Below are 71,592 nucleotides of genomic sequence, written 5' to 3'. Positions count from 1 at the left end.
TACCTGGCAAGGCAGGGGTCTGAACTGTTTTCCTTGCAGAGCTGATCAGATGGCGAGGGAATCCTAGCCACACACACAGGCAGCCCAACTCCCCATCACGTCTTCACACTTGAGCTAGAAATAATGGTGAGTCATCCTGGGCAGGAGGGCGGGCTCCGGGTCCTGGAGGTGAGCTCCAGGTCTGGGCCGGCCTGGAGGGGCGGGGGCGGTGCCTGGCTGGGGGCACGCAGGGTGCGGGGACGGTTGCACTTGGGTCTGGAGACTTTGGAAGGATGGAGGGGAGATGCAAAGGTCAGCAAAAGCCGGAGTGCTCCTGGCTGTCCTCGGGAGGTGTGACGTTGCCTGGAAAAAACAGCAGCCAGGTGGAACCAGGGATCTCGGGCAGCTGGTGCCAAGCTCTAGGAGGGCTCTGGCAGCTTCCCTTCCATGTGCCTTCCATTCTGGTGTCACACCTGAGATGGGCCCTCAGCTTCCCGGCCTGGACTGGGCATGCTTCCATCATCTGGAGGCCCCGAGAAACAAGCTTTCGGGCTTGGCTGGGCCTGTCTCCTCCCGGGGCCTCCCGGGCTGAGCCAGACTCCCTGTCAGTCCTCAGCAGCATCAAGAGAAACTGTGGACAAAGCCCCCCACCCCCAGGTCGGGACACAACATCTGGAAAGGGGAGAGTTTCCTACACTGCAGCCTACTGCAAGCTCTGATAGATCCCCCAGGGTCCTGGAGGAAAGAGAGGCCCCACAAACCCCTGACACTCCTTCAGAGCCCGTCCAGGGAGACTCCTCACGCAGAAAGGCCGGCTCTACCAAGCTGGCTGGCTTGGGCCCAGGACTCACTGGCTCTCGGGTATTCTTAGGCTGCAGGCCTCCCTACAAGCGCTTGGCATTTGAACTGGGCAGGCGCTGGACCACCAATTTCTCCCCAAGAGGAAAACCTCTCCCATCTCCTGGGCAGGGAGAGCAGAACAGACGCTCAGCCAGCCTGGCTGCCGGGCGGCTTGGCAGCGGCGAGAAGGGAGTTTAGAGGAAGCCGGCTTCCGAGCTGGCCCCAGGCCGACCCCACTGCGCCCGCCCCATCCCACCGACCCCGGGGCAGGGATCCTCTCCCCAGAGCCCCGGGCTCCAGCCGGGAGTCTGCCGCGCGCGCTCCGCGCTCGGCTCCGCGAGGGCGGCCCAGACGCACCAGCTGGCCGCGGCAGCCAGCGCCACCTTAACCCCCTCCTGCCCGGTCCGGGGGTTCTTGTAGCGGGCCGAGCACAGCCCGGCTCTTTTGCCCTTGGGGTCCAGCCGAGGGACCACCGAGGCTCCACCCCCACCCCAAAACACTGGTGCCTGAACTCTGGGGGGCGAGACTCTGGGGGGCGAGGAGCAGGCGGCCGCCCCAGATCTCAGCCTTCTGAGCGCGGGGGCTTCGCAGCAGCCCGCGGCCCCGGGGAAGCGGAAAAACCCTTCTCGGCCGCAAAGCAGTGCTGATTCCGAGCCGGAGAGGAGCCTGCAGCCCGGCGGTCCCAAGCAACTCGAGTCCCACCAGCCGGCGCTATTTACCAGACCCCGCTGTGCCGTAGCTGCACTTCCCATCGCCCGCCAGCTCCCTGCTGCGCCCTCCGCCCCGTGCCAGCGCAGCCCGGAGGGTCCCAGAGCCCACTCGGTGCCCTCACCTCCCGCAGGGCGCAGCCCCCGCCCCGTGCCCCGCAGATCCTCCGGCCTCAGCAACCGGGGCCGGGGAGCAGCACGCGCAGCCCACGGCCCCGACACTGATTTACCCTTAAGGATGGGCACCCGGAGCCTCCATGCTGCTGGCGGTAGCAAGCGCCGGCGGAACCGCGGTGGCGGGCGGCTGCGGCCGCGGCAGCGGGGTGCGGGCGGCCAGCCGGGAGCCGGCTCTGCAGTCCCGCGGGCGGCGCGTATGGAGCGCCCGGCCGCCGCCCGCAGCCGCACCGCGCCGCACCGCGCCACGCAGCGCCGCACCTGGCCCGGCTGCGAACTCGAATTAAAGGGGCCGGCGGGGCGCGCGCCCGCCGCCACCACCACGCTGGCCGCCTGGCTGAGTCCCCCGGCTTTGGCCCCCCACCCCACCAGGAAAACACCTTCTCCTCTGGCAGAGGCAGCTCACCTTGTGGAGAGCTCAGCTGGGTGCTGCCGGGCCCGGGGAACGGGGGAGAAGTTGAGGAGCAGTCAGGAGGGGCTCCTGCCAACATGATGAAGTAGGTTAGGAGGAGACAATGGAGAGCTGCTCTCCCTGGCCCAGGGAGGGATCCAGTCCCGCGGGACAGGGGTTGCGATCATTACGAAGCTGCCAGACTGAATCTGAAGACCTCCCCCCCCTCTCAGCCCCTTCCTCCAGCTGTGCTTCTCCACCTCCCCTGACCCAGCCACAGCGGTGGCTTCACAGGAACGCAGCAGGTGCGGGCCGCAGTGTGGCAGAAACTTGCTGCTGCGCTGGCCCCCACCGGATGAAGCCGCAGGGACCGGCAGAATTGCAGAGCCGGCCTCTAGACGCCTTCCCCCAGGGCCCCGGCAGGGAGGGCCGGGTTACCTGCAGCGGCCCTAGGGAAGGGCCAGCTACTCTCCGACCAGGCAGACCCCTTACAGATCTTACAAAACCCGCTGGAACTCGGGGGGGGGGGGTCTGAGATGGGGAGTGCAGCTCACAGCACATTGGGGTAGCCACAGAGGATGCCCTTTGCTCTTGGAAAAATGTGTATGGGAAGCACAGCCTGCCCTTTGCCCAGATGGGGGAACAGGGAGGGTCCAGGGTGCTCTTGGGAGCCACCTGGAAGCCCCAAGTTCTGTTCTACAGGTCCCAGCCAGAATCCCTCCTCCCCACGGTGGTCCCTTGAGCCCAGACTGCAATGCAGAGGCCAGGAAGGCTCCTGCTGGGCCCTCCTTGCTCAGAGAAGCCCCTCTCCAGGCCCGTAGCTTGGCCGGAAGCGCCCAGGGCTCAGAAGGTCCCGCTCTGCGGGATTCTGCCGTTTCATCTGGGTAGTCTACCCAGAGTTGCAGGGATGGGGTGGGGGGAGGTCTGGGGGGGGGGGGGCGTTGGCCTCAACTAGTTCAGGGGGTGGCAGCTGACTATAAGGCAGGGCTGGTTTGGTTTCGGGCTCCTTGAAGCTGGGCCACCGATGTCCCGATGGCCTGAGTATTTTGGAACCAGCTGGGCTGAGACCTTAGTCCCTACCCAGTTACTAGGCAAATTAAATAATGTCTCTGGACCTCAGTGTCTTCAAACAGCAAAATGCAGATACCTCATGGACTGCTGTGAGGATGAAGTTATTGAAATTATTAATGTAAAGACCTTAGCACCCAGCAGACACTCCACAAATGATGGGCCCTCCACTAGGCCTTCCTAGGAAATGCCCCCCCAACTCCCCGTCCCCAGCTCAGGTTTGGCTGTGTGCCCAATCACCAGGTCTCTGTTGCCCCAGTCCCTCTGCTTACGAGCTTCCTCCACCCCTCACTTTCCCCGAGGTCTTAGCCATTCCCACCTTTGCCACCTGTCACCAAACTTTCCCCAGGACCCTTCTCCACACTCCTGGAAGCCTCCCCAGGCCAGCACCCAGGGCTGTTTCTCCTTCTTGAAGCATTGGGTCCTTATGTCAAAGCCCAACGGCCTTAATGAATGAGTTGATTGTGGCTCTATATTTTCTTCACCTTTGTCCAAAGAAAGCTATGGACCAAGAAAAAGTCTTGAGGGAGGATGAACAATTGTGCTAAGCGGTGGCTTGGGCTTACCATGTGTTAGAAACTGCTAAAGCACCTCTAGCCCAGTGGGACATTTAATCCTTTCCACTCTAGTAGTTTCTCCATCAGCACCTTGTCAGGGAAAGGAAGCTGAGGCAGAGAGAGGTGAAGCAATCTGCCCAAGGTCACTAAGCGATAGCTCCGGCATTTAAAGAGGTCTTTGAGACTCCAGGACACACGCCCTCAGCCCTCACACTTCACCGCTCACAGAGAATGAGCAGCCTCAAGTTTATTTCCCTCTTCGGGACCTTCTTCTGACTCCTGTTCCATCAAATGGCCTCAGGGTTATATCATCTTATCTCCCCCTTCAAAGTCTAAGTTTGAACAACAAAAAAGGAATTAAAAAAAGAAAGAAAGAAAGAAAGAAAACCATAGCAACTGTTGTTCAGGAGCACAGGGTGTAGCTCCCGCCCCGAAAGTTCTTTGGGTTCAGCAGTGCCGTGTAAGAAGACATGGACCCAATTCTTAGCTCCGGCACTTGCTGGCTGTGTGAACTTGAGCGAGTTATTGAACTCACTGAGCCTCAATTTTGTAACTTGTTGAGCGGGACTCTAAACCACCTTCGCAGGCTGGTGAGGATGAAATGAGTTATAAGGCGTGGACAGCCAGCCGGCTTCACTGTTAGCTCAGTTTCCCGGGCACCCTCTCTTTTTCTGGCCACAAAAGACCAGCTGGGTGCCCCTTGACCCCTTCCCCGGGGCGAGTCTCCTGCGTGGGGACCATGCCCTGTCATCGGCAGAGGAAAGTGCTGGTGACTGCCGCCGTGTGTGAGCTGCCCCTGCCCAGGGAAGTTGTTGGCTCCTGTGCTCTGTGACGTTGAAAGGAGGGGCTTATTGTCCACGCCCACCCGCCCAGGCACCACAGGTCTCCCGTCACATTTAGGAACACAGAAGGTGACACGGGCTCCCCTCTCAGCTGTCACCCCTAGAGGACCAGTGAGCCTTCCTTGCATGACCCCCACCCCTGCTGCTGCTTGCTCCTCCCACCACCCCACTGTCCGCTCTAGCCCACGGGAAGAAGGGCAGGGAGGCGTGGGATACAAGCCCAGGCGCCGGGCTGACAGCTTTCCATAAGTCCTTTGATTTAATCCTTCCAGCCACCCGGTGGGAAGAATGCCATTATCTCCATCTTCCAGTTGATGATATTGAAGCTCTAAGAGGACAAGTTGCTGTCCAGAGTGATTTAGCGGTGAGGCTGGGATGGAACTCAAGACCGTCTGACTCCACAAATCCCCACTGCCTTTGCTGCCTGCTTCCACGGCTAGTGGGGGTCCTGGCCCCTGGGCCCAACTCCTGGTCCTAGGAACATGGATTCAGTCCGGCGGAACTCACAGATCTTAGGGAGAGCAACACATCCGTCCCTGGAGGTTGTCCAACCTGACAGCAGGTCTGTTGTAGAAGAGGGTTGGTGCTGATGGTGACAAACAGGTCACACCTTGGGAACCGAGGCAATAGTGCAAAATTCCAGACCCGAGGGCTCCGCTCTGGGCACTTTCCTGGGTCAGGTTTCCTGATGCTTCTCACATCTGCAGGGCACAGGGCCAAGTGTCCCTCACCCTGCAGTGGCTGTACAAGCAGGGCACCCGACTGGGTTTGCAGTCTGAGATTTAGTCTCAGCAGGCAGGGCCTGGTGACCCAAGGTCACTTGCTTGACCTTTCGGTGCTGCAAATTACTTGTAAAACGGGAAGGATCCCAGCATTGCCTCCAACCTCCTCCTTGCTTCCTAAGGATTGAAGAGAGAGAAAGGGAGGGAGGAAACAAACATTCACTGTTAGCATGTATTAAAACCGTATTTGTTAGGATCCGAGGGGAGAAAACACGTGAACATGTGGGAAAAACAAAGCCTGGTCAGTGTGGAAGAGGACATTGTCCCTGTGATCGTTGTCACTGCTGTCATGATGGCGCCCTGTCAGTGAGCATCGTGCTTGATGTCGGAGGACTTGCCCCGGAAGTGGAATGAGTAGACATTCCTGCTTCCTTCTTACCTAAGGGCTTCCACCTCCAGGAAGCCTTCTGAGGTTAACCGCAGCTGCCTCTAAGGAACTCCTGTGTGGAGGCCTGGGCCTCAGCTCCTGTCCTGAATTAGTTGCTACACATACAACCCTACTCTACTGCAAGCCTTGTCCAAATAGAAGAGAATATTAAAGAATAGCTAGGGGATGGACCCTGCCTTACGTTTCACACCTGCTGCTCTGTGCAGGGCGCTGGCCCGGTTGCCTCACCATCACACTCCTGCTATTAACAGCCAGAGGCAGCACAGCATGTTTCAAATACAACCATGGGTGCCAGCAGGTCTAGGGCCCCATCCCAGGGCCACCAGGTCGTAGCTCTGTGACTCAGTTCCTTGCCTGTGAATTTTTGTCCTCTCCATATCGCTGTCTACAGAGACTCTTCTCTATTAGGGATGGAAGAGGGAGAGGCTTAGGATGAGTTGCGATAATGGACGCGTTCTGTGCTCCAGGCCACAGCCCCGGGACCACCTGTGACTTCAGCTCCCTGTGGAGGTCTGCATGGTTGTCATCCTGCCATCGCTGCGTCTCTCCGCTTGTCAGACTCAGGACTCTTTCCGAGGCCGTGGTGGCTCACTCAGGTTGCCCAGGGTAGTCTGGATCTCCGGGGAGGAAACTCTGAAAGTCCCAGCATCCCACCTGTAAGGGGGACAATTCCTGTTGTACGGCTGGTGACTCATCCCACTCCCATCTGTGTGGAGCCTCGATGGCTCACAGAGGTGACCAGCTCAATCCCGTGAGCCAGCTGGCCTGGGACAGGTTGCTGGCCCCAGCTCCCTGGGCTTGCCCACGCCGGGCCCCTGGTGGCTCAGTCTCCAGCCCAGGCTGGAATTCCCCTCATTTGAAGAGAGGCCACCTTTCACCTGTTGCCCAAACTAGAAACCAACCCAAAGTCCTTATCAACTCTCTCACCCTGACATCCCCCGCATCCAGTCACTCACTTGGCTTAGGCACGTCTCTCTGACTCCCTTTCCCTCCCCTAACAGCCTGGTTTAGCCCCCAGCAGGCATGGTCTGGGCCGCTGCAACCTTGCTGGGTCCCCCTCTCCAGACTAGCCCCCACTCCAGCCCCACTCCATCTCTCCTCCCCATGGTTGCCTAGTGGCCCTCCTAACGTGCAGACCCAATCACGTCACTTACCTCTGAACTCCTCATTGGCTCCCTGTTGCTATGATACAACCCGCACATCCTAAAAGGCAAGCGAAGTCCTTTGTGATCTGATGTTTCTCTGCCCTCCCTCGGTCCCCCATCCTATGACATCAAACTAAACTGCCTTGAAGGCGCTCACTGGGCTAAACAGAAGGATTAGGTTAAGACCTGAGCTCAGACAGACCTGGGTTCAGTCCTGGCTCTGTTGCTTGCCACTCATGTGACCTCAGGTGGCTGCTTTTTCTGGGTCTGATTGTTACTAGAACCCATGTCCTTCCCCATCCCTTCTACTGCTTTTGGTCCATAGAGAAGGGAACAGAGCAAAGGAGAAGCAAATTGACATCCTGGAAAGACCACCAGCCTGGCAGTCCCAGCCCCAGTTACGCTGCTACTGGGGTGACCTTGCAGCGGATGACCTTGGGTAAGTCCCTTCCCCTCTTTGGGCCTCAGCTTCCACATCTGTGAAATGGGAAAGCTGGACCAGATATAACCTTTTCTTGTTCTACAATTATTTCTTTGACTTCACCCCGGCAGGGAATGGAACCATTAGTATCATAAGGACTCCTGTTATAACTATTTTACCGAGAAGACACTGAGGCTGAGAGGTCATGTGATCTGCTCAAGGTCATGTGGCTCTAGGAAGTGGCGAGACTCTTGGAGGCTGGGGTCAACAGTGCCCCCAGCAAGTCTCACTGTGTAAAAAGGGAGGGAGGAATTTCAAAGATGCCAAATCACTTTGGAGATGGTTTCTGATCAAATTCAGGATGGTGCAAATTCAGGATGCTCAGTGCATCTTAATGATGTTTTCGGAGTCCAAGAAGGGTCATTACAAGGGGACCTTCGACAGTTTTCCATGCTGAGACCTACGGAGAGATAATGGATTCTGACTATAGGGAGGGGGCTCAGTTAGACATGGGGGGGGGAGGCTGACTCTATGGGACATTTCATGGACTGAAAGCCCCAAAGGGGACTTTAAGAACAGCCTGACTGTCAAATACCACTTAGGTATAGGCTTCCCCAGAATGCTCAAGAAGTAGAATAGGTGAAAGATTGGATAGGAAACTATCAGATAACAAATATGTGCTTGTCGACTGGAATGAGCTGTGGTCTGGAGAGGCAGCAGGACCTTGTCCAGGGAGCTCGGCTCCGGGGTGCAGGGTGACTCAGCCTCTCTGACCGGCTTTGAAGAAGGGGAAAGGGAACGTGGAGAACGGAGGTGACAAAGCCATTGTGGGACTTTCCTGTGCTGCAAAGCCAAGATGCACCTGGGAAAGTTTAAAAAGTCTAGGAATGGACAATAGCCTAAGGGCATGAAGGAAGGCTAGGAGGAAGAACAGGAAGTGGAATCCGTGGTCTCCAGAACCGTGGTCTCCACAAGCCTCCCAGGGCGACTGCCGGTTTGTCACCTGTAATTCCAGAGTCGCCCAACAGTGCCACCCAGCGGCCTTGTGGGAGAAGTACAGGGAGGTGCCCAGGAGAGCAGAAACTAGATGGAAGAGGAAAAGGTATCCAGCTACCCAGAAAAAGAGAAAACTCAGAGTTTCTTTAGGCCTTGAGGATGTGGTGCAGGGCTCCCCACGGGCCTCTGGACCTGTTCCTTAAGGATCCTGCGCGTCCCAAAGACTTCCCCTCTTCTCTGAACTCTGGCCAGGGCTTCCCTAATCCGTAGATCCCCAAGATCCCCTGGATGTGGACCAGAAGGGGCAAGGAGTCTACAGCCCCTCCCCAGGCCTCCCTGCCTGGGATGTGACCGGCGGAGATTGCAGCTGACAGCCGGCTCTCCCCCCAAGTTCATCCGATCATGGTCAAGGTCATGGTTGCTGGACACAGAGGGGCTGGGGGCAGCAGTGAAAGGCGCTGAAGTCACTTCACAGTGGACTGCCGCCGCACACACACCCCCCTTTCAGCTGCACCCTATCTGAGGTCCACGAGCTCTAAGAAAACAATCACAAGTTCTTCCTGCGAGAAAGGTGGGATTCGGAGCGAATTCATAACGAAGGTGTCCCGGTTCCCAAGGAAAACGCAGTGGAGCCTGGATACAAGGTCTAATTGAAACTCTTCCCTCCCAGCTTTCGCGCTAAGGCTCGTACCTAAGCAGAGGTGGGGACTATTTTCATTCCCACTCTGCAAATATAGAACCGGTTGAGTAACTTGCCAGCTGCCGCGGAGCCAGCAGCCCGGTGCCAGAGGCGGAGCTGAGCACCGTCTGCCTGAGTCACCAGCTCCAGCTCTAAGCGGGCACGAGCCAAGCCCCGTGGGGGGGGGGGGGGCAGCGGGGCTTGGCAGGCAGGAGCTGCCCAACAAACACCAGTTGAATCAGCGGATCCTTCTCTAGAGCTGGAGGGAGAAGCGGGGTTGTCCGCTATGAACTCGAACTCAGCAGACAAACTAGGTTACATTGGGGAAGAAAACACAAAAGTGCCTAAGAAAGGAAAAGCCTTCGCAAAGGATGGGCCGTTTGACGGGTGTGTTTAAGGAGAAGGTCCAGAGGCCCTGAAAGAGGCGCAGAGATGCTGGTTGGTCGCTGGGCTTTCTGTGGGAAGTCTGCATGTCTCCGCCCACTTCATTCATTCACCGGCTCCGTGCGGAGAGGCTCCCTAACCGCCTGACTCCAACCGCAGCCCCGTCGCTCCGCCCCTTACCCGGCTCTTTCTCCTCCCAGCACTTATCTCTACCTGTCCGTTTGCCAAATAAGTCTTTGTTTATGGTCTTATCCCCCATCACTAGAACGCAAATCTCGTGCGGACAAATTTGAGAGTTTAGCTCTTTCCTGGACCTCCCAGGACCTGGAACGCTGTGGGTACTCAATATATATTTGTGAAATACATGCGTAAGTGGGTAAATTCCAGGACAAGGGGACAATCAGGACAGGGACAGGCACAGTCCTACCTGTCCAGGAACAACAGCGAGTCACATAGTAAGTCTGGGGCGAGCAGCCTCGGGGGACACAGAGAACCTGGAAAGGTCATCTTGGAAGACTGTGCAAGGCCTGGCGTGTCAGGCTGAAGAGCTGGGTTTATTTTGTCCTGTAGGTGAGAGGGGACCGTTAAGGGTTTTGTGTAGCACAGTGACAGGATCCAAGCTAGTTTTCAGAAGAGAAGTTAGGCATGGAATGGAACTTGGGATGAACTTTGTAATGACAACATAGCGTCTGGGAGCAGAGGTGGCAGGGAAGCCCGTTAAGGAGGAGGATGCTTCTCCTGGTGAGAGGGTGTGTGTGTGTGGGGGGGGGGGAGGGACGGAGCAGTCATGATGGCAGGAGAGAGGCCAGGGGTTGGGGATGGGGAGCTGACAGTTGTCACTGTGGAGGGGTATTTATTTATATGTGAAGAGAGATCCTTCAGGGCCAAAGCACGGAAGGAGTGAGCAGAAGAGAGGACAAATGTCTCTGGGATACTTACATTATGGGGCAAGGAAAGGAGGTGAGGGAGCCAGTGGAGTCGTGCTCAAGGGACAGGACGAGGACCCGAGAGCCATGTCCCAGTCAGCTCCCTCCGGGCCAGGGCCTCACTGACACACTCGCCTCTCCTGTGGACAGGATGTCCCACCCCATCTGAGTCCCCTCCCCTCCTCTTACGCTCCACACCAAAGCACAGGACATGGAAGGGTCCCATCCACTGGGTCCCCATCCAGGGTCAATGTCTGTACTACAACGGGGTCAGGACTTCTACTTAAGGCAGGAAGAAATAATTTATTAGTGGCATCTGTAGAGCTAAAAATAATGCTTAAAAAAAAACAACTGGCCAAATCTCATTAGAGTTTTATCCTACCTGGCCTTGCCCTTCCCATCCATCCGTTTGGAAGCCTGGACTACGTCTGGACATGAGACCAGGTGTCCAGACTTGGGCCCGAGGGAGGGGAGCCAGAGCAGCTCACACAGGGGGTTCAAGATGGAAAGACCTGAGACGGCAGAAGACAGGGAGGCAGTGCGGGTCACTGTGTCTGCAAGGGGACACGGTGGCTGCCTTCCTCCCGGGGCTCACTGGCTGGCATTGGAGTCGGACCTGCGGGTGTCGGGTGATGGGTATTATGGTGCCACGAGCCCAGTTCACTCAGCAGGGTGGCTGCAGGGGCGGGAGCACAGGAGGACTCGGGGACTCAGCCCGGAAAGAAGGGGTGAACTGCTCCTTGCTGGGGTGCGTAGGACCCTGTGCTCCAACAGTAGGACTGTCCCAGCCACAGAGAGCGACTTGTCAGCTTGTGATGAAAGACTTTTCTCCTCCTCTGATTCTGAAGGGTCTGAGGAGCTCAGGGTCCCAGCCTCCTCCATGTCTTTGATGTCTAGTTGAGTCGTGGCCACCTGGGAGGTCCTCTGCTCTTTTGTTTGGGATTAGTGCTCTGGGGGACTTTCCTTTAGGGGGTTTGGGTGTGGGGTGGGGTGGGGTGTTCACACCGCCACCTAGACTTCTGATAGGCAGCTCAAACTTGGCAGAATGATATTCTCCTTGCCCCACTCCATGATCCAAACCTAACTCCCGCCCCCTGCTGTGTCTTTAAGCGGCACTGCTCCTCATTCAATCGCTCAGGCCCCAACCCCTGCAGACAGCCTTTGATGAGCTCACAGAAGCCTAGTGTCTCCACCTTCTACATGTATTCTGAATCTGATATCTTGCCCCCCTCACTCCCCAAGAAGCAATCCAGGTCCTAGATGGGCTCACTTCTCACCTGGGCTCCCCCAGCTCTCGGCCCCCACCGGAGCCTCACATGGAAGCTAAATGGTTTGTTAGCCACGGGACTCCAGTGGCTGTTCCGCACCCTTAGAACTGACTCAGTCCTTCCGTGGCCCGGGAGGCGGCGCTGTGCCATCTGTGCCCAGGACGCCTTTCTGACCTCATTTCCAAGCACTCACCCGCTCTTCCTCAGCCAGGCCAGCTGCCTCATTGCTGGTTGGTCCTCAAACCCAGCACACACATCCCTAGGGCTGTTCACGTCCCCATGACCTGGGAGAAACACTCTTTTCCAAACATTCTCATGACTCCCTCCCTCCCTTTATGGAGGTCTGTGCTTACACATGACTTTCCAGGAGGACATGCCTGGCATGTATTCGAGGAACAAATGAATGAATAACAATATCTGTCTTAACCTTGTGCCCGACACACAAGACACCTTTCTTCACCAGCATGTAACAACAGGCTGGTCTAAGCTCTCTTGCCTTGGGTATCAGATCTGCCCCCAGAGGGCAGTCCCACGGGACCTACATAGAGCAGCTCTGCAGCAAGAGCTAGACGCATGCGCTGTCCGTGGCCACCAGAGGGCGCCAGACGCACTGACATCTGCACACTGCAGTACAACCTGGGAGACTGGAGTCATCCATGAAACTGGAGCTTTCACAAACCCCTCTAAGTACCCCACCGCCCCGAAGAGCAATCCCAGCCTCTCAGGACTGATTCGGGCCTGATCTTCTAGGAGGTCCTGGCTGCTGATGCGCCCGTCCCATAGCCATGCTCTGTGAACTGTGCTTGGGTGAGCTCAGAGAAGGAGAGAGGGAGAAAGATGAGTCACTAACTGGGAGAGCACCAGGAGGCTCCTAGCAGACTTCTCAGCCCCCACACCAAGTGTGCCACCTCCTCGAGCATCCAGCTCGGCCCCTGCCCTCACACCCCCTGTTTCTCCTCCGGACCCTCTTTCTTCTCGGGTGAGTCCCGGGCTGGCCTCAGCTCTGGACGGTACCTTGGAGGCCACCTCACCGTGTCCTGGGAGCACCCAGCATGTCGGGAACTCATGGCCCGCCACCCCACCCCCGTCCCAGGCCCTCATGTTGCGTCTGGCCCACTGGGATGACTGGGGGGTGGGTGCCTTCTCGGTGACAGGCAAACTCTGTCTCCCAGGCATGGCTGCCCGCGGTCCTGCCCTTCTTAGGGGCTGAATGCAGGGCAGGGAGGAAGGGGCCCTCACCTGGCGGAGGGCCCGAGGGCCGGCTGGGCCTAGCAGAGCAGAGCAGGGCAGGGAGGAAGGTGGGCGTCTGCTGGCCTAGCCAACTGATGCCTGCGGTGAGGATGTGGGTGGGGAGGGCGGTGAGCACAAGGATTGGGTCCGGCAGCATCTGTGAGCACGGTGAGCACAAGGATTGGGTCCGGCAGCATCTGTGAGTGAGTCTCCCAAACACTCCCATTTTCCACACGCTTCCTGCCTGGTGGCCATCCCCACTGAAAACTCTTACATCCTGCTCCCCACCCACCCCCAGGTGCCCAAACACCAACTGCTTTTTTATTATGTAACGGCGAGTGTGTCTCCCCACTGTCACTGCGGACATTTTAATGATCGCAGCTTCTGGCCAGCGACGGGCTGAGGGCTGCCGCGCTGAAGTGTGAGAATTCAGCCCCGAGTAAAGCGCTCTGACATTCTGCTTGGCGTGGGCAGCTTTGTTACAAGGAACAGTGTGACTTTTCCTCAGGCTTCTGAAATTCTAAAATAATTAGAGCCAGCCCGTGTCACCCCGCCTCCCCCCCCCCCCCCCCCCCCCCCCCCCCCGGTGGGCACGCGGTCTCCGGAGACTCCTGTGTTCAGACACCCGCTTTCGTATCCGGTTCGTTCTGTCCCGAGAAGTCCTGTTCCCTACGTTGCTTCTTTGCTGGGTGATAAAGGTTCATGAGCTGATTTCTTATGAGTTTCCACTAAAAAAAAAAAAAAAGCTCAATCACTGTTTGTTGATTAGTTAAGTCTGAGAAAGAGGGTAGGGAAGGAAAAGGAAAAAGGCAGGAGAAAAAAACTAAAATAAAACTGGAGGCACTTACAGACTGATTGAACTACAGAAAATGGCAGCCCCGGGCTCGGGCTGAGGAGGAAGTGAGAGACTCGGAAACTCCGCAGAAGTGGACAGGAAGTGAGACACCCAGCACAGAAATAGAAAAGAGGGTATTGAAAGTATTCAGAGGGACTGCTCTTGGGCAACGTTGAGTTTCCCCCTTCCCTGAGTTTAGTCAGTAAAGGTTTCTTGTAATGAGGTATGAAAAAAAATCTACTAGCTTCTAAATGCCTTCACCAAGGAGAGCTTATTGTATTGTTTGCAGATGATGGCGGCGGTGGAAGGGCTTTTAACTGACCACAGGCTGACATGTGGCCCGAGGGAGAAAGCCAGTGTGCAGCCCACAGTGTTAGTGGGCATGGGTCATTCCAAAGCCAATAAGCCGTCCCCAACTCTGTCCTCCACACTGGGTGTCCTGATTGGGACCTGGCATCTCAGTTTTGATCCAGGGACTTATCAAAAGAAAGGAAGAAATGGGAGAGATCTAACAAAATGAGTGAGGAGTGAAATGCTTGCCCTTTCTTCTGGGCTCATCCTCTGAAACCCCTCCCATCTTTTAGGGTTTGCTGTGAAACATCCTATGGATGTCAGAGCTCCCCTGACCGCCCTCTGAATTCCCACAGCACTGGCTTCGGCTCGGTGACAGGGATCACCCCATGCTGTTCTGTATGAGATGGAAGAGAGAGAAGGACTCCATTCACCCAGTCTGTAAACTCCTCGAGAGCAGGGGCCGTCTTCCTCATCTCTGTACCGCCTGAGGGGGCCTCACCTGACATACAACAGGCGCCCCATACATTTTTATTGGTCCCAGTGCTCCTTATAGACGACCGGACAAGAGGCGATGACTTGAGAGAATGCAGAAGGCCAGATCAGACATCCATGTCTTGTCACCAGTCACACAAGATTCACGTGGACATTCAGACCCGTCTCCCTCCCCCTGACCTTGGGGAGCAGAGACAAACTGGCTTGCGCTCAAAGGCAGTGTGAACTGGCTGTTGAATGAGTGGACACCACTTCATAATGCTGTTGACTGGTGGAGAGATACGCAGAGCCCCCTCTGGGGGTCATGGCCTCGCCCTTCAAACTCAGGCGCGACTCCCTGGCTGCGGGACCTCACTTGCTCCCCTCAAACACACACTTGGTTCTGTTTTCTCCTGGGCCAGGTCCACAAGGATCTTCAAGAGTGACTCCCAAACTTAGCTGCTCATTAGAAACCCTAGGAGGAGCTTTTAAACTTCCTGGTAACCAGATCATATTTCAGGTCAATTATTTTTAAAAAATTTTTTTTTTCCATTGATTTGTGAGAGAGAGAAGGGAGGGGACACAGAGAAAAGCATCAACTCTCCATTCCACTTAGTGGTTCCATCTAGCTGTGCACTCACTGGGTGCTTCTCATGCGTGCCCTGACTGGGGATCAAACCTGCGACCTCAGCACTCCAGGATGACCCGGGGATGGTTTATCCACTGAGCCACTCACCCAGGCTCGTATTTTGGGTCAATTAGATCAGAAGGTCTGGGGTGAGAGTGATCTGTGATTTTTAAAGATCCCCATGTGATCCCCCAACGGGCATCCAAGTTTTGGAACCACTTGTTTGGGAACTGCATTGTTGCTATTGACACTGAAAAGTCTCAAGAAACCAGAAAATTAAATGATCAAGGGCACCCATGCCTCTGACCCAACATACACGGAGATAACACTGTAGAACATTTATCAAAGAGCCAAGGGCCTGGTGTGCTAGCCGGATGGTCCAGGTGCCGCTGACATCTGCAGATCACCCTGAGAAGGAGGCTTAGCCAGGCGCCGCCTCTGGAGCCCAAGGCCGTCTTTACTCTGTGGGCTTTTATTCAGTGTCTGATTATTTGTTGCCATGTTTTTTTTTTTTCCCTTTACTAGTCTGTGCACAACTCAAGAGCAGAAGCCATGTCTTCATAAGCACATGAAGTGTCTGACCCACGATGGACAAGCGGCACACGTTTGTGAGATAAATGTGCCTCTGCGTTCATTTATTCATTCATTTAACAAATGATGATAATGACCGAGAGAAAAGCACGGCATTGGCAGAGAAGAGGAAGGAATGAGGAAGAGAGAAAGAAGGTAGGTCCCAGGAGGAAACAGAATCGAAAGTGGGGGTGTGAGAGCTGACGAGGAAGAGGACAGTGTGTGCTGCGGTGCACTGCCGTGTTAGGGACGGTGGGACCTAAGTCTGGAGCTTCCTGCTTAATCAAAAGACTCAAAAGTTAGTTAACATCTGTAAGTGCCCTTTTTAGGGCATTCATCACAGTTAACAGCCACAAATTACTATGAGGAGATTTGCAAAATGACTCTTTTCTCTTCAGGCAGTTAGATCTAGGAAGGCTGACGCTCCTTGCTGAAATCACTTCCCTGTCCCCAGGGCCCAGCACAGTGTCTCAGTTGCGTTTGGTAAATACTTACCAAGTGACTCAATAGATTGCTCACAATTTCAGTTCCCTCTTTTATTAAAGAAATCATAATACACTCCTCTCAGAGTTGTTATGAGGAAATATTTAGATAATACATCTAAACACCTGGTGTATGTCAATTCATTAGTATTATTAAGAAAAACAGCTGGTACGAAGTACCTGCTCAGTGCCAGGCACGGTGCTAAGAGGTGACCAAAAAGGTACAACCGAGAGAACAAAGAGATTGTACCTTGTAGAGAGAGTGACATTTGTGGATCCCAGTGGCACCACAGGCTCCCCGGCCACACCTACTGCAGCAAGTCCTGGAACCATTGAGACTGGCTTTCCATTCCTCCACCACCAGATGGCAGCACAAAGCCCTCAGACTCCTGGGCCTAAGGCTGGCGAGGGATACATCCGCCTGGGTTCAGGGTCTTGGTCTGAAACCGGGGAGACCGAGGGAACCCAACCCCTACCCCTCTGGAATTGATGTGCTGTTTGGGAGTTACTGTTAATGCTCTGGGATTGGCCCCTTCTTTCAATTGCCAACGCCCAGATCAGAAGGACACCTGCAGGTCCTTGATCAGAATCCTTCCCAGAGCACCTTCCCTCCACCTCCGTTCCCTTACAATCCCTATATTGCTTTTTCTGAAAGCTCTGAATCCCGCAGCTTACCCTGAAGGTGCCTCCCCATCAAAGCTCATCTCCCTATGTTTGGCCCACGACCTACCTCCTATCTTCTCTGCCTTCGCTCACTCCGTTCCTTGCCTGTTCATGCCCGCTCATCCACATTTGTATTTGCTGCCCCCTCCTTTTCTCTCACCCCTGGAAAACCCAGAAAGCTCGCCTCCAGGAAGTCTTCCGGACTGACACCGGATGGTGCTCACTGTGCCGTGCGCCCCATCAACACTTCCGTTCTCGGGAAGTGCTCCCTGCGTGTCAGGTGTGGGTTGACCTGGTTGCATGGAGCTTTATCAGCAATCTTTAGACGTTTCCTGTTACCAGCAAGAACAGGTCTTTCTCTTAAAAGAAAAATGAGTCTTTTTTCCACTCCCCTGGCTGGTGCCCTACATTTACCAAGCCCTTAATAGTCGCTGATGCGCTGAAGGGAGGAAGGGGTCTGTGAGGGGCGTGTGGGAATGAGAGGACAGAAGCTGAAGGTGAGACTATGTGGTGAACAGGACAGGAAGGAGGACACTGTAAAACCCAAAAGTCCCAGGGAAACTGGACTTCTATTCTTGGAAATACAGTGCCCTTGTGGGCTTGCTGAGAAGATTCAGTCTATTCATTCACTCATTCATTCATTCATTCATTCGTTCCAACATGTTGAGCACTGACTGGCCTGCAGGTACTGGGAACACACAGACTCAGTGCCAATTCTCAAAGCTCCCAACGCCTAATAGAGACACCGGGCACTGCTCAGCCGATCACTGTAGGGCAGGAGAAGGGCAGGAGAAGGGCAGGAGGATGGAGAGCACAGGTGGGGAGCACAGACTGGGGGCCCTGGGGCGGCCATGGAGGCTCCCGGAACCAGTGAGTAGCAGCTGAGCACCGAGGGCCGGTAGGAGCGGGTCAGCCATGTGGAGAGCCAGGAAGAGGAACCCGCACCGGGGAAGGCACTCCGGGCAACAACAAGGAAGGTCGAGGGAACCGGAAGTCACTCATCACGCCTGGAGCTGGTGCGTAAAACGCCCGAGGCAGGTCGGTGCCGGCCCAATCGCATCGTGGGCCAGGAGGGCTCTGCTAACGTTGTCTGGACTTTGTCTTGGAGGCAGGGGGCCTGAAAGGGTTGTAAGTAGAGGGATGACAAGACCAGATGCTCCTGTTAGGCGTCAGGGGGGATGGCGCAGAGGGAGCAGTGCCGGAGGTGGGGAGACCGGGTGGGAGGCTGTTGGAGGGTCCAGACAGCGACAGTGTGGGTGTGCACTGGCAAGAGATACTGTCCAGCGACCCTAGTGGACCTTGTAGGGTCTGAAGGCCCTTGGGCATCCGAGTGGGGACTGCAGTGGGGCTGGTTCCTGACTCGACCCCTGGGTCTGCCTGAGCAGCTCTGCCCTCGGAGCCGGCTGAGCACTACGGTTCTGCCTGAGGTTTTGTTTGGAAAGGGGATTCTGCCGGCTGACTAACAGCAACAGGCTCACCTGGCCCTGACTCTGCACCAGCCTGATGCGGGTGCACGCCGAGGGCGTGTCCTTGGTGGCCTGTGCTTGGCTGCAGGCCCCTGTCACTTGTGGGCACACAGGCAGGACCTCTGTGCAGCACATCCAGTGGTACGTGGTGTTCCGTGGTGCCACCATGCCCTCCCAGAAACCTGCCTTCACCGCACTCTTATGGTGAGTCCAGGGCTTGGGCGCTCCACAGTAACCTTGATGACAAATTACATCCTGAGTCTAGCAAGTGGGACGGACACGTCCCATAGCCAAGGGACAACGCCCAGACCTGGTCTTCATCAACCTGCACAGCTGGGATCCCTCGTCGCTGGCAGGCTGGGAGGAATCACTTGGCCACCAGAAAAGCTCCTCAGCTGGGACCTTTCTGAGAGTCTGTGCAGAGAAACTACATCTGTCACCACTCAGGGGACAACCCAACTGCTCGCTTAGTCCCACCCCAGCGGCCCTGGGAGGGGCGGGAGGCAGAGCAGGAGATGGGTCCCTTTGCTTCCCTCCGTTTCCGTGGCAGTGTCAGGTTTGCATTTTCCTATTTCCTGGGGGAAGTTGGGCAGTGGGACCGAAACCAGAAGGCCCCCACTTTGTGGCCGATAGTGAAGCTCACACCTGCTGAGTGTGGCGGTTTCGGCCAGGTCATCGGAATTATTCCTCTGACCCTCCAGGGTCTCACCTTTGACTGTTCACCCTTCGCCTCTGACACACAGGTGGCTGTGGCCAGACGTCTAGTCAGCACGTGGCACGCTGGGAGCAGTGTCGCTCAGGAACCGGGGAAGGCTCTTACAGCAGATGTGATGATGGATAGAAACCCCCCTCAATGCTGGGGACCTCCTTCAATGCTGGGGACAGGCACTGGGAGCAGTGTCGCTCAGGAACCGGGGAAGGCTCTTACAGCAGATGTGATGACGGATGGAAACCCCCTCAATGCTGGGGACAGGCACTGGGAGCAGTGTCTCTCAGGAACCGGGGAAGGCTCTCACAGTGGATGTGATGACAGGTGGAAACCCCCCTCAATGCTGGGGACAGGCACTGGGAGCAGTGTCGTTCAGGAACCGGGGAAGGCTCTCACAGTGGATGTGATGAGGGATGGAAACCCCCTCAATGCTGGGGACAGGCACTGGGAGCAGTGTCTCTCAGGAACCGGGGAAGGCTCTCACAGTGGATGTGATGACGGGTGGAAACCCCCTCAATGCTGGGGACAGGCACTGGGAGCAGTGTCGCTCAGGAACCGGGGAAGGCTCTCACAGTGGATGTGATGACGGATAGAAACCCCCTCAATGCTGGGGACAGGCACTGGGAGCAGTGTCTCTCAGGAACCCAGGAAGGCTCTCACAGTGGATGTGATGAGGGATGGAAACCCCCTCAATGCTGGGGACAGGCACTGGGAGCAGTGTCGCTCAGGAACCCAGGAAGGCTCTTACAGTGGATGGGGTGACGGATGGAAACCCCCTCAATGCTGGGGACAGGCACTGGGAGCAGTGTCTCTCAGGAACCGGGGAAGGCTCTCAGAGTGGATGTGATGAGGGATGGAAACCCCCTCAATGCTGGGGACAGGCACTGGGAGCAGTGTCGTTCAGGAACCAGGGAAGGCTCTCAAAGCGGATGTGATGATGGATGGAAACCCCCCTCAATGCTGGGGACAGGCACTGGGAAGGAGGGTGAGGCTTGCTTCACAGTCAGAAAGATGGATGCCTGGTGCCCAGGGCCGTCTTCTCTGAAGGACTGGTAACCAGGGGTGGCCCGGCAGCCACGGTGATAGATGCCGACCTTGAGGCAGGCCCTGTGGGGAATGGGGCCTTGCTTGGAAAGGGCTGGTGGCTGGGGATGCCACTTCCCACAACAGTGACAATCGCTATGGAGACTGAGAAGCCCCACTGGGTGATGGGGCAGGATCTCTCCACTTAACCCGAGGCAAATCCTTGGCTACCAAAGCAGCCAGGTGACTTTGGGTTCCATTTTGGATGAGTCCTGGTGGGGCAGGGAGCCTGCCTTGCTCCGCATGGCTCGGGCCAGACGTGCAGTGGAGGGCCCAGTGTCAAGCAGCGCGTGGGTGTTGACGGTCGCATGAGCTGCAGGTGTGTCTGGGGTGGGCCTGGAACAGCAGGGCCAACGTGGCACACGTCCTGCGCACCAAGCTGCAGGGCAGTGCTCGCGAGGGCCGGTGTGTTCAGTTCAGAGAAGAAGGCTGAGAAGTCTGCTTTGGGGTCCCTGTTTCTCCAGATGCCGGAGCCGAGGCCCGTAGATGGAGATGACCTGTTCACCAGAGATGGACCCATCTGGTCATCTTAAGACAGCAAAGCCCAGTGGTCGAGACCCTGGGCTCTAGAGTAGAGTTACAATGGGCACCGTCACGAGCTTGCCCACAGGTGTGGTTCTGAGACCCGCTCAGTGTTGACCTGCTGCGTGATTTGAAGAAATTGCACCGAGAAAGTAACCAATACAAATCGTGAGATCCTGCTTGCAAATCTGTGTTTACAGCTCCTGAACTATCTGAAAGGTCTGATTACCCAGGCCAGACTCTCCTGGAACAGTAAGTGGGAAGTGGGGGCAGCTGCCTCCTCTGAATAAGGCCACTGCGCCCACTCCGTCACAGGTGCCACCTCCCTCCCCCTTTCCTCTACTTGCGAGGTGTCACTGATACCCAGGTCCCTGGTCCCTGGAGGGAGTGTAGCTTGTGACCCTGTTCTAGTGAAAGCTCAGGGTGTGAGCCTGGTTTTGCCACTTAGAAGCTGTTGGGACCTCAGACCAGGAAGTCCAGCTCTCTAAGCTACAGGTTCTCTGTCTGAATATGGGACTCGTATCACTTCCCCGGGAGAGGGAGAGGACTCACGGGAAGGGCGGCACAGACCTCACACGCGATGAGGGCTCCCCGACTCTTCGCTGCCCTGCCCGGGAGCTGTCCAGAGGAGAGGGGACCGTGTCATGAAGCCGTCGGAGCTCCGTTGCCAACACTTGGGGGGCAGAGGCAGTGGGTCCTGGCAGAAGCCAGGGGCTACAGAGGAGCCACGGCCACCGAGAATCTCTGAACAAAATGGCCCATGTCCAGTTCCTCTTGATCCCTTCCTAATGGCCAAGTCAGAGGGGTTGGTTTAGGGCTGCCCTTGGTGCTCATTAAAATCAGATTTAATTGGGAAGGAAAGTAGGAAAGATCGTGTCACCCAGAGTAACTTGCACCCACATGGGAGGTCGTAGCAGTCTCACGGTGAGGGGAGAGGTCAGTGCCAGCTACCTCGGTGTGGGGCCTTGACCCCTGACCCTGCCACTTCCTTGTCTGCTGCAGGGTCCTTTGTGCTTGGTGGCAGCGTGTCCTCCCTTGGTAGCTGGCAGCTCTGCAGGCTGAGGAGCCCCGGGGGCAGCCAAACCCACCCACCCCTGGGCATGGTGACAGCATTTAGCACGTCGGGAGCTTCCTGGGAGTGGCCAGGGTGGCATGGGTGCCAGGCAGGTGACCTGGGCCCCGCCTGATGAGAAAGACTTTTGGTGGTGGCTGGTTCCCAATGAGCCCTGAGAAGTCTCATGGTGGGGCCACATGGAGTGACCGACAGATTCAGTTCTGTATCCTAAGCCTTTATGTATTTTCAGATGCTGGGAGCTGAATCTGCTCTGTGACTTGGGGTGCTGAGCCCAGAGTGGTCACACCCGTACTCAGGGATGTATCTGAGAAAAGCAAACGGGATCTACAGGCCGGGAGCTCAGCAGTGCAAGGGGAGACGGCTCGTGTGTACCAACAAGCTGGGGCAGCAGACTGGGAGAGAGGGGGAGGGGTCAGCCGGACTGGGGGCCACAGGAAGGCGGTCTGCCGGTATCAGAGCCACGCAGCAGGAGGCTGATGCCGGCCCCCAGCTTGGACGCCTGAGGTCTCCTTTGGCCAAACCCTGCCTTGCAGCCCGATGCATTCAGATGCCAGCGCTCGGCCTGGCCTCAGTTCCTGGGCTACTTGGTCTCTTTGAGGAAGTTTTTCAGCTTCTGCCCGCTGGGCACCTGTCCCCAGGAAGTGGCCCTTCAATCCCCCTTGGCATTGGGTGTCTAAAGCTGCTGAGCCCCCACCATGTCTGACGGCGTCTGACTCGGGTGTGGGGAGCTCTTCAGACCGCAGAGTGTACATTACATATGAGAGCTGAGAGCGTCCGGCACACTTCATGGCATGACCGCTCTGGGGCATTTAGTCACCGTTCTCCTGGTTTGCCCAAATTAATAATTGAGTAAAATCCTGTTTTGACCCTCAGAGCTGATCTGTGTGCATCCTACTGAACTGGACCTGCTCTGTGAGCTGAGGGTGGGTGTCAGGAGGCTCGGAGATGTGGGCACCGACCACAGAAGCTTGAAAGGAGATGCCTGCTTTGGGCAGGACTTTATACATGAAAATGCAATTCAGCTCTAAACTTGGAAGTCGCTTTCTATAGGACAAGGCCTGGATTCGAAGATTGGACTCCCGTGGCAGAATAAAGTCATTTTTGTGTGTGGTGTAAGCCAGTGGTCCAATTTCATGCTTTTGTCTGTGGCTGTCCCGTTTTCCCAACATCATTTATTGCACAAAATGTCCTTTCCCCAGTGGATATTCTTGGCTTCTTTGTCATCAGTAAACTGACCATAGTTGCATGGGTTTATTACTGGGCTCTCTATTCCATTCCATTGATCTGCATGTCTGTGTTTATGCCAACACCATACCGTTTTAATTACTATAGCTTTGTAACAGAGTTTAAAATCGGGTAGCATGATGTCTCCAGCTTTGTTCATCTTTCTCAAGATTGTTTTTGGCTATTTGGGGTCTTTTGTGGTTTCATACATATTTTAGGATCGTTTGCTGTATTTCCGTAAATGAAACATTTATTCTTAAGGAAAACAATCCAGACAGTGTCAAATACATTTTAAATGTTGGGCAGGCAAAGGGGAAGGCAGCTCATCTCTCTCCAGCCCTGTCGGTTACCAGCACTATGACTTTCTCTGAGTTCCGGACCTTTCATTGTCTCAGATTCTCATCTGATTGCTAGGGATAGCGACGCTTCCCAAGGCTGTTGCCTAGTAAGGACTGAATGAGATATGCAAGAATCTGAGGTTATTATCCCAATGCCTTGCACATGGTAAGTAGGTGCTCAGTAAATATTGCTTGCTGTTCATGGCAGCTTTTCTTGTTTGCCTGTTAGTGTAGTCTTGGAAGGAGCAGTTTGGCAGTTGGGAGGCCCTGGTATTTAGCTGATAGATGCTCAAAACACTTGCCCAGAATAGATAAGTACAACTGATATAGAAGTGAAAGACTGTGTGTAACGAAAGGAAAAAGGGAGAAGAACGTGGAGGTTTGGGAAACAACAGAAGCATATGTGTGATTGTGTGTGTGTATTTGTGTGTGTGTGCAGAAAAGACAGTAGAACTAGGGAGAAGGTGCCATTTTATGGCTGATAGAAATGGGTTGCACTCCCCCATTGCATGGTTGACTTAAGTCCAGGAAACCCCCCGTGCTGTGGTTTCACAGCCTGCAGTTGTGACTATCGGTGCCCCACATCGGTTTCCCAGCCGAACCTGCAAACATAATCTAAAGCCACAGCTTTCTCTCACTTTGACTTTGTAGCAATGTTATCCTCGCCAACGACTATCTAACCTCCCCCACCCATTCCCACCTCAAAAACGAGAACACGGAGAGTCTCAGACGAAAAGATTTGGTGTGTGGTTCAAATTCATGGTCTATCTTCAGCCATGAAGTCACTATTCTTGAGCAGTGCCCCATGGGTATGAGGTCTAACCAGCATGGAGGCAGCCAGAGTGAGTATGGTGCCCCGGTGTGTGCATCTGGCTCGCTGCTCTGCTCTGCGAGACGATCGGGGGTTTTCCGGGCCAGTGTTTAATCTCAGACTCTTTTCCTTGGCTCTCTCTTTCAGAGTATGTGTGTGGAAGAATACAGCTTCATTTTAAAATTATCTCAAACATCTGCTAGTGGCCTCCACTACAATATATTTTACGCATTACAGAGTCTTAAAAATGACTTTGGGCCCTGGCCGGTTGGCTCAGTGGTAGAGCGTCGGCCTGGCGTGCGGGGGACCTGGGTTCAATTCCCGGCCAGGGCACATGGGAGAAGCGCCCGTTTGCTTCTCCACCCCCCCTCCTTCCTCTCTGTCTCTCTCTTCCCCTCCCGCAGCCGGGGCTCCATTGGAGCGGGGGGTGGCCCGGGCGCTGGGGATGGCTCCTTGGCCTCTGCCCCAGGCACTGGAGTGGCTCTGGTCGCGGCGGAGCGACACCCCGGAGGGGCAGAGCGTCGCCCCCTGGTGGGCGGGCCGGGTGGATCCCAGTTGGGCGCATGCGGGAGTCTGTCTGGCTGTCTCTCCCCGTTTCCAGCTTCAGAAAAATACAAAAAAAAAAAATGACTTTGGACAATTTTTTATCTCCGGCATTGCTGCCCTCCATTAGCAGAAATTCATGCTTGTGTGTATCTGCATGAATACAGTCTCTATGCACACGTACACACACACACACACACACACACACACACACACACACACGTGCGCACAAATCCCCCCAAACTGAAGTGTTAATTAGTGGGAGCAGTGCATTGTTCCAGCTGTCACAAAGTGTGCTGAAGACAGACTGATAATGATACAAACCATCACCATGAATTCTGTGCTTTAGGAGATGAGAAATTCTTGCACACGCGGGAGAGCTTTGTTCAGTCTGAGTGCGCATGGACTCGCAGGGGTTACCGGAGGCCATGCAATCCAGATTGTGAAGCTGCTCTGTGCTTCAAATCAGAGGACATGTGAGCATTCGGTAACCTGTGAAGTGCTGAATAAAGCTAATCCTTTCATCGAGTTTCCTTGAATAATACAGTTTGCATTTTTTATATGCTTCAGGAGTGGGTAGAGTTTTCCATGGTCCTGCGCTTGCTTGATCTGCCTAGAGTCAATCAACAGCAGCCCTGGAGTGAGGGGTGGGCATGGAGAACGGTGATTAGAGATCAATATCTAAAAACAGACACAAAGGTCATGGGGAATAGCCCCGAAGAGGGCGCCAGAGAATTCCTGCTGCCCTGTGGGAGATACCCGATTATCACTACCTCCTTTGTTGAGGGCCACGTTGTTTGGTGGCTCGCGTGGCTGAGCCATGCAGTGAATCTGAGGACAAAGCTTTCCCTCCGCAGGGCTCCCTGCGCTTGGAGGAGGAGAAACCCTGCGTGAGCCCCGCCCTCTGTGTCCCAGCGCCTCACTAACTCCGAGCTGTCGCCTTCCGTTTGTGATCACGTGCCCTCCCCACTTCCTCTATTTCCTTTTCTTTATTTACTATTCCTTAGTCTTCCCCACTCTTTGAAAACTGACGGATGGTTGAGTTGTCATGGTAACCCCTACCCCCACCTTTTTTTCCCCCTGTTCCTCCACAATTCTTCTACATTTTAATAAGATCACTGTTACAGTGCACAAGGCTTCGTTCCCCTCCCCCGCAGCTCTGCAAAGGAGGTTTCCTGTCTGACCAGAATGCTAATGACTAAAATATGGCTTTCTCTGAGGCCGGGAGCAAAGCGCGGGCCCTCCGGTGGACAAATGTGTTCAGGACCACGGTTTGACTTGTATGTGGGAAGAACCACCCTTGACAGGGTTGAAAAGCCGATTGTCTCCCGTATAGCATGCTGGATACATACAAGATCGACCTGCTGGATATGGCTGGGGTGGAGCAGGTGCCAGTGAGGCATGCTCACCGTTTTAACATCGACAGAGGGGATTGACCTCCTGGGCTCTAATTGTACCCGGTGGCGATGTCAAAGCCACCCTTTTAGGCACAGGTGGAATTTGCAGTAAGTGGAGGTGGTTAGAAGGCATGGAATCTTAGAGGTAAAGACTTAGAACAGCAGCTGGTAAAACATCTGCCATCATCAGTTAATGGCATTTGAGAAATGAGAACGCTAATTGTACCAATTTACCAACATCCATAAAGTCTAGTCCCAACCTGGGGCTTTCTGGGGTTTACAGGTGTTGAGAAATCAACTTGGTGGAGGGTTTGGTGAGGTCAGTGAGCTATGGAATGAAGCATTTAGACTACATTGAGAAGTAGAAACTGATCCTAGGTAGGAAAATAGAGTAGTTTTTCAGTTCTTAGTGTTCTATAATAAAAGTACTCATTCTTGGCCATGTTGTTCTTGGACTTTATAAAAACAAACTTAGACAGGAGCAAGCTGGGTTATTTTAGCTTAAATCTAATTTAAACTTAAGACTTTGTTTCTCTACTCTGACGGCTCACAGGTGGGAAGTCTCCGGGTGAGGCTTTCTGTGGAACAGAACTCTGAGACTAGCACTTCAACTTCCCTGTGCATATGAATCACTTGGGGATTTTGTTAAAATTCTGATTCTAATTCAGGGGTAGTCAACCTTTTTTATACCTACCGCCCACTTTTGTATCTCTGTTAGTAGGAAAATTTTCTAACCGCCCACCGGTTCCACAGTAATGGTGATTTATAAAGTAGGGAAGTAACTTTACTTTATGAAATTTATAAAGCAGAGTTACAGCTAGTTAAAGCATATAATAATAATTACTTACCAAGTACTTTATGTTGGATTATCACTAAGTTTGGCAAAATAAATCTTTATAAAACAACTTACTATAGTTAAATCTATCTTTTTATTTATACTTTGGTTGCTCCGCTACCGCCCACCATGAAAGCTGGTGCGCCCCCTAGTGGGTGGTAGGGACCAGGTTGACTACCACTGTATTCCATCGGTGCGGGGCGGAGTCTGAGACTCTCTATTTCTAACAAGTTCTTAGGTGATCCCTATGCTGCTGGACCCTGGGACCACTAAGTAGCAAGCTAGAAGGTTTTTGAGGACAGTTATTTCCAAAGAAAGGTATAGGTTTAAAGGAGGGTGTACCTCCCATTTCCTATTCAGATACGAGTCTGAAATTCCCTATATTTATAGAACTGGGCCCCCATGAAAGAATGAGATTAAGAACGGCCAGTAGAAGCTAGAAGCCTCTTCTTTTAAGGGGTCTTTTCTTTTTTTTCTTTTTTTTTTTTGTATTTCTCTGAAGCTGGAAACGGGGAGAGACAGTCAGACAGACTCCCGCATGCGCCTGACCGGGATCCACCTGGCACGCCCACCAGGGGTGACGCTCTGCCCACCAGGGGGCGATGCTCTGCCCCTCAAGGGCGTCTCTCTGCCGCGACCAGAACCACTCCAGCGCCTGGGGCAGAGGCCAAGGAGCCATCCCCAGCACCTGGGCCATCTCTGCTCCAATGGAGCCTCAGCTGCGGGAGGGGAAGAGAGAGACAGAGAGGAAGGAGGGGGGGGGGGTGGAGAAGCAAATGGGTGCCCCTCCCATGTGCCCTGGCCGGGAATCGAACCCGGGGTCCCCGCATGCCAGGCCGACACTCCACCGCTGAGCCAACCGGCCAGGGCCATAAGGGGTCTTTTCGACAAAGAAAACCAAGTAAAACTATATGCAACTGGTTGGCTTTTCGCCAGAAAGCTCAGAGTGACTGACTACATTATATAAGGGCTTTCCTCTTGCTTTCTTCTGTTTTGTTCTTGAAGTGTGTTCAGCACCTGATCAAGCTCATCGTTTTTAGAATGATTTGGCATTGATTTTTTCAGAATGCTTTAAAAAAATGGTGTTGGACTGAAGCAAAATTGAGCCAGATAAAGATAGAATTATTAAAACATTCATTTGAAATTTTGACTCGTTTAAAGGCATTGCTTTTCTACTATAAGTCTCTGGCAATCTCTTATTTCAGGCTAAGCTTTGTTAAAAAAAACAACAACCTCAAAACAAAAGTCTTGACATGTTATTAACAACTGAGAATAATGGTGATCTAAACAGCTGCAAGCTCACTTCCGAATTACCAGTGGAGAAATTAAATGTCTGTGTTATAAGATAAGAGGTTTAGCTACTTTATAGGATGAGTCAGTCAGTGACTCCCAATTACACGTTGTGTGATTTTAAAATTCCAGTAGTTTTGTGCTTCTCGTTGGAGAATGGCAATCCTTGAAGGAATATGTGGCGTTTGAGAAAGAAATGTGAAGTATACGTCTTTAAATTCTAGATTGACCATGATTCAAAAGAGCATGGTAGGATGATATACTATGTCATTAGAAAGGTCGTCTCAACTGATTTAGGTTTCTAGCCATGTGATCCACCCCCTTAATTATAAGGCAGTATTGTATCTATGCTAGTGCAGAAAACTGGTCATTTCTGTTCTGTTATTAAGCACGGTCTGCGTCGTCTCTCAAATGGATCAAGGTATGTTGATGCCAGTGTAGGGGGTTGCCCTTCTAGTGGTACCTTTAACCCTCCCTGATGCCTACGGACTGGTAGCAACTCAGATGAGAGGTAGGAAAATACCGCAGACACGGACAAGAATGTGGATTTCTTTTTCTCCCTGTTTTTAAATTGAATTTATTGGGGTGCCATTGGTTAATAAAATTGTGTAAGTTTCAAGCGTACAGTCTAGAACACATCACCTGTATATTATCTTGTGTGTTCACCATCCAAAGCCGAGTCTCTTCCCATCACATGTACCCCGTTTACCCTCTTCTACCTGCCCCACCCCCTTTCCCTCTGGTGATCACCATGCTGTTGTCCGTGTCTGTGAGGTTTATTCTCATAATCCCTTCACCTCTTTCATCCATCCCCCTAACATCCCTTCCCTCCGACAGACAGCTGTCAATCTGTTTTCTGTATCGAGGAGTCTATTTTGTTTGCTTGTTTATTTTGTTCATTATATTCCATGTGTAAGTGAAATCATATGGTATTTTTCTTTCTCTGACTGGCTTATTTCATTTAACATAATACTCTGCTGTCACAAAAGGTAAGATTTCTCTTTTTTATGGCTGAGTAGTATTCCATTGTGTAAATGTATCACAGCTTTTTTATCCACTCATCTACTGATGGGCACTTGGGCTAATTCCAAATCTTGGCCATTATGAATAACGCTGCAATGAACATAAGGGTTCATATATTCTTTTGAAATACTGTTTTGGGTTTCTTTGGATATATTCTCAGAAGTGTAATCACTGGGTCATAAGGTAATTAATTTAATTAAAACTTTTTAAAAAGATTTTTAAGTGAGAGGCAGAGAAGCAGAGAGACAGATTGTTGCATGTGCTCTGACCGGGACCCATGCAGCAAACCCCCTACAGGGTAATGCTCTGCTCATCTGTAGCCGCTGCTCTGTTGCTCAGCAACTGAGCTATTTCAGCACCTGAGGTAAGGCCATGGAGCCATCCTCAGCCCCGGGGTCAACTTGCTTGAATCAAGCCATAGCTGCAGGAGGGGGGGGGGGAGAGAGAGAGAGAGAGAGAGAGAGAGAGAGAGAGAGAAAAGGGGGAGGGGTAGAGAAGCGTATGATTGCTTCTCCTGTGTGCCCTGACCAGGAATCAAACCTGTGACATCCACATGCTGGGCCGATGCTCTACTGCTGAGCCAACAGTCCAGGGCCCATCATTTTTAATTTTTTGAGGAACCTCCATACTGCTTTCCACAGTGGCTGCACCAGTCTGCATTCGCATCAACAGTGCATAAAGGTTTTGGTGTTGAGTGGTATAAGTTGTTTATAAATTTGGTATATTAACCCCCTATCAGATGTATCATTGATGAATATGTTCTCCCATTTAGTGGGTTGTCTTTTCATTTTGTTGACAGTTTCCTCTGCTGCACAAAAACTTCTTAGTTTGATGTAGTCCCATTTGTTTTTCTTTTGTTTCCCTTACCCAAGGAGATATATCAGAAAAAAAATTGCTACCAGAAATGTCTGAAATTTTATTGCCTATGTTTTCTTCTAGGATTTATATAGTTTTAAGTCTTTTTTTTTTTTGTATTTTTCTGAAGCTGGAAATGGGGAGAGACAGTCAGACAGACTCCCGCATGCGCCCGACCGGGATCCACCCGGCACGCCCACCAGGGGCGACGCTCTGCCCACCAGGGGGCGATGCTCTGCCCCTCTGGGGCTTCGCTCTGCCGCGACCAGAGCCACTCTAGCACCTGGGGCAGAGGCCAAGGAGCCATCCCCAGCGCCCGGGCCATCTTTTGCTCCAATGGAGCCTTGGCTGCGGGAGGGGAAGAGAGAGACAGAGAAGGAGAGACAGAGAGGAAGGAGGTGGGGGGGGGAGGTGGAGAAGCAAATGGGTGCTTCTCCTATGTGCCCTGGCCGGGAATCGAACCCCGGTCCCCCGCACGCCAGGCCGACGCTCTACCGCTGAGCCAACCGGCCAGGGCTAGTTTTGAGTCTTACATTTAAGTCTTTAATTCATTTTGAGTTTATTCTTGTATATGGTGTAAGAAGATGGTCTAGTTTCATTTTTTTTATGTGTCTGTCCAATTTTCCCAATACCATTTATTGAATAGACTGTCTTTATCCTATTATGTGTTCTTGCTTCATTTGCCAGTATTAATTGACCATAAAGACATGGGTTTATTTCTGGGCTCTCTATTTTGTTCCATTGATATATATATATATATCTGTTGTTTTTTTTTTTTATGCCAGTTCCATGCTGTTCTGATTGCTATGGCTTTGTAGTATAGTTTGATACCAGGTAGCATGATTCCTCCAACTTTGTACTTCTTTTCCAAGATTGCTGTGTCTATTAGCAGTCTTTTTTGGTTCCATATAAATTTTTAGAGTATTTATTCTAGCTCTGTGGTATCTTGATAGGAATTGTGTTGAATCTATAGATTGCTTTGGGTAATATGGACATTGTAATGATATTAATTCTTCCCATCCATGAACACAATATATGCTTTTACTTATTTGTATCTTCTTTAATTTCTTCCTTTAGTATGTTACAATTTTTTGAGTACAGGTCTTCTATGACCCTGGTTAAATTTATCTCTAGATATTTTATTTCATTTTTTAAGGATTTCATTTATTGATTTTTACAGGGGTAGGGGAGCAAGAAGTATCAACTCATAGTGGCTTCACTTTAGTGGTTCACTGATTGCTTGTCGTGTGTGTCTTGACCAGGCAAGCCCAGGGTTTCGAACCATCAACCTCAGCGTTCCAGGTCAAAGCTTTATCCAGTGCACCACCACAAACCAGGCTTATTTTATTTCTTGATAGAATTGTAAATGGGATATTTTTCTTAATTTCCCTTTCTGATAGCTCATTATTGATGTAGAAAAATGCAACCGATTTCTGGACACCTATTTTATATTCTAATTCTTCACTGAATTCACTCATCAGTTCCAGTGAAGGATGTAGATTTCAAAATGCAAAGCATTTCTGCAGCATTAGATGTTAAAAGACTTTTCCGATGAGAACCACACTAAAGGACTCCAGATCAAAGTTTCCCCGGCTGGCAGATAATCGTCAGGGAAGACGTGAAATGGGATATACCTGAGAATGGCTATCGTGACCCATCCTTAGAACAGAAGAGCTTTGTTCCTTCCACGCTGGTGGGAAACGGTTACAGCAGCAGCCTTATACTTTATTTCTGAATAATCACCAACACAGTGTTCCACTAATTATAGCTTCCTCTTTGGCTCCCCAAATTCCTCTTTAACAGACCTGAAGGAATTGCAATGCATAATATGGATTGAGGCCCATTTCCAACCTTTAGAGTTAGTATCATACTTTCTGGTAAATCTACGTTCTTTCTCTGTTACCACGAGTAGAAAGATCTCTATTTTTAGTTTTGTTAAGGAGTTCTGCTTAGAATCATCAGTAACTAAAATTTTACTCTAGGCTAGTTAGTGGTTCTTAATTATATTGATCTAAAGTTTGGTGCCTTCTGTAGGCTCATTTCCAGGAGATTCCACAAGAATAAGAGACACTGTGCATATTTTTGAACTGAGGATCACTTTAAGGGCTTCTAGAGATATCAACTGACAAATTCTGTCTAGTTGAAATAGAAGTGCTCTCATCCAAGTGGGATACTTCAAAGGATGGGGGATTGCAGTAGTCCTCTGATGAAGTCTAGAAACTACTGGAAATGTTTAACTACTGAAGTTAATATCACACTTGAGATAAAATCTGATTTCCTGTTTCTAAGTCTTGAAGGCTCACAATAAGGACCCTGAAGGTTCCTGGAATAATGAACGGATCTTCTAAAACAGCCACTAGATGAGGTAAGTGCGGTTGATTTGTGAGTACAGATTAATGTCCTCAACACTCCTTATGCGTTTCCAAATTCAGAGGGAAGATTTCCAAGAGAGCCATATTTTCGTTTTAGTGAATCCAAAATATTTTTCAGTCCTGCTGTTGTTTGAGATTTTCTTTTTTTTCAAGTTCCGCAAGGCTAAGCCAACTGTCTCATTTCCTCGGCAAGTGAGTTCTTTATGTGCCTGGTATTAAAAGCCTGTGCACAGGGGTGTGTGAACACGCAGCAGCTTTTGCCAGGGGTGACGGAGAACCAGACTGGCCCCCCTGCACCGCGCTGCAAGCGTGTCCCCTTCTCACTTGCCTCGCTCAGTCCTTTCTTCTGACTTGTCAAACTGAAACTCCTTGTTTCCTGAAAGCCCCTGGGCTGAGCTCATTGTCCTTTCCTTCTTGCTCATTGCACCTTGAGCCTGCCTGGCACAGGACTTGTCACCCTGCTGTCACTGTGGGCTTTCTCATTTCCCACTACTTGCATGACTAGTGTGAGGGCAGGCGCTATGTCTTCTCAATGTTCCATTTATTCAACAAATGTTTGTTGAGCCTCCACTATATATAGACCAGGTACTGTAAACCAGTGGTCCCCAATCCCCGGGCCACGGACCAGTACCGGTCCATGGGCCATTTGGTAGCAGTCTGCAGAGAATGAATAAATAACTTACATTATTTCCGTTTTATTTATATAATATTTAAGTCTGAACGATGTTTTATTTTTTAAAAATGACCCGATTCCCTCTGTTACATCCGTCTAAAGACTCACTCTTGACGCTTGTCTCGATCACGTGATACATTTATCCGTCCCACCCTAAAGGCCGGTCTGTGAAAATATTTTCTGACATTAAACCGGTCCGTGGCCCAAAAAAGGTTGGGGACCACTGCTGTAAACGATAGAGGTGACCAGGATACAGAATCAGCTCTCAAGTTGCTCACTCTTTATAAAGGGACAAAAGAGTAGGCAGTCATATTTTGTGTCAAGTTCTTTGACAGAGGGATACTTACACAGAGGGGTCTCTGTGGAGCAGATGTCACCTAGAGGAAGTCTTGAAAGAGAATTGCTATCACCCAGATGAAGAGAAGAGTGTAGATGGGTGGAGTGGGCAGAAAAAGGTGTGGGTAGCACATGTGAAGATGGAGAGACGTGGAAGCCTATCACTTACGAGGAGCTCATGACCATTCAGGGTGACAGCAGCAGAAAGCACCTGTGGGGGAGTGATAAGGGATAAGGAGACGGATTATAAAGGGCCTTGGATGTCATGCTAGGAAGTTTGGCCTTTATTCTAAAATGATAAAGGGGGAGGAGTCGAAGTATTTTAGCCAGGAGATTCATTAGCATATCTGTCGTTTATGAAGATCACTTTGGCTGTAAAGTATGAAAAATTGTGAGGCAAGAAATGACCAGATACAGACACAATTCACAGGTGGAAGGGGGAAAGGGAGTTACACTAAAATTTACTGGCTATGAAGAGTGAGGGAGGGAGAAGCCTGTGATTAGATGACCTTACAATAGCATAAAGAGAAGTGGTTCCATTTTCTAAGGTGAGCAACACAGCTAGGACGGTATGTGGTGACGATGCAGGAGATGAGTCATTCTTGGTTGGCCCTGCTGAGTTTGTGGTACTATGCATAGTCTAGAGACCACCCAATAAGACATTTCTGGCAAGGAGATTGGCATACGAAAGGTAAATTGTCCAGATGGGTCAGGAAACTCCATAGGGCTGGCTAACAAAGCCCTGGCTCCTCAGGAGGTAGGGAAGACTCCCCAAGAACAGCACCATAGCAGTGGGGAGAGGTGGGCTTCCACACAATGAAAACTAGTCTGTGGTATGATTGTTCTGGCAGAGGTCTGCTTCATCCTCTAACCCAGGGGTCCCCAAACTACGGCCCGCGGGCCACATGCGGCCCCCTGAGGCCATTTATCTGGCCCCCCGCCACACTTCCAGAAGGGGCACCTCTTTCATTGGTGGTCAGTGAGAGGAGCCTAGTTCCTATTGAAATACTGGTCAGTTTATTGATTTAAATTTACTTGGTCTTTATTTTAAATATTGTATTTGTTCCCGTTTTGTTTTTGTTTTGTTTTTTACTTTAAAATAAGATATGTGCAGTGTGCATAGGGATTTATTCATAGTTTTTTTTTTATAGTCCGGCCCTCCAACGGTCTGAGGGACAGTGAACTGGCCCCCTGTGTAAAAAGTTTGGGGACCCCTGCTCTAACCCTATTTATTAGGCTTCAACAGAACATGGATTTAGGGTTGTCATGAAGCTGACCTTGGCTCAACTCCACTTGACTTATATCTCTGCCTAATTCTTCAACCTCTCAGTCTCCAAGTCTCAATTACAAGTTCCAGGGAGAGAGAGTCTTTAACTGGCTCGGCTTGGGTTAGGTGACCACTTGCGAACAGAGAGTGGAGCTTACATGGTTTCGAGGGCTGCCCCTTCTAGGTGGCGGCTTGGCAGGGTTTCTAAGAATTGGATGTGGGCAGGAAGGAAATGATTGGCTGACAAAAAAAACAAAAAACTGGCCCCTGGAGTACAGTAAGAATAGTATTCAGGATATAGATCTGGCTGGAAAAAGGATTTCAGGAAGTAATTAAAACTAAGGTATTGGTTGAGATGACCTGGGGTGAGTTCAGACTTTGATAAAAAGTCGGAGCTGAGACCAGAACCGTGGGGAGCAGGGGTATTTAAGAAGTGACAACAAGAAGAAAAGTCAGTGAAAGTGACTGAGGAGTGATGGAAAGAGAGAAAAAGAGAGTGTCACGCAAACCAGGAAGGAAGGAGGGGTCGACAGTATCAAACTCAACTGAGATTCAGTAAGGTAAGATCTGAAGGATGACAAGTAAACTGGTAGTGAAGACACACTCAGTTAGAGGTGGGGGGAAAGCCAGATGACAGCGAGATGAGCTCACAGTAGGATGTCAAATGAATGAGGGGGAAGCAAGGCGAGACAACGTCTTTTTTTAATTTTATCTTTGTAAATTAAACTTATTGGGGTGACACTGGCTAATAAGGTTATGTAGGTTTCAAGTGTCCATTTCTGTGATACGTCATCTGTATATTGCATTGTGTGGCCACCACCCACAGTCAGACCATCTTCCGTCACCATATATTTGGCCCCCTTTGTCCTTTATAACCCCGTCCCCTTCCCTCTGGTGACCGCCGCACTGCTGTGTGTGTCTATGAGTGTGTGTTTGTTTGTTTGTGTTGTCTGTTTATTTGTTGCTTTCAGTTTTATATCCTGCTTATGAGTGAAATCATATGGTTCTAAACTTTTTCTGCCCAGCTTATTTATTTTGCTTAGCGTGACATTCTCAAGGTCCATCCATGTTGTCACAAAGGGCAGTAAGACGTGTGGTACATCTGTACGACGGACTACTACTCAACCGTGAGAAAAGACAGCTTCTTTTTAATAAGTTTGACTTTGAAAGGAAGGGGACAACTAGAGTCCAAGATGGACGTATGGTCGAGGAAACATCTATAAACTAATCACAGATTCTGGAGTGAGAAGATACTGGTTAGAAAGGCCAAAACAGATGATATTTGATGCAGTCAGGTTTGGGAGGAGGAGGAGGATGAACAGGATGGACCAGAGCTCCTGATCTGGGACAACTTTTTCACTGAAAGAGCAGGAGAAATGGCCTATTAGAGGTACTCGGTAATTATTTTTTAATAATAAAATAACAGACTCGTGGAGAGGTGGTAGAACCGGTTTGCAGAGCTTAGGTTTTCGTTGTTCTTGGAGTGTCTCCCTTTCAGGAGGGGGGACTGGGTCCTTAGGATGTACTAAGCCAGGACCGGGCTTGCCACCTCCAACGTGGCGGAGGACAAATCCGACCGGAAGGCCTGTGTTCTGTGCTTCAGTAAGACACCCGATGGTAACTCCCTCGTGGCCTCGCTCCTTGGGGAAGCTGAGCCAGCAGGGGCGCTGTGGGGTGGGGAAGACGGCTGTGCGAAACCTTCCTTCCTAGTCACTTCCTGAAATTGACCTTAGACAAGTCACATCACTACGCATCCAGCTTCTTCGTGGGTCAAGTGTGGTATTAGCTTCTCTGCTTATTTTTCAGATCACAGATTGCTTTTCAATATATATATATATAAAGTATATATATTTAAAATATTGTTAAGTGCTGTAAAGCACGGTGCAGGGGGGGGGGGGGGGGCGTGTGCACACACACTCCAGGCACCCTGAGAATGAATACGGTCACCTGTGCAGTGTGCCCGGGGGGAGCAGTCTAATCCTGTCTGACTAGACGTACACGCGTGGCACGGCCCCGGAGTAGCGTCTGCCAGCTTCCTTCTGGGCTACAACATGTGTTGAGAGCTTGGCCCGAGGGACAGTGCATTCCCGCCGGCAAAGCCAGCGCTTGCTGGGAGAAGCTCATGAACAAAAAAAAACTCGTTACTTTCTCAAGACGAGGGCTTAGAAAGTTCAATCCGCTTCATAAACTGCCTCCGGAAAGTGTAAGACAAAAACGCGCGTCTGCATTGTGCAGGCCGCTCCCCCCTTCTCCTAATTATTTCCATGCCCATCACCACAGATCGAAAGACGACACAGCATTCTCCTTCGCGGAGGCCCTCAGCTGCTCCATAGAGATAAATGAGACTAAAGACATCGGGGAAGTTGAGCTTCTTCTAGTCCTGCTTCCGGATTCCTATTAGGCCCTCTGACTAAGTTCCATCCTGCAATATCTGATTGTTTTGAGAGTCAGGTGATGCAGAAATAACTGGCTGTTTTCGTGGCTGGCAGAATGGGTGTAAATGAGACTGGTACTACTTGTCAAGGTTAATGAGGTGGTGTCTGCGAGTCCATTTGTCTCCTTCGTCTTCACCCAAAGGTGCTCATTAGGCCAAATTGGACCAGACACGGTGAGGGACGGTGCCACATAGATGCCTTTCCTGGTCAATTATGTGTTTTGAAATCAGATTTCTGGGTTATTAGCTTTGTTCCTTCTCTTGTGGCTCTATGTCCAAAATGATGATTTCACTGACCTTCAATTTTAAAAGACAGTATTGTCCCCGGAGGATTGAGTTCTTCCTTTGGCTTTTTTTCCTGCTTTACCATGACTCAAGTTATCAGGTATTATTTGGAGTGAACAGAGGACTAAAGAAAGTAACAATGTAACCTATTTGGCCCTGATAGATGGAACTTATAAATACATAATAAATGGACTGAAGAGAGAGAATAGCACAATACTGATAAAGGTTATAATTAAAAGAAATGAACTGAGGACTAAGCGGGCCCTAACCTACCGGAGGTGTGCAACAAGCCTTATAAAGTCCAGTGGAAGAGTGAGAATTCTCTGATGGGGGCATGGGTCAAAGAAGATGTCTCGAATGCCTTGGAAACACACTGCGTTGCTTAGTTCACTCTGTAAACGTCCACGAAGGACTTACAGATGAGGTTCCTAACATGTGATGCAAATTACGGCTCACGAGTCCACCACCAAAGCTGCATGACTGGAAAGCTTAAAAACAGTCATTAGTTCTATCAACGGAGGCTTTAAAAAATAGGTTTTGTTCTTTTCTTCTAATAGCTAATTACTGCATGTGTTAAGGTGGCCTAACTCTGCACTTGCTTTTTATTTATTTTTTTTAGACAAAATAAAATTCCAGATAGAAACAAGAGGGCCTCTGTTTTGGCTATGTAGCCATTTGTTGACATTCCAAAAGCACAGACACATTTGAGTAACTAGCTGCGATTAGGAAAAAGACTTAGGGTCAACATTGCTAAGCCCAAAATAAGAACAATGGGTATATAAACACCAATTTCAAGAAATTACAGTTTATTGTGGTGCAAAAATATTGAAAATATATAAAAAATAAATATGAAAAATGAAATGTTTTTATGTAACATTTGACTATTATGAATCTAAATAATGAGAATTCTAACTAACCCACAAGCTCAGGATACACATACACATTGCCCACTAGACTCTAAGTTCTCTGAAAGCAGGGTCACCTTCATCCCCTCACAGTGATTTTTATTTTTAGGTGATAGGAGAGGAGATAGTGAGACAGACTCCCAAATGCGCCCCAACTGAGATTCACCCAGCAATGCCATCTGGGGCCGATGCTCACCTACTGAACTACTTTTAGCACCTGAGGCTGATGCTCTCCAATGGAGCTATCCTCAGTGCCTGGGGCCATGCTTGAACCAATTGAGCCACTGGCTGTGGGAGGGAAAGAGGGAGAGAAGTAGGAAGGGGAGAGGAAGAGAAGCAGATGGATGCTTCTCCCCTATGCTCTAACCAGGAGTTGAACTCGGAACATGCACACACCAGGCTGATGCTCTATCCACTGAGCAACCGGCCAGGGCCCCTCACAGTGCTTTCAACAGGGCAGTACACAGAACTCCTGCTCGGTTCATATTTTGGGTGATATAACATGAATTTGCCACAACTTTCTCGTATAAGTGACACAGTATGCAGGCACAGACTTATTACAAATAAGGGGTTTTCTTTCTCGAGACTTTTCTGGGCCTTCAACAAGGTATGATCGGGAGCAATGGGAGAAACCCAGGCACCCAAAGGACTTGTGAAGGGAGCGCACAGAAGTCTTCCCTACAGCCATGTGAGTGAACACAGCGCAGTCCACAGAGCTGGTTCGAAGGCAGCTGATGCTGGAACTGTTGACAACAGCCCAGCCTTTGATATTTAGTTTTGATATAAAAACAAGACAAAGAAAGAGGGGGGGATAAAGAAAGAAAAGAAAAAAGGGAGAAAGAAAAGGCGAAAGGAGGAGGAAAATAAAAGAATTTGGAATTAATTATTAATATGAGTAAAAAGATTTTTTTGGGTATTTATTGAACTCTGCACATAACAATTGCACTGAAAACACTGCAAACCTAATGGCTAATTTAAAAACTGGATCAGATGAAAATATCATGTAACCAACTCATAGGTATTTACTGACATTTATTTAACAGAAGCCCCAATATTATCACGACAGGAACAGGAGAGAACACGGCATAAGAGCTTATTTGAACGTTACATTAATATGTGATAAATTAAAAACATCAGTGTCAAAAGAAGACAATGTAGAAATAAATATAAAATGTTTGATTTTACATTTCTTTCAGAATTCCAATATTGGTTATGATGTCACTGGTTAAAAATGGTGCTTATTTCATTCCATTCAAAATAATACTTGTTTGACTTGCTTGATGAGGAGAACTACATAAATGTAAGGTTACAAAATTTTAAATTCTGATATAATACAGCACATGTTCCGTTTATTTATTCACAGTAACACTGCATGGCTTGTCACGAAAAGGACAGAATGTATCACAAACTGCTGATTTACAAGGGAAAGCAGTAACAGCATCTATATGTTGTTTGGAAAGAAAAAGAATAAAAATGTAGCATTACCTCATGGATGAACACTAAATGTTCTCCGTATTCACACTGAACCATCATCAGATTTTAAGTTTATCTGGAAAATTACTTAAATGGTTAAAAAATATGTAGATAAGACTTTACCATGTATTTGAACTATGGCTAAATGTTAACACTGCTATCAAATACTTGATAACCCATTCTTTTTGAATAGTTACAGGAAATAATGAGTTTTCTTCCAAATCAAGACAGTTGTTCTACCTGCTCCATTCCCTGTCCTCCGTAATCACACTTAATACACGATGAAAAACAACAGGCTGGAAAAGTGCTTTCTTTTGGTGTGTCTGACAGTGTGCGTTCTCTGAATCGGAATGGCAGCAGTTTCTCGGGGTTGATTATTGCTTCTTTCAACTGTTCAGAAATCAGTCATTCCAATAGATTTTTTAAAAAAAGGAAACGAGAAGATGAGCGAAGAAGATCATTTTCGCCGTCTAACATTTTGACCTCATCTGGATGGAACATGTGTGGTCAGGGTGTGTGGACTTAATATGCTTTCAATGGAAGATGTTTGGCTGTCACCCTGTGGAAGGACTATATTTCGGCAGTATCTAAAAAACTCGGACATGCACAGCAACATTGCCTTGTAGATAAAACCTGAAATGTCCCAGTGGATCATATAGAGTGAAATTTAGGTCAATGTTTTTAAGAAAATGCCAATGATAGGGAAAAAAATGAAAGAAGGTAAATATGTAAAGAACATAAGATTTAGAGCCATTTTCTGGCCGTACAATCTTGGACAAGTCACTTGGTCTTTCTAAAAACCTTGGCTGTTTCATCTCTAAACTTCAGATGGGCTTATTACTTCACATAGATACTTCAAAGATTAAGTAAAATATGTAAATGATCTTAGAAAATGATGAGATAATACATGTTAGACATCTCTATGAAAAAAAATTGAGTGTATGTGTTATTCTGACATCTACATAATTACTAGCTATAGATTTCAAAAAGGGATACTTATTACATGGAGTGTATTATATAGAAATACCACACACACTGTTTGCTTTCCCTTGTATATACATGTAGGAACTTTTCAACAAAAATACCATTTTATGGAGCAGTTCCAAAAATGGTCTATACAGTGCTTTTAAAATTGAAAAGAAAAAGAGGATATTCCTATTTGGTTTATAATCATATTTTTATGGCACGTAGGAAAAACACTTAGAAAGTTTTAAGTAAACTAAGTACTTAACCTCCCCACCCCAAACAAGAGATCACACCATGGAAACAATTTACCAGAATAGATACTAGTATGGTTTGTCTGAGTGTGGTTAGTTCACAAATTGTTGTAAGATACAGTATCAACACAATATGCTAGAATCACCATTTAGCAAATTTCATCAACTTGAAAAACAATAGATAAAATTACATCCACAAAGATCACTAACACTAATACATAAGAGCTTCAATTACGCCTAAAATGAAAATTCAGCTTCATAAAACCAAACTGATCGGATTAAATGTTTTTAACGAATTGCTCCACAAGTCAAAATACACATTTCCTATTAGGACTGAGGCCTTGAAAAACCGCCCCCTTTTCTGAATGGAAGGATATAAGAATAAACCGGACAAATAATTTCAGTATGACAAAATATTTCTGTATTATTCAAATGACTGCTATCATTTTAACAACTTCCATAATGTCCATATTTTAGCATCTTTCTATTCTAATCTCTACCATAAAACTAGCAACCAGAATATACCCTTGTTTTTCAATGACCTCTTTATCTATGTTATACAAAACATATCACCCTTACTTTTCCAAGTGTCCTCTAAAGCCAAACAGAAGCGTCTGGGTTTTCCCTGAATTTTGTTTCTCACTCCTGAGCAAAATTAATTACAATACAGCTCCATCGGGCCTTGTTTGTATTCACAAAAATTGAAGAAATTCTGTGAATATTATTTTAAATTATAGTCACTGTTTCTGGGACCAAAAGGGTATTAACTTTTTTTTTTTTTTTTTTTGTACTTTTCTGAAGCTGGAAACAGGGAGAGACAGTCAGACAGACTCCCGCATGCACCCGCCCGGGATCCACCCAGCACGCCCACCAGGGGCGATGCTCTGTCCACCAGGGGGCGATGCTCTGCCCCGCCGGGACGTCGCTCTGCCGAGACCAGAGCCACTCTAGCGCCTGGGGCAGAGGCCAAGGAGCCATCCCCAGCGCCCGGGCCATCTTTGCTCCAATGGAGCCTTGGCTGCGGGAGGGGAAGAGAGAGACAGAGAGGAAGAAGGGGGAGGGGGTGGAAAAGCAAATGGGCGCTTCTCCTATGTGCCCTGGCCGGGAATCGAACCTGGGTCCCCCGCACGCCAGGCTGACGCTCTACTGCTGAGCCAACCGGCCAGGGCGTATTAACTTTTTAATGTGACAAAAATGCACCTTGCAAGCAGCTACAGTTCATTGGTAAGCATTGTACAATATATTTCATTCTGATTTGCTAAGTGTTTATTAAAATACAAAAACTTAAACAGAAGGTTCACTTGCACGGACATTTTGCTTAGATAATGAACTCAACATTCATTCAAAGAGAAAATGCTAAATCATACATAAATAAATCATGGGAAAAATTAAAGGTAAGGTTTACTTTTTTTTTTTCTTTCTTTTTTTTACATTTTGCTGAGGTCAATTAGCAACATCAGAAATAGGAATGTTTAGATTGGCAGTCTGTTCGTTCCCAGGAGTAGAGCTAAGTGGTATTTTAGCGACTGCAGGGAACAATGTGTAGCTGTACACATGTATTTTAACAATCTGAAAGTGTTAGAGAATTTTCAAAGAGGTACAGAAACATACAGATACCCAGATTTGAAGTCTTCCCTGTACAGATAAGGCAGCTGGGCTCAGACGGCGGGGGGACTTTCCTAGAGCGCAGGGGATGACCGGCAGGCACGGGCTTCACACCAACCTCCTTCTTGTGCAAAGAGAGTCGAGAGATTGCAAGGCAAACACTCCAACCCATCCCACCCCGCTCACCTCCCTCGACTCCTAGGATGATCAGGTTGGGTGTGCAGTCAAGCTCTGGTCTGTTTTAGCATTCCATTCTATATATTTTAAATCACCTTAACATCTAATAAAATTGAACAAACAACCTCTCCTGCTTTCCAGATACAACATTCATCGGTTCCCGTTTCCATTCCGCAGAGTGATTTGTCTAGTTTTTCATGATCCCATAATGGACCCATGAAAATTCTTACAGGAGGGGGAAAAAAAAATCTCATTTCCTCTTCTCACCATCAATTTGAAGAATGATATGATACTTTCAAGGCCTAAGTCTTATTTCAATTTATTTTTCTCCTTCAGAAATACATAAGGAAATCTGAGCACTTAAGTATTCTTCCAAGTCTTTTCAAACGTGTGTAATGAGGTTCCGAGGGCTGGAAAAGGGCTCTGGGGATCCTTCCACCCAGCACACTCATCTGACAACTCAGGAAACTGAAGCCTGGCTCTGGTAAGTGACTGATCTACGGTCCCAGTTAGGATGTGGGTAAGAATTCTGGTCTCCTGATATCTAGCCCGATACTATTTTTACTCCCCATTCGGTGAACCACATTGGATATGATGATTTACTCATCTGCTAGCAGTCTCTGCTGTTATAGCAGAAGTCCAGGTTTTGTCTTCATTTAACACTGTAGCCTTTAATAATAATGCAGAAATGATATTACACAAACTATAATGCTTAAAAGTTGTCACTGGTGTTGTATGAAGGTAGTTCCTGCGTCTATTTTTGTAACACTTACAGATCCTTACTAAAACATCTGTACATCTAAGACCTCCCTTAGGACAGCTGACTGATTTGTGTCAATCATCCCAATAGCCAATGTGAATTACTTCACAGCTGACCACCAGTTACGAGTATTACGGTGGCTGGAATGGACTGAGTGACTATTATTCCCTGGGCCAATGTCTCTGCTACCTGGGCTAACACAGAAGAAAAACATGGTGGTGGCTACATTTTTACTTTAATGACCGATCATCCAGGTTGGAGGTTTGCATCGTTCCAATCTGAGATAACTGTCACTCTCTGACTTCACGTTTTCCTACAATGATCTGATCTCATGGTGTTGACCACAGAGAAACTACCAGCAAATTGTGTAAAATTCAACGTAGACGCTGTCTCAAAAGAAAGTTACCTGGATGTATCTCCTATTCATTGGTTTTACTGCTGATAGGTAGAAATTTGTGTCATTTACTGATTCTTACACATTAGCAATGAAATTCATCACCTGATTTTCCTTCCACGGGGCACAAAAAAGTGTTATAATCTTGGCTTTGCTACTAAAATATTTTGATAGTAATTGAAATTCTACAAGTGTTCTCAGTATAACTTAGTATTGTTACATGTGTAACAGGAGACTGGTTATTTATGCATTTGCTCAGGGATATACTTTAAAAATAAAATATAAATGAGAAAAAGTCTTCTTTATGCTAAATGTTCACAGTTTGACTTTCCATAAGGCTTATTAAATAATGTACAAATAGCTACCGTTCTGCTGAAATGTCACAGTCAATACAATAATGGCACAGAAGTGAAATGTTCCCAAATGGGAAATCTTCATGACCTCCTACATCTCTTTTCAAACTTAAAACTTTGCTTTTTTTTAATTGAAAAATGTTTCATTTCTCAAAGAATATAAAAATAGAAAATGAATCAAGAAACCTATTACATAGATCATTTTGAAGGAAATTCTATAAACATTAGATGAAATACTATATATATCTTTAAAGATGTGCTTTGTCTAGACACGCCAAACACTGCATGAAAACTAAACTGAATGAGTATATTATATAGAAACGGTTGAAAAGCATAACTAAATGTTAAATTTATGGAAGACGCTGACAACTTAAACATACAGCAAGTGCTAATAATATTTTTTAAAGTTAAGCTCAGCTAACGTCTGCCCTACAAGATTAATTTGCAAATCTCTAATTTTAAACCAAAATAAATAAATAAATAGAAGAACGTTTAGTCACGCAAGGCACATATCTTTTAGGCGAGTCTGTCTGGATCATCATTCATCTGGGCACAGTGTAGATTTCTCTTACTCACTTGTAAATGGGCTAACCTATGAACGACAGCCTTTGGTAGAAAACATCGCTTCATTGAGAGAAGTTGCACATAACTCAGAACACAGAAGATAACATTAATATATCTTGTGATTAAACATAGTCCAGTATTTAGCTGAAAGAAGAAAAACAGTAATGGTTTGTTGGAAACAAACATTAGGGTTTTTCCTTATCAGCCATACTGATTAGTTTTGGCATCATTAAATTTTCATCAGAATGTCAAAAGGTGCAAATGATACCCTAATGTTTTTAACATCCTCCTTTTTCTCTTGATGATTATCTTTTATATTGCATACAACCTGAAGAAAATCCTCAGAGCTACTTCCTTTGTAGAAAGCATTTGCTAGAGACATGTTATTTAATGTCAACTAAACAAAATATGGCTGGCAGACAGATCACCACCCATGAGCGACAGACCCAACACTGCATTCTTGAGCGAGACGGTGAGAATAGTGAGCGTCCTGTCGGTCAGTGCAGCTCGGCAGTTCTCCGGGTATCTGTGGGACACAGTAAACACAACAATTCACTGGATATTTCATTTTTTAAAAATAAGAGCCTTTACACGAACACAAAATACTCTATCCATGATACTTTTTTTTTTCAATTTTATTTCAATTTATTCGGTGTACATAGATATTTTTAACTTTTATTTTTTACTGTTTCCCTGCAAAGTTCAAGCAATTTAATTTTCTAAAGGTATTAACCACACAGTGAATGATTTTAATTTATAATTCATAAAATGTTTGAGGGTATTCCAAAATTATAAACTCCCCCCCCCTTATCAATAACCACCTCCAAATGTTGTCCCAATCAATGCGAACGTTTGCTTCCTAACAGAAAAATTGACCTTCATCTTTGGAATCAGTTGAAAGGTTTGAGTATCTACTGTTTTTTGAGGAAAATGTAAGTATTAATTTTCTCTGTGTTATGAAGAGGGAAAAAATATATATTATATATATATATATATATATATAGAGAGAGAGAGAGAGAGAGAGAGAGAGAGACTGAAAATGAGTACTGTGAAAACCATATTCTAGGTGCAAAATTGTCCCTATAGCTTATCTTGCCATTACAAATAACTTTAAAATCTGCAATTCGTTTAAAATATGAACTCTACAGCTAGGTGCCACTTTAAGAAATTACAAATGGAGACAGCAATAACTACTTGACCAAGGTCAGTAGAGAACAAAGACATTAAAGTTGAAGATTTGGTGCTCTCCTCTCCTAACTAGAAACTTTTTCTTCTCTTTCTTTTTTTTTAGAAATGTTGACAGTAAAGTAGCTCTTAAAAATAGCATAAGATGGCATGACTGTCTCGTTTATACTGCCGTATCCGGATTCCAGGATGGTGCCCGGACCATACTAGACGCTTTGTATGTTGAATGAATGAATACATCCCTACCACTTTGCACGGCGTGTGACACACAGAAGGTGCTCAGTAAATATACATATGTTGAATGAATAAATGGATAGGTAAAAATTAAAATTTATGCACTCTCGAGTTTTACAAACTATGTAATATATATAAAAAAAATACTCAGACAGAGATACAAAATGCTAAACCCAGCCCCAGGTTTCAATATGTAAATATTATATTACCCATCATAATGCTTGAGAAAGCTGGTTCCCTATACATTCCTGGTTTTAGCAGGTGTCTCTCACACAGTGGAAATGCCTACTGGTGGCGAGCTAGAATTTGAGTGTGCTTATTCAGGAAGAATCTCTCACTCACTAAACTAAATGATGTATGTCTATCCTGGCTGGGCAAACAACTAGTGAAAAGATCTCCTCACTCACCTGGATTATTACACTTGATCATCCTTCACAGAAAATATAACCTCTTACCATGAATCTTTGTTCAAAAGGCAGGAAGAGTACATTCCTGCACCACAGTATGCTTCATTTTCATTATGAGCGTTTGAAGCTCATAATGGTCTAATAGCTATTAATGACTTAATTCTAAGAAATTACAAGGAACACGAATGCTTTGATTTTCTAAGTGCCTAGCTTCTGCCCAATGTTACCGCAGCTTTGGTTATCTTGAGGCGGGGCTGTGAGCTAGTCCTGTCTTGCTACTGTTACATCCCTTTTATAAGGGGTTGGGCGTTGTTGTTTTTTTTTTTTTTTAACCTCATGTGTCAGTACCCGTCTCAATGCTCTTAAAAACTGATGGTATAGTTTGGCACCCTACTAGACTGTAGGTGTGGAGAGAGTCACAATTTAATAGAGACAAAAAATAAAAGTGGTATTTGGCTAGTAATCAGCATGTTTAAATTAGTGACTCGGGAAGGGGAAGGGCTGAGAAGAAGGGACATTGCCTTAAGTAATCCAAATCAACTCTACGAGGAGAGAGAAAGGAAGTACCATAGAAAAAGGTGGCCTGCAATGGAAGATGTGCGGCCAAATGAATGTTCTAAAATATAAAGTAAAAAAAGAAAATCAGAACAGTCAAGTTTCTATAATGATCAAGTTTGTGAAGGTGCAATGAGTACCCCCAGCAAGGCCTAAATAAGGAGGTACAGAAACACCACTTGTTTACCGGCTAGCTCTACTAACTTGCATTTGAGGATGAGGGAAGGGCTGAATCCTCCTATAACAATGAGTTTTATGGGAGCTTTGTTTTCAAGTGTCTATACTTTGACATCTATAAAATAACTTAGAGTTGGCCGACACCAACAAGTCCCACCAATTCTACCAACTAAACAGTAATGAATTAGCCCCAAGGACTAGAGAGATTTCTTCCTCAATTATATATAATTCTCAAATTGGTCTCTTGGAAACTATGTATGCTTGGCTAGCAAAAAAAAAAAAAAAAGTTTAAACTCACTCAGTAATTAAAGTTGGTAATGCGCTAAGATGTGAGCTTTGTCAAAACTCCGGAAAGTCATGGGAAAATGAGCTGTGAGGTATAATTAATTCTCCTTGGAGCAGTACTCGGGTCTACTGATAATAAACATCACTGATTCACATAGTTACCTACTACAATAAATTGATCTTTTGAAAACAGTTAAAATATTTGCAGGTAAAAAGATTTACAGGATCTAGGCATAAAACAATTCAAGTAGAGTTCTTACTTGGGGGAAGTATTTCTGTCTATGGTTTTCAGTTGTCCTCCACATTTTGAAATCTGACACGTAGTCACTCTCGTTGGTTTTTATTATAATTTCTTATAGAAGTATTATTATATTCGTGGCTATCTGATTCTTTTTGTCCTACAGTCATACATGCGGTAAATAGAAAAGGTAATGGCATATGAGGCTCTCTCTTAGTTACCTAATACCTTGGCTGTTGGCTGTCTCAAGGTTATAATAGAAAATCCCCATAAAACACACATTGTGTCAAATAACAAAAAGTTATAATTCCTCAACTGAAACTAGAAAACAATACAAAATAATAAAAATTATTCATTTCAATTTCTCTATTTTGTGTCTTTTCTTTAAAGAATGTCCTAATGATGTGTCCTTGGAAGAGAGCAATGCTCTCTGTCCTACATGGGCTTGAGTGTAAAAAGTGATGGAACAGTTTCTAGACCCAGGCTGGTTGGTTCAGTGGTAGAGCGTCGGCCCAGTGTGTTGATGTCCTGGGTTTGATTCCCGGTCAGGGAACACAGGAGAAGCGATCATCTGCTTCTCCACCCTCCCCCTACCCACCCCTCTCTCTTCCTCTCCCGCAGCCATGGCTTGATTGGTTCAAGTGCATCGCCCAGGCGCTGAGGATGGCTTCCTGGAGCCTCCCCCGCAGGCGCTAAAAATAGCTCGGTTGCCAACATGGCCCCAGATGGCGGTTGGGTTGTCAGGTGGGTCCTGGTTGGGGTACATGCGGGAATCTGTCTCTCTATCTCTTCTCCTCTCACTTGGAAAGGAAGAAAGAAAAAAACTTTTCTAAAGTTCTGCTGGTCTGCATATGCAAGCTCAAGCACATACGTTAGTTTTCTTTAATTCAGTGATGAATTTGGCAAGGAGATTGTGCCACTTGGAGGTTCAGAGGCAACAGTCAGTCCCTGGTCTGAGAAGCCTAGGGAAAGAAGACAGCTCAGCAGGGGGTGGAGAAAGTTCCTCTCCTCAAAGCAGGCAAATCCCCATTTCCCCGCTTCGGAGGGACGCGCATCTGTTACCATAAAACCTAAAACCCCGTCTACCTAACACCGGGACGATTTCTGCAGCACTCAGGGACAGCAATGCTTTCTTGCTTTCCTATGATACACATCGCTTTTCCAGAGCCGCTAGGCATTCCCCAACACCTACACAGACTACTGCTGCTTCTCACCTATTTTACTTAGAAATGGCCTAAGTTGTGCCATTAGAAGTCACTCTGAGAATCTGCTCTTATTTCTCATGGCTTTGATGTCCCTGTCTTCTTTTATGTATGAAAAAGGCATTCTAAACAACAGCCGGTTTTTGTAATCCTGCCATCCAACTTGACAGTGTAGTTGCATTTAAAGTGAGATCATTTCGTAAAAGAAATCATTTTTATCCAGCAAGGCCATACCTACAGTAATGTAATTCTTTAAGGTGATTCACCGATGAAATCTCTAATGCCCTATTCAATCAGCATCTGTAGTAATGAAGACCCCAGAGAAATTTAAGAGCTCACCATTAACTAATGGAAACCAACGCTGAATTACTGAGGAGTGTCTTAAACCGGCTGCCAGCTAGGTAAGTCCCGAGACATCATTTGTTTGTTCTGATTTTTGCTGTGCTACTTGAGCCAATCAACGAACAAGTACAAATTGAGTATCACTTACAAACAGCATTCTATCAGCTACTAGATAGGAAACACGTTTTCTGTGAAGCATTTTAACTTTAAGGTATCCGTGATGATTAGAGCGATATCTCATATAATGTTACATTTAAATTATTTACACTAAGGAATTCCACCCCAAGATTGAGTAGTACTTTATGTGGAAAACCTTCTAGCATGTTTTCTTAAATGGAAGCCTTCTCCAGTGAATCAATAAGAAATTTTGTCCAAAAGAGCAGGGTGAGGAGTATAAACCTCACAGTGATACAGAGAAGCATAGGTACACAACTTGGCAATTTTGTCTATAGTTTTATCACACCCAAACTGGAATGCTATTCCCTTCCTCTTGTCCCTTCCATAAATAAATACATATTAAGCACCAACCCTTATTACAGGTAATAATCCAGGTCTTGAAAAAATCCTTGTCCTCACGGAAGGGAAAGGAAGACAAACAATAAACAAACTAAAATGTCTAATGTGTCAGAGGAGAAAATAAAGCAGAGAAAGGATTCAGAGAGTGCTCTGGGCTGGAGTTTTAAAGAGAGTGGCTGCGGAAGGCTTCACTGGGACGGTGACACCCGGGGAGGTGACAGAGTGAGCTGGGCAGGTATCAGATGCCAGAGCATCGGGCAGGGAGGAACACACACACACACACACACACACACACACACACACACACACACCCGAGGTGCAGCACGACTGGTGGGTCTGAGGACAAAAAGGAGGCCAGTGTGGCTGCCACACAGGACCAAATGGGAGAGCAGTCAGAAACGAGGTCAGAAGGGGCAGGGAGACTAGATGAGGCAGGACCCACGGGCCACTGTAAGCCCTTTCCTTTGTACCATGTGTGACACGGGGAGCCACCATGTGTGTCGGGTCTTGCCACAAAGACGCGACATGATCTGACAAATGTTTGGACACGATCACTCTGGCTGCTATGTAGAGAGCAGACTCCAGCAGGGCTTGGCTTCCAAATTAGATCATATGTTTTAATTTAAGGAAGATGTTTAAATGCATAAAGAACCTTAGGAGTCAGAGAGAATTTTCACAAAGCCCAGGAGTTTAATATAAACTTAAGGAGAAACAAGTGACAGCACAGTGTCAATAGTCACATAACATGTAGGCACATGTAACTTTCGTTAGGAAAAGCTGGTGGGGGTCTCAGCAGATTCCCATGAGCCTTTGCGCTCCAGCAGTACCAGTGCAGGTGAGGCTGGGGCTGCCTGGGCCAGAAGAAGCTTCCATCCACCTCCTACCCCCACAGTGGGGACTGAACCCCGGACCTGCAGACTCAGGGCCCTGCCTGCACAACACCCTGCAGATATGCTGAAATGTGATTTTTTTTTTCTTCATTTAAGTCAGGGGTCGGGAAACTTTTTGGCTGAGCGAGCCATGAACGCCACGTATTTTAAAATGTAATTCCGTGAGAGCCATACAACGATGACCCGTGTACGTTACGCATTATCCAATAAAAATTTGGTGTTATCCTGGAGGACAGCTGTGATTGGCTCTAGCCACCCACAACCATGAACATGAGCGGTAGGAAATGAATGGATTGTAATACATGAGAATGTTTTATATTTTTAACGTTATCTTTTTATTAAAGATTTGTCTGCGAGCCAGATGCAGCCATCAAAAGAGCCACATCTGGTTTGCGAACCATAGGTTCCTGACCCCTGATTTAAGTGCTATTCTCCTAACAACCAGAAGAATCCCAGGATTTACTTGTCAGGCCAGAGCTCCCATTCTGCACCGTTAAGGTGGAAACAATAATAAAATCGCACTTCTTTAATGCATTTGATGGTTAATGTTGCAAAATTTGAAATGTAAGGAAAAAACACATCCAGGATAAAGAAAGAGAGAGAGAGAGAGAGAGAGAGAGAGAGAAATCATACAAATGTTTCTTGGTAAACTGATTTTTCTTTACCATTTTAAAGACAAAATTAGTTTACGGCATCACTGAAGACAAAGACAAATATTTGAAAAATTTCTAACCTGTCTGAACTGTTTAAATTATATTTCATGGTGAATACAAGCATCTAAAGAAGACTATTACATACTCTACAGCAGGGGTCCCCAAACTTTTTACACAGGGGGCCAGTTCACTGTCCCTCAGACCGTTGGAGGGCTGGACTATAAAAAAAAACTATGAACAAATCCCTATGCACACTGCACATATCTTATTTTAAAGTAAAAAAACAAAACGGGAACAAATACAATATTTAAAATAAGAACAAGTAAATTTAAATCAACAAACTGACCAATATTTCAATGGGAACTATGCTCCTCTCACTGACCACCAATGAAAGAGGTGCCCCTTCCGGAAGTGCGGCGGGGGCCGGATAAATGGCCTCAGGGGGCCGCATGCGGCCCGCAGGCTGTAGTTTGGGGACCCCTGCTCTACAGTATTGGTTTATTCCAGGGGTAGTCAACCTTTTTATACCTACCGCCCACTTTTGTATCTCTGTTAGTAGGAAAATTTTCTAACCGCCCACCGGTTCCACAGTAATGGTGATTTATAAAGTAGGGAAGTCACTTTACTTTATAAAATTTATAAAGCAAAGTTACAGCAAGTTAAAGCATATAATAATAATTACTTAGCAAGTACTTTATGTCAGATTTTCGCTAAGTTTGGCAGAATAAATCTTTATAAAACAACTTACTCTAGTTAAATCTATCTTTTTATTTATACTTTGGTTGCTCCGCTACTGCCCATCATGAAAGCTGGAGCGCCCCCTAGTGGGCGGTAGAGACCAGGTTGACTACCGCTGGTTTATTCTCTGGCAGGAGACTGGGAGCTGAGTCACTATAGTCATATTGGGGCTCTGCATGGCTTCCCCTCCCTTCTTCCTGTCTCCTCTGATCAGCCCTCTCTCAGAGGTAATCAACCACACCCTGCAGCTTATAAAAAAACAAGCAATTTCATTAATATATGTAACATTGCCAAACAAAACAGAGGAAGTTAGCTGTTCAAAAGCAATAGTTTTATCCTCCTTAGTTTAAAAGGCCAAATACAAATCGGCAAGAAAAGAAACCCAGCCTAAGATGCAAGTCCTAAAACTCTACCTCCTCTTTTTTTTTTTTTTTTTTTTTTTTTACAGAGACAGAGGGAGAGTCAGAGAGAGGGATAGACAGGGACAGACAGACAGAAAGGGAGAGAGATGAGAAGCATCAATCATCATTTTTTTGCTGTGGCACTTTAGTTGTTCACTGATTGCTTTCTCATATGAGCCTTGACCGTGGGGCTACAGCAGATCGAGCGACCCCTTGCTCAAGCTAGGGACTTTGGGCTCAAGCTGGTGAGCTTTGCTCAAACCAGATGAACCCACGCTCAAGCTGGTGACCTCAGGGTCTCGAACCTGGGTCCTCCACATCCCAGTCCCATGCTCTATCCACTGCACCGCTGCCCAATCAGGCTCTCCCTCCCCATTCTGATGCTCTCCACCTCTATCTCACAGCGTGGCCACAAGGTTTCAGACTGGGGGCGGGGGCAGGGGCGGGGGCAGGCGTGCCTCTTTGCATGTCCACAGCTGAGAGGTGGGAAGGACTTGGAAGATACGGCAGACAACGTTGAAATTTTAAACATTTAGAAGTCAGTAAACTGCAGTTATGATTCTCCAAGGAACAGACTATTGGGCATATATTATATATATTGAGCTTATCTACGATCAGCAAAGCAATTGCTCGAGTATGTTATATGCCAAAGAGGTAAAGAACATGTTTTATATCAATGAACCATAACTTCAAATTTCTTCATGTTGTACATTTAAAATTTCAACCCTGAAGTTTCATTTCAAAGTTTAGAAATACCTGATATAACACGTCCCTCTTTGGGGTGGCTGTCTGTAGTTGTGGTACCAGATCTGGTGGGCATGGAAATTTGGTAACACCATAAAAGGAATAAACTAATAATAATGTAGGGTATGGAGATTTCCCCCAGGGTGCTGATGGGTGGGCACTGAACCAGTCGCCTCTCCTCCCATGAATCTCTCGTGTGCACAGACACATACATGTGTATCCGCTAACATCCAAGACGTGCACTTGAGCTCGGCAGCAAAGTCTGTGGTTTGGCAAAGCTATCTGGCCTGTGCCAACTTAGAGTCATTACATTTTGCTCTAAGTCCAAATCACTATCCATTTTCATTTCACTAAATTGGATTTTGGACCTTAGAGAAGGGGCTACAGCCATTTAGGGGACGAAATGATGTTCTAATGTTTTCTTGAGGACAAGTGCTCTTAAAAAGCAATAATGTCACAGATTTCAATGGACTGCAATCTCCTGCTTTCAATGCTTTTGTCCTAAGTAATTTCTCCCTTCTTGACAAGAGAGAGTCAAAATGTTCATACCACTTTCTGGCATGGGTCTATAGTCACCTACACAAAGTGGAAGGAAGTGGAAAAAAATAACAATTTGCATAATACTACTGTAGGTGAAAACACATGGAAATAGGAAATGAATCTTAAAATGGAAAAATACCCATTGTCCTAGCAGGTATCAGTATTGTGATTGATTATACTGTCTGAGCATGATATTAAATCCATGTAAATCAATCATATAAGCAATTAATCTTTTCATACTGGAAAAGTCTATCTCTTCATCCAATTTAAATAATTTATACTTGATTCCCATAGCTTAAAAAATATCTGGTGACTAGAAAAGAAATAAATTTCAGGATACCAAATTAAACAGATTTCTGGAGATATGTTCTTTACAGGAATTCATTAATCAGTAATATGGGCTGAAGACGAACCTGCAATCATACAAAATTTATCTTCACAATCTCTTTCAAGTCACCCAATAAAGGGACAGGGGTTTGGGAGCCAGAATGGCCTGGCTTTAAAGCATAGCTCTTGCTAGCTGTGAAGTCTTAGGGAAGTCACTTAACCTTAACTATCTATTTTTACCCTCCTAAGATGAGATTAATACCACTTAACTTGCAGAGTTGGATTGCATCAAGGACATGGTTGACCCTTAATAAATGGTAATCATTACTGCTACATAGAAAGTAAATAGGAAGACACTGATTATTTATGTATTTCATATCACTCACAAAGCTCAGTATTAATTATACAATGTGTGTGAATAATGATTACAATACTATTGTAATCTCTTAGCAAAATCTCTGCTGCATATCATACAGTTTCTTTTTCTAAGGGTCATGCCTGTATTAACATTTAATATCACAACAACCCTATGAGGTACTATTTATCATCCTCATTTTACGAATAAGGAAACTGGGGCACAGAGAGGTTCAGTAATTTGCTCAAGGTCACACAGTAGGACTCAAACCCTGGCAAAATGACTGCACAGCTTATGTATTAAACCACTTCATGAAATGCCTGAAAATAACAGTAATGTAAGATAATAGACATCCACACATCAAATATGTATTAAATACATCCAAAATGTGACATTCTGTGTTAGGCAAGTGTATCTAAAATGTTGTCAAGACACAGAATAACCTTTAAGAAGCTAACAATATGGCAACTATAGAAACAATGGCACTGCTCCAGAGTTAGGACACATGTTTCTCTGGAATAAAAAGAACAGGTCTCCTTCGTATTACTGTTATTAAATAACTACATAATTCCAAAAATTATGGCACAACCACTGATTACTTACAGAACTCACCAGGGTTTCCATATCTTCTGAAAAAAATATGAATAAAACTGTCACTGCACTTTTTCATCTTCAAGAGCTTTTAAAAACATACAAAATTTACCCTTGTGTTCTTACTATAGTGTGTCTAACATATAACCACCGAAACGGGTCATAAAAAGAATTTCTGGTAATTATACCAAAAATGTGGTCAAATGGTAGATCAATGTTAAAAGTAACTGAAACAAGATACCTAGATACCTATTTTGATGCACATGGATAAGAGCAATGACTCTATGACCAGAGTGATTATATAGATTTCTTTCCTCTTACAGACTCAGTCATTATTTTTTACTGTCTCAAATGCACAAATAATAACATGAGTAGGCTCTGAATACCTGAAAACATTCTATGAGCTTTAAAATTGGGCTACTCTTAGTTACTCTAGGATAGAATAGTTACAACCTATCAAAACCAAAAAATAATTGTGGGAATGTATAATTGTGGAAGATGTGTAATGTCTACAATGTATCTATATTCTTTACATTAAAATAAAATGTTACCTTTATTGCAATTTTAACCATTTTTGTTTCAAAGAATTGTATCACCACATAGTACTAAAGAATTATGTCAGTTAAAATTGGAACCATAATCTAATGGCACTTAGCTTCTGTCTTTTATTCCTTTGGAAGGGAAAACAGGTTGGTCAGAAGCCAAGTGGGTTAGTAAAAGAAATGGAATCATTTTCAGTTCAATTTGGGTGACGAGGTGTTTTGTTTTGTTTTTTCATCCTTTTGCAAGAAACAATGAGAACCAAAGGACAGTTAGCAACATAGAAATCAAATAAAAAAGTGTTTTAAATGATCTTTAAAAGGCACCTAGCAAGTAATTAATATAAAACCACTGGTTTTGCAAGAATCACCAACATGAACAACATTTCCTGGCTTCCTTCGACCAAAAGGAAGGGCTCGCGGGAGCCCACACCGTGCTCACCTGGTTCTGTCTGTCTTCTGGCACCCCCTGGCACAGGGCTGAGGCTTGAAGGTATTTCCCCAAGATCTGGTTACTTCCCATCCCTCCTTTTTATTGATTGTCTGCAATTCCCTCAGTTACACCATGCCTCCTTTATAGTTTGCAATTTTATTTAGCTTTTCAAGTGCTCTGGTGGTGATACTGCTGTGGTGGGATCTGGCTTTTATTTTGAAAGAGGAAGGCTGAAGGTCCCTTGTAGCCAGGTTTCAGGTACACTGACTGAGTCTCTGATTTGCTTATGGGCACAACACTTTTCTAGTTGTTTTGACATTTCATTTGCTGGCTGGAAACTTCTTGGCGAAAGAAAAGAGCAGAGAAGCATCTTTTAAAATTATTGCCTAATTACTGGCATTTAATTCAAATCATAACTGATGGTGGTGTATGTCTAACATTCCAAAACATGGTGTTTGCCTTCCCGATTCAGTCATTGTAAGAGAATATCAAAGATTTTTTTTGTAGTAAAAAATATGTATTTTGTGATTCATTTCACTACTGTGGAGTCTCAGACTTCACTTAATTTGTGCGGTTTACTAAAAACAGTGGTTTTCCTTCTGAAATCAAGTAAGGAACCATCTGGAAAGGTTACTGTGGAAACGGCAGGGGCTAGGGGGTGGGGATAGAGAGCAAAAGATGCCATGACAACCTTTTTCGGGTTTCCCGGGAAACATGGGTTGCTATGGAAACTGCATCAGTCAGGTCCGAATTAGTAACTTCCGCTGGAAGGAGTGTCTGCCACTTGAATCTTCTTGTGATACTGCAGAAGCTTATCTCTCAGATGCATTAGGGAATTTTGTTTCTCTCAGCTGCACTGAAAACATCTGCTTCTAGTGGCTCCAACACCCTCACACACAGACAGAGAACTTCAAAGGAATCTGTTAGTTTAACACTTTCAAAATGCCTAACAAGCCACAAAGAGTTATGTGAATTAGATCAGGACATCTTGGGTATTTCCCTTTGTTCAAAGTTCTGGAGATCCTTAAAATTCTGGGAAGGGGGTTCCGAACAGAATAGAAATTCCAGGCAAAAGTCAAATAAACTTATGGTGGGTTTATAAGTCTTTTGGATTGGACTTTCCACCCACACATCCACAGTGTCTGGCAATGGAACTAAAGACTCAATAATGTTGGAAGGTCCATCCAACTGAAGCATCCTCCTTCAGGTTGCCTGCTCTACTTGGTCAAGAAACAGCTACCTTTTATTTCTGAGGTTAAACAGTTACTCTAACCGTTCTTTAGTTTCATTTCCTCCCAGGTGGTCCAGTCCCACCCCCCCAGGGCGCGTCCTAGAGATTAAGTTGAAAGTTTGTTGTTCGCACTATGCAGAGGGGAGGGGGGAGCTGAGAGAATGCAGCCCACTTGCACAACAGACGCCTGTTTCAGTGCGAAGCAGCAGCGGAGGGAGGTGCAGCGTGCTCGCCACGGCCTCACGTCCTTTCCTCGATGGCCGGTCTGGAAATGGATAAACGAGGGCGCGCACAGACCAAGGGGGCACGGTCCACACAGTACTGAGCACGGCCTGTCACTTGTCTCACACATTAGACATCGGTAAAGATCTTTTTGATGTTGACACAGGAGTTGGGGTGATGGTTCGTGGTGCCGGCGGCCGCGGGGTTGCCCGTTTTGAAGGGGGTCTGAGGGAAAGCGCTGTGGTTGAGACCCCCCTCTTCGATCACCATGTACTCCGACTTACTCAGAGTCGAGTTACTCCTCGTTTTCCGGAGCTCCTCGGCTGAAGGGGAGAGGTGCTGGCAGCTGCCCACGTGCAGGTACTGGGCTTGCTCTTCCCCCTCCGTCTCCCGGTGGTAGAAGTAGTTGAAGTTGGAGACAATGACAGGGACGGGCAAAGCGATGGTCAAGACGCCCGCGATGGCGCAGAGCGAACCCACAATCTTGCCCCCTATGGTCACCGGGTGCATATCCCCGTAGCCCACCGTCGTCATGGTGACCACCGCCCACCAGAAGGCATCCGGGATGCTGCTGAACCGCGAGGTGGGGTCGTCCGCCTCGGCGAAGTAGACGGCGCTGGAGAAGAGGATGACCCCGATGAAGAGGAAGAAGATGAGCAGCCCCAGCTCCCGCATGGAAGCCTTCAGCGTCTGTCCCAGGATCTGCAGCCCCTTGGAGTGGCGCGAGAGCTTGAAGATGCGGAAGACGCGCACCAGCCGGATGACCCGCAGGATGGCCAGGGACATGGCCTGCTGTCCGTTGCCCTGGCGCTCCGCCAGCTCCGTGCCCAGGGTGATGAAGTACGGGATGATGGCCACGATGTCTATCAGGTTCATGATGTTTCGCGAGAAGGTGGCTTTGCTGGGGCACGCGAAGAACCGCACCAGCAGCTCGAAGGAGAACCAGATGATGCACAGCGTCTCCACCACGAAGAAGGGGTCGGAGAAGCTGGAGGCTCCGGCGAGAGCCCCCGACGTGCCGTTGCCGGCGGCCTCCGACCCCTCCTGCGCGCGCGAAGCGAAGTAGCCCTTCTCGTCGCGGAACTCGGGCAGCGTCTCCAGGCAGAAGATGACGATGGAGATGAGGATGACGAGCACGGACACGATGGCGATGCCCCGCGCCGGCCCCGAGCTCTCCGGGTACTCGAAGAGCAGCCACACCTGGCGCTGGAAGTCGCGGCGGGGCAGCGGCCGCTCCTCCTCCCGCAGGAAGCCCTCGTCCTCGCGGAACTTCTCCATGGCCTCCTCGCCCAGCTGGTAGAAGCGGATCTCCTCGGAGAAGATGTCGATGGGCACGTTGACGGGCCGCCGGATGCGCCCCCCGGACTGGTAGTAGTAGAGGATGGCGTCGAAGCTGGGCCGGTTGCGGTCGAAGAAGTACTCGTTGCGGAGCGGGTCGAAGTACCGCATGCGCCGCTTGGGGTCGCCCAGCAGCGTCTCCGGGAACTGGCAGAGGGTCTTGAGCTGCGTCTCGAAGCGCAGCCCCGAGATGTTGATCACCACGCGCTCCCCGCAGCAGTCCTGCTCGCCGGCGGCCGGCAGCGCGGGCGGCAGCGGCTCGTAGCGGTCGCAGCCGCCACCAGGGCCGCCACCAGGGCCGCCGCCGCCACCACAGCCGCCTTCGGGCGGGTCCGCGCCGCCGCCGGCCGCCTCCGGCTCCAGCAGGTGGTCCCCGGACACCACGGTCATGTCGGGCGGCAGCTCGGGGCCCGCGGCGGACTCGGCGTAGCCCGGGCTCACCAGGGTGCGGGCGGCGGCGGCGGCTGCGGGGCGCGGGGGAGGGTGGGCGCGGTGGCGGGCGGGCGGCGGCGGCGGCGAGCTCAGCAGGCTGAGATGCTCTTCCATGCGGCGGGCAGCAGCGCGGGGCCGCGGCGCTCCTGCTCACGCTTCCCGCTCCCGCGCCGCCTCCGCCCCCGAGCCGGGCCCGCCGCCTGTTGCTGCCGCTGCCGCTGCGGCCGCGGGGCTCCGTCTGGCTGCGGCGCGGCCGGCGGGCTCCTCACCGGAGGCGCCACCCCGCCCGCCCCGCGCTCCCTCCGCCCCCGCCCCGGCCCCGCGCGCGCCCGCGCGCCCTCCGCCGGCCCCCGGGGTCCCCGCCCACCGCGCGGGCGCGGGCGCGCGCCCGGCCCCGCCCCGCATCGCTGCCCTCCCCGCCCCTCTGAGTCACCCCGGCGTCTCCTTTCGCGCCTTGGAGTCCCCCCCACCCCCGGGAACCCCCGACCCTGGGCTCGGCGGGCTTCGGGTCAGCGTGCCCTCCCCCGGCCCAGGAGGCCGCGTCCCAGGCGCGGGGCTTCTCCCCCTGCCCTGGACCCACGCCGCGGCCCCGCGAGCGCCCGGCCTCTTCGCCCCGCACTCCCCACCTGGGCGAGCGGGAGGGAGGCGGGCTCCGCGGAGCCAAGGGGGCTGCTGGCGGAGGCAGGCGAGGAGGGAGGGTGGGGACGTGCGGGGGATCCCGAGCAATGTCCAGGGAAGGGCTGGCAGGCCAGGTGGGCGCCCTGGGGAAGAGGCAAGCCTGCGCCCAGCATCCTGAGCCCACAGGAGGTGGAAGACCTCCAGGCCCGGAGGGCTCTAACCGTTCAGCTCCTGAAGAGGGTACTGGTTGCTGGTGAGGGTCGCACCCGGAGTCTAAAGAAAATGGGTCAGGAATAGCATTCAGGGACTTCACTTCTGTAGCGAATAGTCCCCACTAACTTTCATAGCGGAGATTCCAGCCACAGGGAAGAATTGAGGACCGCGTTTCTGGCTGGGCTTGGAGAGAGCAGCCTGGTCTTTACAGCACGGTGAGATTTCCTGTGGGTGGGAAAACAGGAGGAAAATGACCAAGGAAATTCACGTCCGTCTCATCTTAAATCTGTGCTGGGAGGAACGGAGCGAGACCTGTACCTAACCCCTTGGAGTTGCTTCATGCTCCACTGCGGGCTTTGCCGCGCTCTAGTTGTTAAAAGGGGAGAACGTGCCTTCCCAAACTTGTATCTCTGTTGCTTGCTTTTGGCCTGGAGATAATAACTTCCATTGATCCCCTATGAACCTGAACCAGTGTTCCAAAGTGTTGTGGTCACTTTGAACACAATTTCTGTTTCCAGACATTTTAGCAACTCCAATTTAGAGTCAAGCCCAGGCTTAAAAAAATGAGTTTTCTGTTGTGTATCATTTGACTCATTTACTAAAGAGGAACTGTTGTCTAGACAGCTCCTGCACCCATCATACGTTAGGTGGCGATTGGACTTGGAGTTAAAGTGATTTGTGATCATGGAGGGCAGAGAGGAGGTCTTACTCAACTTGTATTCCTACCAACTACTAAAGTGCCTGATGCGTAGTAGGACCTCATATGTTTGTTGAATTGAATTTCTCAACAAGTGATGCTTTGCATTTCCATCTGCGCTGGAGTGTCGTCAGTAGTTCTTGTTTCTGAGCTCAGGGCCACTGGGATTCCTGGGGTGAGGCGTGAGAGGGGCCTGGCTCACAGATAGCACATTACTGGGTTATTCCAGAGGGTTTTCACTTCTGCCTCTTCTGGGTACAGCAAGCAGCCATATTCTTTTCTGCCCTCTGCCTCCAGGTTGGGGCCAGGCCCTGCAGGCAGTCATGTGTGTTGTAAGACAGTAGAAGTGGACAACACTGTAAAACACTCACTGAACTAGAGCACTGTTTTTGAGCTGGGGATTAGGGTAGCAGGATGATCAATCATTCATAAATTTAAATCTAAGACCAAGACAGAGGGCTTACTGCAAGGATGCCTCGTAGAAAGGCAAAGACCCTATTTTTTTTTTTTTTAAATAAATTTTTATTAATGGTAATGGGATGACATTAATAAATCAGGGTACATATATTCAAAGAAAACATGTCTAGGTTATTTTGTCATTAAATTATGTTGCATACCCCTCGCCCAAAGTCAGATTGTCCTTCGCCACCCTCTATCTAGTTCTCTGTGCCCCTCCCCCTCCCCCTAACTCTCCCCCTGTTCTCCCTCCCCCCACCCCTGGTAACCACCACACTCTTGTCCATGTCTCTTAGTCTCATTTTTATGTTCCACCAATGTATGGAATCATGTAGTTCTTGTTTTTTTCTGATTTACTTATTTCACTCCTTATAATGTTATCAAGATCCCACCATTTTGCTGTAAATGATCTGATGTCATCGTTTCTTATGGCTGAGTAGTATTCCATAGTGTATATGTGCCACATCTTCTTTATCCAGAAAGACCCTATTTTTAAAGACCAAATGTTTCATGCACTTCTCTGTCTGACCTAGGAAGTGATTAATTTCTCCATTTGCAGGAATTAATACTGAAATTAATATTAATCAATGGCAAGGAAGACCAGGGCAGCGGATGGACTGCGGTGACGGATGGTGACAAGCTTCTCCCTGCTGTGAAGTACCTCGCCTCCAGAAATGACTACTTCCATTCCTTTCATGTAGCTGCCTTATCTTGAAGACTGATTGTGAGCTGTATAGAACAGCCCTTACTTTATAGTGGAGGGCCAGAGAAGTTTAGCAATTTCTTGAAGCTCACAGCGCGAGCCGGTGCTGGAGCCCGGGCCTGAAATCCTGGACCATTTCCAAACCCAGTGTTCGCTGTGCGTATCACACTGTGAAGCTCTTATGTTGACACTGTGAGTGCTTAACAAACACTCGATTCCTAACAGCAACCTATTTGCTTCTGATTGCCGACTAGGTCGCTCCACTTCATATTTATTTGAACTGAAAGCCAGCGCCTCCTAACGACTAGCCTGTTGTTGACGGGAAATGAGTTGGTGGGCGAATCCCAGCCCTGTTGGACGGCAGAACCCATCACAACAAATCAATGTCAGAAATGGCACTTCAGGGGGAACACATACCATTTATTTAGCACCCCCAGCGGAGTGGCTCAAAGTGATTTGAAAATGTCTCATTAATCCTCATGACACCCCTGTGGGATAATAATATTATTATTGTAATGTTTAAGCATAGAACTCTGGCAAAGCCAGCAGCTTCTCCGAGCGTGTGCAGAATTTCCTCACTTCTCAGTCTCCACTACTAGAGCCTAAATAAAACCAGCAGGTTTGCAAACAGCCAGGAGAAATCTTTGTGTATAGGCGTTTTATGTTGCTCTGGACCTAGCTTGAGTTTCTTACCGATCACAGCAGTATTAGATATAGCTTACCAGTGGTTTGCCAGACGGTTCACAGCCTCTGGAATTAGCCCAGAAGTGTTTGAGAGTGGGACAAGGGAGGCCCAGATCACCACGAACTATAATTATAGACAAATGAATGGAGAAAGAATACCCACTATGTGCAAGGCATTGTGCTCGGTACCATGGGAGTATGAGATCTGAACGTAGACCTTGCCCTCAATAGGCTTACATGGAGTTGGGAAGATACGCTATGAACCTGTGAAAATCTTAACAACAGTATTAGTTAATAATATGAGACAAGAGTACCAGGAATGTCACAAATACCTGGTGACTATTTGGTCTGTTCTGGCCCAGCTGGCTGCCTTGCTTTGTCTCAATTGTACTAAGCTTGTTCCTACCTCGGAGTCTCCATACTTGCTCTCTCCTCTGTTGGAAACACCCTTCCTCCGGGTTTTCCCGTCGCCTTCTCCCTCACGTCAGGTCTTTGTTAGAAATGTCACTTCATCAGAAATGGCTTCCCTGACCACAACCACCTGACTTCGAAGAGTTGCCGTTTCTCTCCCTCCTGGGTAACTTTCTTGCCTGCTTTATTTTTCCTTATAATGTTTTTTTGCTTATTGATTATATCCTGCAGTAAAACACAAACGCCCCGGTGGCAGGGTTTTGACTTTTGCACTTCCATGTCACCAAAATCAAGTACAGTACCTGGCACATGATAGACGCTCAATCAGTGCGCGTTGAGTGGAGGGAAGGAAAGGTGCGGACGGACGGACGCCCGGACATACTGAGGTGCGGTGAGCGAACCGGCATATCAAGGTTGCAGAGGGGTGACTTTGGAGAGGTGCCTGTCCAGTTCTGGTTCTGTTTCATAGAACCAGCTGGGTTTGCGTTTTAATGTCACTTCCTCCCTTTTCCTCTCCTGTCCCTCCTCCCCACCATCCTGGGCGGGTCTCTTCAGACTTATATTCTAAAGTGCCCACACGGGTAGTCTTCCTGCAGACACCCCAGACTTAATATTTATAGCACTGAACTCCTTATCTTTCTCTCCAAACTTGCTTCTCTTCCTGTTTTCACTTCATGCTAGAATCCGAAGTCATCCCTGAATGGTTCCTCTGCGCCCCACCTCCAGCTGGTCACTACGCTTATAGTCTCCCTGCAAGTCCCTCTCTCCTCCGTGCTCACCTCTCCATTCTCACCACCACTGCCCCACCTCAGGCGGCCACGACCGTTTCATAACAGGCTCCCCGCTTTCTGTCTGTCTTTGATCTATTTCATCCTCCCGGAAGTAGCTGAGTTATTTTTGTAAAACGGACTTGATCACGTTGCTCTCTAGTGCGCATGACGCTTGAACCCTGGCCCCGACCCGTCCTCCTGGCGGTATCTTCTGTGTTCTCTTCACACAGAAGACTGGACCTGGACATGCCGGCCACTTCCCACCGCCAAGCCTCTGCTCGTGCTAGCTGCTCACACTCTCGTTCACTGGACACCCCTTCCACCTTTCCCCCCTGGTGAATTCAATCTTCATGGCCCAGCTCAGAGGTCACCTCTTTGGAGAACCCCCTAGCCTCCCTGTCAGCCTTGATTACCACTTCAAAGAAAACTCAATAAAACTGATTATAAAGGAACTCCCAATTCTCATCTGCACTCTTGTGGCATTTGTTCCGAGCTCCATTAGAGGGCTTTACCAAATTATATTTAGTGTGTATAATACGATGTCTCTCCCTACAAGAATGGGAACTCCATAATACTAACAGCTAACATACTGAGCAGTAAATATGCTATGTTAAGCCAGGGCTGTGCTAAGTACTTGACATGCCATGGCCTCCAGCAGCCTGTAGGTGTGTAATATGACTACCAAGGTATGTCATACATGGAGAAACTGAGTGCAGGGTGGGGAGGTCACATCGTGCAAGGTCACAGAGCTAGAAAATAGTAGGACTGGGAGTCAAACCCAGAAGTCCACATTCTGAAATCCTACCTTAGACCACCTCCGTAGGATCAGAGGGCTTTCTCACTCATCTCTGTATTTCCAGTCCCAATACTGTGCTGACATGCGATAAATGGTTTTTGAACAGTATAATAGAAGAAAAATGATTATGAAGCATGAACACCTAATCAATAAAGCACAGCCCACAATGAAGGTATTAGTTCTGATCCTCAATACAGAGGTTATAAACGGGCTCTCCTGAGCTTGTAACATTTATTTAAGAAGAAGGATGCTAGATACCAGGAAAAAATTATTCTAGAAGGAGATGCAGATACAGGTCCTGACCAGGGTCATGGTGGCTGTCCGGTGTTGCCATGCCCCTCAGAATGACCTGGAAGTCTAAATTTGTGTTCTCACGCAGCAAGGTGATTTTCAGGGGGAAAAAAAAATCTAGGCAGGGAAGACTGAAATTCTGTCAGCAAGTATGTCAACTAAAGAGTTAAAAGTATGTATATTATGCTGGGTCTAACATTTAAATAATCCCAGTAGTTCTTCTGGGTCCTCTGTGTGTGTGGTTGTAATCAGACACTGAAACTCCTGGACGGCCTTTTCTGGTTCTGGTTAAATTATTGAAAAATAAAGCACAGTCACACCTCTCCTCACAGATGAGATGTGTAATTAGCATGAGACAAGCAGTAAAGCTCCCTTGTCCGAACCAATTATTTGCTTGCAGATGGGAATCTTAGCCTTTACAACTGAATGGCTTCCAAACGGAACCAAACAGATGAACTATCTTCTAGCTAGACGCGCCTTTACAAATAACACGTACACCATGGTTTTCCTCCAAGCAGGTTTGACCAAGAATGTTTGAAAACATGTAGGCAATTCCTTTTATTTGTTTATTCATGGTCCATCTGCTAGGCTGTGGGTGAGCCATAACATTAATTTCAAAAACTAAAAAGGATTATTTTAATCGCATGATTGAGTGAACTGTTCAATATAAATTGACAGGAAATTTTAAAGCTTTAGCCGACACTTATAGGACTCTATTCAAATACTGTAAGGTCAAGGATAAATTTTGATTGAGGATTTTTTTTGTTGTTGTTGTTCTTTTTTTGTATTGCCATCCCGGTGAAAACCGAAACACGTTTTATTAATCTACAGACGTAATTGTTACAGTATTATGACTTTGTCATTAGCTTTTACAATGATGTTGACAAAGCAGTTCAAGAACATGTCTGTTGAATAGCATTACAATTTTATTGAATTTTCATTACAATGGTAATAATGTTAAGAAAGCCTATAAAGGGCCATAATGATCCAATTAACACTGAGTATTAAAATGACAAAAGACTATGACTGCTATTCTTCAGGGACTTCATCATACCTGAGATAACATGGGTACATTACTTGGTTATAAAATGGATGTAAATAACACAATCCATTTCTGATCCAAGCACAACCACACGTGTTGAAAGCCTTCATTTACAGGCTTTGCTCAGGACAAGTCCCTTTCTGAGTCAGTTCTAAGCAAAGTTGTTGGAATATATTAGGAAACCTCATTCTTACCCTTGCCGATGGCAGTGGGTCTAGAATCTATCTTGTTGCCCTAAGCCCAGTGTGCCTAGGATGAGCCCCCCATTGCCTCTGAAGCAGGGGTCGGGAACCTATGGCTCGCGAGCCAGATGTAGCTCTTTTGATGGCTGCATCTGGCTCGCAGACAAATCTTTAATAAAAAAAATAATAATGTTAAAAATATAGGCCCTGGCCGGTTGGCTCAGTGGTAGAGCGTCGGCCTGGCGTGCAGGAGTCCCAGGTTTGATTCCCGGCCAGGGCACACAGGAGAGGCGCCCATCTGCTTCTCTACCCCTCCCCCTCTCATTCCTCTCTGTCTCTCTCTTCCCCTCCTGCAGCCAAGGCTCCACTGGAGCAAAGTTGGCCCGGGCACTGAGGATGGCTCCATGGCCTCTGCCTCAGGCGCTAGAATGGCTCTGGTTGCAATAGAGCGACGCCCCAGATGAGTGGAGCATTGCCCCCTGGTGGGCATGCCGGGTGGATCCCAGTTGGGCGCATGTGGAAGTCTATCTGACTGCCTCCCCGTTTCCAACTTCAGAAAAATGTAAAAGGAAAAAAAATATATAAAACATTCTCATGTATTACAATCCATTCATTTCCTACCGCTCATGGTTGCGGGTGGCTGGAGCCAATCACAGCTGTCCTCCGGGACAACACCAAATTTTTATTGGATAATGCGCAATGTACACGGTCATTGTATGGCTCTCATGGAATTACATTTTAAAATATGTGGCATTCATGGCTCTCTCAGCCAAAAAGGCTCCCGACCCCTGCTCTACAGCTTCAGCTGTGGTCTAAAACCCGCCCCTGCCATGTTTTGCATGACAGCAAGGCCAAGCCTCTACTTTAGCTTGCCACTGTCCTCTCCAGTTTGTCCGATGAGACTGAAGTCCTATACTGAAACCCCAGCTGGCTCATTTGAGATTCCATTTTTCTTTTTGGCTCTTAGTAGGCCCCCCAAGGCCTGAACCCTGGCATGGGTTGGAGTTCTTATTTATGCCAGATGGGCCTCTTAGACCTACATAGCTGCCACCACCCACCTGATTGCCAGGATTGCCCCTGGCATTGCCAACCTGATGGCCCACTGGTTTGGATCTTATGGATAATGAAGCATTTCCAGCTTGCACCCAAACTTCATTCTCCCCCCCCCCCCCGACATATTATGACTTGAGAAGTGGGCCACCCTCCTTGGAGACCTGTCCTAAAGCTCATTTATTCTCCAAGTCTCAAATCTTACCATTCCCAGCTTCATATCCTAGCCAGCCTACAGACGGCCTGTAATGCTTCATGACTGAGTTACACAGGTAGCTATGCACCGTTAGAAAGGCTAAACCAATTTATTGTTGTTATTATTACTTTTAAGTGAGAGGAGAGGAGATTGTGAGGCAGACTCCTGCATGTGCCCTGACCCAGACCCATCCGGCAGCCCCATCTGGGGTTGATCCTCGAGTACTGAGCTATTTTTAGCACCTGAGGCTGAGGCTTAGACCAGCCAAGCTATCCTCAGCACCTGGGGCCATGCTCAAACAAATTGAACTACTAGCTGCATGAGGGTGAAGAAAGAGAGAAAGAGGAAAGGGAGGGGGAGAGAAGCAGATGGTTGCATCTCCTGTGTGCCCCGACCGGGAATTGAACCGGGATGTCCATACAATGGGTCGACGCTCTATTCACTGAGCCACCAGCCAGGACCATGCTAAGCCAATTTAAAACAAAGTTCAATGTTTTATAGTTATTTCATGAGCTGATATATACAGTATAATCAGATATATAAATATATACATATCTATATATTAATATACATAAATATAAATATATATGTAAATGTAAGATAGGATCTATATAAGAATATCTAGACAAACAGATAGATACAGATATAGGTAGATCTTGGTTGTACAAAGAATACAGTGTCCTGATTTCCTACCCCAATACCCTTCATTTGCATTTAGGAATCTACCTGTAGGACGCCAGCCTCAATGGGCATGTGAACAGAACTTTCTGCCAAATACTTTTATGTCAAAGAATAGCTTTCAGAAAAAAAACCCCTACAATTTGAGCATGTTTATGCACGATGTTATTCACAGCAAACTAACGTTCAGCTGTAGCAGACAGGGTCCCAGCACTTGGATTCAGGTGATCCAGACAAATCCATTTTATCTCTCAGTTTCTCACCTACCAAATAAGGGAAATAATAACTGAGCCACTTGCTATGTGAGTTGATGAGGTGATGTATGTGAAAGTGCTCAGTGCCTCATCTTGCATACAGTAGGTGCTCAATTGTTGTTTGCTCACTCACATGCTCCACACAGCCTAAATGCATAAGGGAGGCAGTGGGTGAGGTGCGCTAGGACCTTCAGAGTTCTGATTGTGAAAGGCCACATGCAAGGCAAGCCCTTTGTCTGTTGTACATCTCAAAGACGGGCAGGCTTCTCACTTCCGGCTTTAATTACCTTATGCTCCAAGAATGCCCACACTGTGCAGGGCTTACAAAACTAGTCGGAGAGCATAGGGCATTCTTTAGAATCAGCACTCGGGTATTTCCTGGTTTTCACACCATCATCTAAGTCTCCTCAAAACTCAGAGCTTGGAGTTAGTAGGCACTCAGAAACTCAAAAATATTTGTTGAAGAAAACTTAAAAAAAAAAAAAAAGATTATCTAGTCTAACACATTCATCCTATAGATGGAGTAACTATGATTGCAAGATATGTATAAGTAACTTCTATCCAAAGTCCAGCATTTAGTTAATGGCAGAGTCAGAATAGAATCTAATGTTACTAATTTCCAGCCAAATTCAATAACTTTTATTCTGACGTTTCTTCTCTTTTTTTGTTAATATTCTCATTTATTTAAGGACCTCTTTCCCTTTGTTCCTGCTTTCTTGTCTTCCCACAATATTTATAGCTGTTATACACTGTGATCCGAGGTGAGTGAGAATGAGACATGAGCCCTGGCTCTTATCTTACCTGAGACTTCCTGCCTCGCCTGCCTCTCTGAACCGGCCCTCGGTCCTCCCTGTGTCTGCAACACCGCTGGCTCTTTATGCCTTAGCTAACTTTGGTTATATCTTCCTTTTCCTTTCAGCCTTCTGACTCCTACCAACGTTTTGCAGCTTCCTCTCTTATTAGTAAAATCATAAAGCAAAATATATTACCTAGAACTCCTCTCCTTTGACCCCTGAACCCCGGGGCAGTGAGAGGTCTAAGCAGAGTTTGAGATTCGGCTTTTCTGGTGAGGCTACTGGTGCCCCCTGCTGGGGAGAGCATGCCAACCCTTGCCTTCAACCATTGTATTGAAGAGTCTGTCTATACTGGACAAGAACAATGCTTCGTCGACTGGTGAGCCTGTTCCATGGGGCCAGCAAGCTCAACCACACCAGTTTATGGAACCTAGCGTGCGTCATAAGCCCTAATTCTGATACGCTGACGTGAGCACTGTGATATCTCCACGTCTACCAAGTTGGAGTCTGCCCACATCCTGTCCTACTCACCCAGTTCCTAAGACTTCAGTTCTGCCTTACGTTCCTCTTGTTAAAACTGGACTCCCTCCCTATCAGGTCTTGCCAGGCTCCTGTCTGGGAGACTGGCCCCCGGTCACTCTGTCACCAAATGCTGCCTGGATCCTGCTCTCCACGGGCTACCCTCTCGAAACCACGGCCCCGTGCCTAGCTAATGTCAAGATGTCTGAATTTCCACTGCTACATCAGTGCGGACACGACTGGACATAGTTTTTCGCCCTGTGGGTGTGGCTGATCCCCCTTTCTCTGCCACCATGCTTGGGGGCGCCCTTCCAGGACAGATTCTAGCAGGAGGACAGGCTTCAGAGACAGGCCCAGGGAAGAGGACGTTCCTGCACCCAGAAGAATAAAAACAGCTAAAACCTGAAAGGATAGAGTCATTCCTCAAACTTCAACACCTAAGAGTTGTAGGAACGAAATGTGCTGCGATCATATATATTATTAATAGATATAAGTGCCCCTTTTGCCCAGAAGACACTGGGTGTGTGTATCGTTTTGGGAGATAATGCATTGCCAAGTACTCCCGACACCTCTTTGCAAGGTTGAATTCTAAGCAAATGGGCTGAAACGCAATTACTCCTAATTCTGTGCACAAAGGCTCTGGGCCCACCTCCGCACGAAGAACGGAATCAAAGGTGCCAGCTGAAGAGAAAATTCCAGATGCTTGCATTCCAAATGTAATCGGAGAGTGTTTTAAGTGCATCTGAGTACTTCCCGGCTTCACGAGTGTCCGGCTCCATCACCGGCCCCGGATGTGGAGAAACCAATAAACAAACAGCTCTTAGTTTCTAAGATGCTGTGTGCCCGAGTCAGGGAGAGGCTGAGCGGGACCAGACTACGGAGGGTTCCTTTTTTGGGCAGTTGTCAGTCAATTCAGGTTGACTTTGGAGGTAAAAAACAAAACAAAGCAAAACAAACAACATAAATATACTGTAAGTGGGGTCTTCTGGGTTTATTTTCCTAAGACGATAAACTTGGGAATGGACAATTGAAGGCAAGACCAAGGAAATGCGGCCAGGTGTTCTTTAAGTTATTTTCTTCAATTACAGTTTACATTCAACGTTATTGTGTATCGGTTTCAGGTGCACAGCATAGCAGTTAGACAATCATATACTATACCAAGTGTTCCCTCTGATGTTTCCAGGCCCTCCCCCCCCCCCCCACGGCACCGTACATAGTTATGACAATATTAGTGACTGTTCCCTATGCTGTACGTCACATCCCTATCGCGGCTCTGTAGCTGCCGACCTGGACCTCTCAATCCCCGCCTCTTTCTCACCCAGCCCCCCACTCCCCTCCCCTCCGGCCACCGTCAGTCTGCTCTCTGTCCCTATGAGACTGTTTCTGTTTTGTTTGTTTGTTTGTTTGTTTTTCAGGTTTTCTTAATTCACCTGGTGAACGACCTCTTCGTTCGTTAAAGGAACGTGTTTAGAAATCTCCAAGATAGATTGGTTTTACAATCTTTTCATTCAGATGATAGGAACAGGGACCATGTCCTCTCTGTGATTCTCCTCAATGCCTAGTGTGGTGCCTTTCTTTCTACATAGGAGGTCCCCGTGGATATTAATAGAATGTCTAATGAATTGGTGTTTCCCATATTAACCAAAGGAGCCAGCTCACTGATAAATTTTAACTTAAATTTTTTTTTTTGCTGCCTGAATGCAGTCTTGCTCGTAATCTGCAACCACTTACATAAATTTCTCCCATTTTAATATATTTATATTTGCATTATGTCCCAGGTCTATAAAGTCTCTAAGACAGAAAGGTAAGTGCAAGATTCATGCTTCTTTTGCACCTGAATATAACCCTCAGGGGAATAAAGTAATGAATTTCAAGCTATACCTTTCAATATGACAAAGCCAGATTGATATATATTTTTAATCATTTTCTCTACAGATTTCTCCCTCCTCCACTTTTT

General features: G+C 47.9%; 2 protein-coding genes across 6 annotated transcripts in view; both read right to left on the bottom strand.

Moving 5' to 3' along the window:
• The window catches only part of KCNA2 (potassium voltage-gated channel subfamily A member 2), a 4,587-nt gene extending 2,398 nt beyond the window's left edge, over window positions 1–2,189 (bottom strand). For 2 of the 5 annotated variants that reach the window (XM_066352217.1, XM_066352221.1), the window contains exons 1-2: window positions 1,757–1,883; window positions 4–342 (exon numbers count right to left, since the gene is read on the bottom strand). The gene's annotated coding sequence lies outside the window, so the exon portion shown is untranslated. Of the gene's footprint in view, window positions 1–3; window positions 343–452; window positions 796–830; window positions 1,117–1,756; window positions 1,884–2,106 lie in introns of those variants that run through there. The other 3 variants (XM_066352220.1, XM_066352218.1, XM_066352219.1) reach the window with 3 other exon arrangements.
• Window positions 2,190–42,937: 40,748 nt separating this feature from the next.
• KCNA3 (potassium voltage-gated channel subfamily A member 3) lies at window positions 42,938–59,525 on the bottom strand. Its single transcript, XM_066352216.1, has 2 exons — window positions 56,068–59,525; window positions 42,938–45,232 (listed from the first exon to the last, which is right to left on the bottom strand). Exon 1 carries the CDS (start codon window positions 59,393–59,395, stop codon window positions 57,641–57,643), a length of 1,755 nt encoding a protein of 584 aa, XP_066208313.1. The 5' UTR covers window positions 59,396–59,525; the 3' UTR covers window positions 42,938–45,232; window positions 56,068–57,640.
• Window positions 59,526–71,592: the final 12,067 nt, after the last annotated feature.

This window comes from Saccopteryx leptura, chromosome 11, assembly GCF_036850995.1.
Source record: "Saccopteryx leptura isolate mSacLep1 chromosome 11, mSacLep1_pri_phased_curated, whole genome shotgun sequence".
Classification (NCBI taxonomy): domain Eukaryota; kingdom Metazoa; phylum Chordata; class Mammalia; order Chiroptera; family Emballonuridae; genus Saccopteryx; species Saccopteryx leptura.
The sequence above is the reverse complement of the archived record's forward strand: the minus strand, read 5'-3'. Positions and strand labels throughout refer to the sequence as shown.

Bases quoted from the DNA above. Each gene is read 5' to 3' on its own strand.
- KCNA3 (XM_066352216.1), bottom strand. From the start codon at position 59,395: ATGGAAGAGCATCTCAGCCTGCTGAGCTCGCCGCCGCCGCCGCCCGCC.